This window comes from Heterodontus francisci, chromosome 2 (genome assembly GCF_036365525.1).
Source record: "Heterodontus francisci isolate sHetFra1 chromosome 2, sHetFra1.hap1, whole genome shotgun sequence".
Classification (NCBI taxonomy): Eukaryota; Metazoa; Chordata; class Chondrichthyes; order Heterodontiformes; family Heterodontidae; genus Heterodontus; species Heterodontus francisci.
This window is the reverse complement of record NC_090372.1, coordinates 16,513,530-16,574,477: the sequence shown is the minus strand read 5'-3', so window position 1 is coordinate 16,574,477 and position 60,948 is coordinate 16,513,530. Positions and strand designations below refer to the sequence as shown.

General features: G+C 44.6%; 1 protein-coding gene across 2 annotated transcripts; it reads right to left on the bottom strand.

Annotated features, from left to right (window-relative positions):
* Positions 1–16,951: 16,951 nt before the first annotated feature.
* Positions 16,952–25,566, bottom strand: LOC137382741 (C-C chemokine receptor type 4-like). Of its 2 annotated transcripts, none has more exons than XM_068055091.1 (2): positions 25,498–25,566; positions 16,952–18,168 (listed from the first exon to the last, which is right to left on the bottom strand). In XM_068055091.1, the coding sequence occupies exon 2, from the start codon at positions 18,161–18,163 to the stop codon at positions 17,087–17,089; it is 1,077 nt and encodes a 358-aa protein (XP_067911192.1). In that variant the 5' UTR covers positions 18,164–18,168; positions 25,498–25,566; the 3' UTR covers positions 16,952–17,086. The 2 variants fall into 2 exon arrangements, with proteins under 2 accessions (XP_067911192.1, XP_067911181.1); XM_068055080.1 differs by lacking the exon at positions 25,498–25,566 and adding an exon at positions 18,458–18,840.
* Positions 25,567–60,948: the final 35,382 nt, after the last annotated feature.

Sequence of the window (60,948 nt, the reverse complement as noted above, 5' to 3'; positions counted from 1 at the left end):
TCTGTTTTTTAATGGGTAATTTTCCAGCAAAGAAGTCGTCAATGGGAAACTATTGCATCACCACTGTGGGAATAAATCTAAAACAGGCATGACAGATATGGCATCTTAATGAAGACAATTAGAAGAAAAATGGAAATAGTAGAACAAATGCAGGCGAAAATAAGAAAATCAAAATGGACGCTGACGAAACGACAAGTATAGCAGAGAAATGGGCAAAATCTGGATCGCAATGCATAACCGAGATGAGTCAATGAAAAAGGGTAAAGAAAAAAGAACGAATATGAAAAGATATAGAATTATAAAATCACAAAGGCACATAATCATATAGGGATGAAACTGGTCTCCATGGATTGTGCAAAATAGGCAACAATTCATTTTATACGCTGCCCGATTTTCTTATCTATGGAAATTTTATAATTTCCCGTTTTCACTTCCGATGAAGACCAATTTCATCCCCATAGACTCTTAAGCCTACAATTTCAGGGTTGAATAAGGGTGTAATTCAGCAATTATGCCTTTGTAGGGTCAGGAATTACTGATTTATGCCAGGCTTCTGCAGGAACAATGCCCCAGGACCAGTTAAGCTGAGGTTCAGGCTGTGCTGAAGAAGTGCCTACCCTCCCAGTGTCAGGCACATGAATATAATGGAGTTAGAACACTCATTTTTAATTCCATAACTTCAACTTTCCCATCTGCCCTTGTGAATGTGCGTCACTGCTTAAAAGGCACGGTTCTCCATGGAAAGGTTGAGCAGATTGAGCCTATAGTCATTGGAGTTTAGAAGAATGAGACGTGATCTTAATGAACCATGTAAGTTTCTGAGGGGGCTTGACAGGTTAGATGCTGAAAGGATGTTTCCCCTCTTCGGGGAATCTAGAACTAGGGAGAATAGTTTCAGAATAAGGGGTCACCCATTTAAGACAGAGATGAGGAGAAATTTCTTCTCTCAGAGGGTCATGAATCTTTACAATCTTCTACCCCAGAGAACTGTGGAGGCTGTCATTGATTATATTCAGATATGTTAAATATCTGAAAAGGTGGAACATGCAAGGATGTGGGGAGGGGGCAGAGGAGTGGCAGTACATGAACTGCTCCTTAGGAGAGCCAGCACGGGACACAATGGATCAAGTGGCCTTCTTTGTGCTATAACAATTCTACGATTCCATGATTGAAGGGTGAGATAGATAGATTTTTGAACTACTGGTGAGACAAGGGTTATGGGAACAGACAGGAAAGTGGAGTTGAGGCCGAGATCAGGGCAGACATGATCTTATTGAATTGCAGAGCACACTGGAGGGACCATATGGCCTACTCCTGCTCCTATTTCTTATATTCTCCAGGACCTGTTTATGAAGGGGGCGTACTTGGTTAAAGGGAAACTGTTCAACTGAGTTTGCTGATGCAGACTTGGATTTATTGCAGGTATTGCAGACTTTTTTTCACTCATTCGCTCAAGAAGCCTTCCCTTGTATGCTGAGATTGCTCATGGAGATATTTGGCCATATCTGATTTACTGCAGATATTATGAAAATGTTTTCATTCATCTACTTAAGAAACCTTTCTCTTCATTCTGAATTACCTTTGGAAAGCAGTCAAATGCACCCTAATTATTGAGCTTAGAGGCTGCAACATGGGCTTCCCAATGGGGATCCCACTTTCTGTGATTTATGTGCTGGAGGAAGAGGAGCAGCGGGAGGCAATAAGGGAAGGTAAATTAATCAGGAAGGTTTAAGGAAAAACCGGACAACTTCAGTATTACCCATCCAGCAAGATGTATAGACCCAGGCACACTTTCCAAGACTGTTTCTAGGTGCTGCATTTCAGTCCGGAAGCTTTTGAGAATCTGTCAGAGCTGCAGCCAGATCTGTGAACTAAGATCTGCAGCAAGTGCAGCTCTTACTATGACACAGAAACTGACCACAGTTCTCAACTTGTGCGCTACAGGCTCTGCCTATAGAGCTACAGGGCACCATTGTCAGATCAGCCAGTTTGCTGCACACTTGTTTATAAGGCAAGTTGCTGATGCCCACTTTGAAAAGGCAGCTCAATTTATGCAATTTAACTGTGCTCCCACACAGATCCCAAGAGGACCATCAATTTTTCAGAATTACCCATTCCCCCAGGGTTGCCAATGTTTTTGATTTTACCCATGTGGCATTCTGTGCCCCAAATGCAACCCCCCCCCCCCCCCCACCCCCCAAATTTACACGACTTTCATTCCCTAAATGCGCAGCTCATTTCCAATGGCAGGCACAGCTCCTTGCACAGGGATTTGAAGCATGCCTGGAGCTAACGTGATGCCTTTATCCTGCACCAGCCTAGTGTCCCAGCTCTATGTCAATAGCAGGGTCAAAGGCCAGGACGGCTGCTGGATGACAAAGGAATCGCCACTACTGCAATGGCTCAGAGGGCCACCAGTGCTGCAGTGAAGTGCTACAATAAAACACACACCCAGACAAGAATAATCATTGAATAAGCTATTAGGGTTTTCAAAGGAAGGTTCTGGTGTCTGGATAGATCTTGCAACATGTACGTAGCACCATCTTGAGAATTGTGGGAGCATGTTGTCTGCTTCACAATTTTGCAATGAGGAAAGGACTGTTGATAGATATTGCAGACAATACTAGAGAGTCTGATGTTGACACTGGGGATGCTGTAGACCTGGCCCATGAGTAACAGGAGTGCAGATGCAGTGCCAACTGTTACTAGACATCTGAGAGACAAACTCATTCATAATATCATAGAATAGATATACAATGCAGAAAGGGGCCATTTGGCCCATTGTACCTGTGCTAGCTCTTTGAAAGAGTAATCCAATTAGTCTTACTCCCCTGTTCTTTCCACGTAACATTCAGCACACCTTCAGCACACAGATAAATAGAAAACTGGTTCGATGGTCTAAGTGATATCCTTTGCTCCTCACAGCTGGCCATCAGATCCTAATTCAGTCCTTCATAGTTCAGCATATTACCTGTTCCTCATTGTCCTGCAAGAGAACTAAAGATCAGGCATTCCCTACATCGAATGGTCCAGTGATTTATTACAGCTACTTACAGAAACATTACCTTTTTGGACATTTTGTGCACGCTCACTGTGACCGTGGAAGTTTTTCTCTGTGTGCTACCTGAGGGCTGGACTCTGAGATATAAATGTCTACTGCAAAATAATATGAGCTTTTTAGGATGAAGGTGTATCTTCTCTCATGGCTCAAGTCCTGGGATGAACACAATGCAGGTTGACTCTTTATTAGGGGCTCCTTAGCAGGCAGATTCTGTATAGGTGAAAATTTTGCTGGGAAACTGATGGAGTGCTGTTTTATGAAGCTGCCGTGAGGGAAAGAAGACTCTTGTGGCACTCACAGCAAGAACTCCTTTGCTACTGGGAACACGATTCTAGGATTCTGCAATAAGTGATCAGTGGAAGAATGGAACTCGTGGAATTAGAAAGATCCTTAACTCCCTGTGAGAGAGAGTTAAATGAATATCATTTATCCAACATCCCACTGTAATGCTGCTCTGTATGTTTGACAAGCCATTTGACATTGACTTCTCTAGTTGGTCCCCAAAGACCTTCAATCATTGTTCCTCCAAATTGAACTATGTTACTCATGTTTAACCCCCATAAAACGGGGACAACAAGATCCAGTTTCTACTCCAGGATGCCATTTAGATATTGGGCTAGAGGGATAGAGGCAGTGGTGTCCAAATTTGCAGATGATACTAAAATAGAAAGCAATGTAAATAATTTTGAGGACCAAAGGAAATTGCAAGGGGAACTGCAGGTGGAGAAACAAGCAAAAGAGTAGCAGATTGGGTTCAATGCCAGATTTAAAAAAAAGTCATGATATACTTTGAATGGGGAAAAGTTGGATGATATGGAAGAGCAGAGAGATTTGGGACTTCCCATAAACCTGCTGCCTTGCAGGTGATGGAAGTCATGGATTTAGAAGGTCCTGTTGAAGGAGCATTGGCAAGTTGCTGCAGTGCATCTTATAGATAGTGCCGGTAGTGGAGGGAGTGGATGTTTGAAATGGTGGATTCAAGTGGACTTCTTTGCCCTGGATGGTGTCAAGTTTCTTGTGTCTTGTTGCAGCTGTACCTATCAGGCAAGTGATTCCTGACTTGTGCCTTGTAGGTGATGGAAAGGCTTTGGGAAGTCAGGAGGTGAGTCACTCACTGCAGAATTCCCAGTCTCTGACCTAGTCTGGTAGTCACAGCATTTTGTTAGCTTATCTAATTGAGTTTCTGGTCAATGTCAACCCCCAGAATCTTGATGATTGGGGATTCAGTGATGGCAATGTCATTGCATGTCACGGGGAGATGGTTAGACTCCCTCTTGTTGGTGATGGTCTATTGCCTGGCACTTGTGTGGCTTGAATGTTACTTGCCAGTGATCATCCCAAGTCTGGATGTTGTCTAAGTCTTGCTGTATTCCGACACAGACTGCTTAATTATCTGAGGAATTGCTAATGGAACTGAACAATATGTAAACATCGGTGACTTTATGATGGTGGGAAGGTCATTCTTGAAGCAGCTGAAGATGTTTGGGCTTAGGAATAGAAACATAGAAACATAAAAAATAGGAGCAGGAGTAGGCCATTCAGCCCTTTGAGCCTACTCCGTCATTCATTATGATCATGGCTGATCATCCAACTGTTCCCGCTTTTCCCCCATATCCTTTGATCCCTTTAGACCCAAGAGCTATATCTAACTCCTTCTTGAAAACATACAATGTTTTTGCCTCAACTGCTTTCTGTGGTAGCGAATTCCACAGGTTCACCACTCTCTGGGTGAAGAAATTTCTCCTAATCTCAGTCCTGAAAGGTTTACCCCGTATCTTTAGACTATGACCCCTGGTTCTGGACTCCCCCACCATCGGGAACATCCTTCCTGCATCTACCCTGTCAAGTCCTGTTAGAATTTTGTAAGTTTCTATGAGATCCCCCCTCACTCTTCTGAACTCCAGCGAATGTAATCCTAGCCAACTCAATCTCTCCTCATATGTCAGTCCCACCATCCCAGGAATCAGTCTGGTAAACCTTTGTTGCACTCCCTCTACAGCAAGAACATCCTTCCTCAGATAAGGAGACCAAAACTGCACACAATATTCCAGTTGTGGCCTCACCAAGGCCCTGTATAATTGCAGCAAGACATCCCTGCTCCTGTACTCGAGTCCTCTCGCTGTGAAGGCCAGCATACCATTTGTCTTTTTTACCGCCTGTTGCACCTGCATGCTTACCTTCAGCGACTGGTGTACGAGAACACCCAGGTCTCGTTGCATATTCCCCTCTCTCAGTTTATAGCCCTTCAGATAATAATCTGCCTTCCTGTTTTTGCTACCAAAATGGATAACCTCACATTTATCCACATTGTACTGCATCTGCCATGCATTAGCCCACTCACTCAACTTGTCCAAATCACCCTGAAGTCTCTCTGCATTCCAGAGATAAAGTGAGAATCTGCCCCAAGGAACTCCTGTGGTGATGTCCTGGGGCTGAGATGATTGACCTCCAACAACCACAACCATCTTCCTTTGTGCTAGCTATGACTCCAGCCACTGGGGATTTCCCCCCCCCAACCCCCACAACCTCTACACACCCACCACACACCTGCCCCCACCCCCCAATCCCCATTATCTTTAGTTTTGCTAGGGCTCCTTGATGCCACTCATTCAAATCCTGTCTTGATGTCGAGGGCAGGTGCTCTCACTTTACTCCTGGAATTCAGCTCCTTCATTCATGGTTTGACCAAGGCTGTAATGAGATCTGGAGCTCTGTGGTCCTGACAGAAGCCGAACTGAGCATCGATGAGCAGGTTATTGGTGAGTGAGTGCCACTTGATAGCGCTGTCAATATCACTTTGCTAATGATTGAGAGTAGACTGATAGATGATAATTGGCTGGATTTTTGTCAATTGATCCATTTATGAATTTTCATTGTTGGTTAAATGCCACTGTTGTAGTTGTATTGGAACACATTGGTTATAGGCATGGCACAGGTCTTCGACACTACAGCCTGTATGTTGTCGGGACCTGAAACCTTTGTTGTGTCCAGTGCATTCTGCACACCTGTTAATGCTGCATAAGCCATCAAATTGCAAAACACAGCTTTTCTCAATCTTTTTTAGGTACTAAAAAGGCTGACTATGCTTAGTGTAGATGAGTCATCTGGTTCCGATGGCTTGCTTCCAAGGTTGCTAAAGGAAATGGGGATGGAGATAGCGGAAGGGCTTGCCATAATCTTCCAATCTTCCCTGGATACGAGGGAGGTGCCGGAGGATTGGAGAGTGGCAAATGTGACACCCTTATTCAGGAAAGGGTGTAAGGACAGTCCTAGCAACTACAGGGCAGTTAGTTTAACATCAGCAGTGGGTAAGGTTTTAAAAACAATAAGTAGGGAAGAAATCAACAGACGTTTGGAGAGGTTTGAGTTAATTTAGGATAGCCAGCATGGATTTGTAAAAGGCAGATCATGCTTGAATAATCTAATTGAATTTTTTTTTTATTCATTCATGGGATGTGGGCATCACTGGCTATGCCAGCCTTTATTGCCCATCCCTAATTGCCCTTGAGAAGGTTTTGGTGAGCTGCCTTCTTGAACCACTGCAGTCCATGGGTGGTAGGTACACCCACAGTGCTGTAAGGAAGGGAGTTCCAGGATTTTGACCCAGTGACAGTGAAGGAATGGCGATATAGTTCCAAGTCAGGATGGTGTGTGACTTGGATGGGAATTTGCAGGTGGTGATGTTCCCATGCATCTGCTGCTCTTGTCCTTCTAGGTGGTAGAGGTCACGGGTTGGGAAGGTGCTGTCTAAGGAGCCTTGGTGCGTTGCTGCAGTGCATCTTGTAGATGGCACACAATGCTGCCACTGTTCGTCAGTGGTGGAGGGAGTGAATGTTTGTGGAATGGGTGCCAATCAAGCGGGTTGCTTTGTTCTGGATGGTGTTGAGCTTCTTGAGTGTTGTTGGAGCTGCACCCATCCAGGCAAGTGGAGAGTATTCCATCACACTCCTGACTTGTGCCTTGTAGATGGTGAACAGGCTTTGGGGAGTCAGGAGGTGAGTTACTCGCCGCAGAATTCCTAGCCTCTGACCTGCTCTTGTAGCCATGGTATTTATATGGCTACTCCAGTTCAGTTTCTGGTCAATGGTAGCCCCTAGGATGTTGATCATGGGGAATTCAGCAATGGTAATGCTGTTGAATGTCAAGGAGAGATGGTTAGATTCTCTCTTGTTGGAGATAGTCATTGCCTGGTACTTGTGTGGCGCGAATGTTACTTGCCATTTATCAGCCCAAGCCTGGATATTGTCCAAGTCTTGCTGCATTTCTACACGGACTGCTTCAGTATCTGAGGAGTCACAAATGGTGCTGAACATTGTGCAATCATCAGCGAACATCCCCACTAATGACCTTATGATTGAAGGAAGGTCATTGATGAAGCAGCTGAAGATGGTTGGGCCTAGGACACTACCCTGAGGAACTCCTGCAGTGATGTCCTGGAACTCAGATGATTGACCTCCAACAACCACAACCATCTTCCTTTGCGCTAGGTATGACTCCAACCAGCAGAGGGTTTTCCCCCGGATTCCCATTGACTCCAGTTTTGCTAGGGCTCCTTGATGCCATACTCGGTCAAATGCTGCCTTGATGTCAAGGGCAGTCACTCTCACCTCGCCTCTTGCGTTCAGCTCTTTTGTCCATGTTTGAACCAAGGCTGTAATGAGGTCAGGAGCTGAGTGGCCCTGGTGGAACCCAAACTGAGCATCGCCTAGCTGGTTATTGCTAAGCAAGTGCTGCTTGATAGCACAGTTGATGACATCTTCCATCACTTTACTGATGATTAAGAGTAGATTGATGGGGCGTAATTGGCCGGGTTGGACTTGTCCTGCTTTTTGTGTACAGGACATACCTGTGCAATTTTCCACATTGCCGGGTAGATGCCAATGTTGTAGCTATACTGGAACAACTTGGCTAAGGGTGCGGCAAATTCTGGAGCACAGGTCTTCAGTACTATTGCTGGAATATTGTCAGGACTCATAGTCTTTGCGGTATCCAGTGCCTTAAGTCGTTTATTGATATCATGCGGAGTGAATCAAATTGGCTGATGTCTGGCATCTGTAATGCTGGGGACTTCAGGAGGAGGCCGAGATGGATCATCAACTCGGCACTTCTGGCTGAAGATTGTTGCAAATGCTTCAGCCTTATCTTTCGCACTGATGTGCTGGGCTCCCCCATCATTGAGGAAATTGAATTTTTTAATGAAGTAACAGAGAAGGTTGATGAAGGGAATGCAGTCGATGTTGTTTACATGGATTTTAAGAAAGTGTTTGATAAGTTGCCACAAAGAAGGCTGGTTAACAAAATTGAGGATCATGGAACAGGAGGGTCATTGTCAAATTGGATAAAAGATTGGCTTAAGAACAGGTAACAGCGAGTTGTAGTAAATGGTTGTTTTTCAAACTGGAGGATGGTAGACAGTGGTGTTCCCCAAGGGTCAGTGCTGGGATCACAGCTATTTTTGCTATCTATAAATAACTTGGATCTTGGAATATGGAGTAGAATCTCAAAATGTGCTGATCACACCCAACTTGGAGGTGTGGCAAACAGTGAGGATGATATGAACCACCTGCAACAGGACACAGATAGGCGAGCAGAATGGGCAGACAAGTGGCAGATGGTATTTAATACTGCCAAGTGTGACTTGATGCATTTTGGCAGAAGGAATAGGGAGAGGCAATATATACTTAATGGCACACTTCTAAAGAGTGCAGGAACTGAGGGACCTGGGGGCGCATGTGGATCAATCTTTGAAGGTGGCAGGACATATTGAGAGAGTGGTAGTAAAGCATATGGAATCTTGAGCTTCATAAATAGAGGCTTGAGTACAAAAGTAGGGAAGTTATGCTCAACCTTTATAAAGCTCTGGTTCGGCATGGAGAGCCAGCATGGACTCAGTGGGTCAAATGGCCTCCTTCTGTGCCATAAATGACTCCATGACTCTATAATAGTGTAGGTGCTGAAGATGGTGAGAAAATTCAGGACCATAGATAAGTTAGTCAAATGGGCAGACAGATAGCAATACAATTAAATCTGAATAAGTTAGGAAACAAAGACAAAGGCCAGAATCTTACTTGGCCTAGACCTTTAATTGTAGACCGCAATTGTTGACAACGCGATCGGTAGGTGGCGCTGTTTTGGCACATGCGCAGATACAGCATGTGCCACGAAAACGTCACAGCCTGCGACTGTAGCAGCTGCCAGGACTAAAGATGGCGCTGCTCAAAAAATCACAGAGATGAAACCTAACAAACACGTGGCAGAATACAATGGCCGGAGTGAGAGAGTGGAGCGGGCCGGGGAGAGCAGCGCGGGGGCCGGGGAGAGCAGCACGGGGGCCGGGGAGATCAGCGCGGGGGCCGGGGAGATCAGCGCGGGGGCCGGGGAGAGCAGCGCGGGGAGACCAGCGGTAACGGTGCCGGGGAGGGGCGGGGAGAAAGAGGGAGAGGTAAGGAAGGGAGAGGGGGGGGAGAAAGAGGGAGAGGGAGAGAAAGAGGGAGGGGAGGGGGAGAGAAAGAGGGAGGGGAGGGGGGGAGAGAAAGAGGGAGGGGAGGGAGAGAAAGAGGGAGAGGTAAGGAAGGGGGAGAAAGAGGGAGAGGGAGGGGTAAGGAAGGGGGGAGGGGGAGAGCTGGGGGGAGAGGGAGGAAGGGGAGAGAGTGGGGAGGGGGAGAGCTGGGGGGAGAGGGAGGAAGGGGAGAGAGTTGGGGGGGGGGAGCAGCAGAACGGAAGAGGAGTGCCTTTTTCTGTGCATGCGCCATAAGCACAACAGCAAAAGACTTACTGGCCAGTCCCTGGACCTGGTGACACCAAGGTCTTCGCACACTTGCTCCCCGCGGCTCTCTACGGCCTCTCGCTTCCGGCCCTCTCCATTCAGCCGTTCCCTCCAGCTGCAGATGCCCAATCCAGTTGCTTTCTCCCCTACCCAGTTGCTTTCTCTACTTCTCCTCAGTACTTCAGGCATTGCAACTGTTTGGTCCCTGCATTTTGCATGCTCCCTCTCCCCACCCCTCCCCGCACTCCCCACCCCTCCCCCTCTTCACCCACCCCTCCCTCTACCCCCCCACCATAGTTGAATATCTGAAGTGCAGTTGCAAAGTCGGGGAAATAGCATGCAAAACAAAACCTCAACAATTCTGGGTTTAATTATTGAAAAGTTTTATTAAGTTCATTAAGTATCCAAGGAACTGCTGTGCATGGATACATGAGTGTTGTGTCCAGCATTCCCGTTAGACAGACAGGCCGAGTCTCTGCTATGCACAGCTAAAGAGATTGTTCCTGGAGAGCCTTGTGGTGAATAAACGCTTGGCTCTCTATTCCACTACTGTATTGTCCATGTGAAGAAGGCAAAGTCACAAGAGTCTGAGCTCAGTCTATTCTTGGTGAATGTTCCCCAAGCGCATCCCAATGTGCATTCCCAATTCATCCATAAATGCAATGTTCCTTTCCACATCGTGATGAGCTCCGCAGCATGATCTAGTTGCCTTCGTTGCTTGAATGCTGACCTTAAGTCTCAAGGATTGTTTTCTCGACGGCATGTTTTACATGAAAAGAAATAAAGCAAATCAGAGTCAGAGCTTGCCTCCCTCCATCCACTGAAATTACTGTTGTGCACACCTTTTTAAGTTCTGCAGTGAAGGCACCAATTGATAACGTCGCCAATGAAGCACTTATTACCCACCTCAGATGCAGGAATCATCACATCCTTGCGTCCTCTCCTGCACTGCCTCCTTTGCTTGAATGCCGTCCTTAAGTGTCAAGGATTGTTTTCTCAAGGGCACGTTTTACATGAAAGAAAATAAGGAAAGAACATCAGTGTCAGAGCTTCCCTCCCTCCAATGAAATTACTGTTGAGCATGCTTTGTGTTCTGCGGTAAAGGCATGTACTGATAACACCGCCAATGAATCACTTAGTACCCACCTCAGCTGTAGGAGTCAGGATGATGTAACTGCCCCTATCTCGTGATGGTTCAATGCTGCTCTCAGGGAAAACATGAATGATGTGAGGGTGCTGGAAAAGAAGCACATTTCTTTTGGGCTATGAACATAAAGCTGGCCATTTAGCCCAGCAGTTCCCTGCCAGTGGTTATGTTACTCGTGCGTCTTTCCATCCATTCCCATTTAATCCTGCCTACTACTATCACCAGTTGTGTTCACAGCAAGAGCATTCACATTTCTGCTACCACTGGACACGGCATGCTTGTTTCTTTTAGTGCTCAGTCTCTTCTTGCTGAATGTTCCCCAAGTGCTTGACCCCTTTGGACGCCCTCTCTGCTTGACAGGCAGCAACTGGCAATTGCGGAGTCTCACAAGGCTCTGCATGGTTGTTTCAACGTCAGATGGGGAAACAGGTGGCTGTGTGTCCATGAGCACTGCCCTGATGGGTGTAGGAGCAGGTAACTGTGTGTCCATGAGCACTGCCCTGATGGGTGTAGGAGCAGGTAACTGTGTGTCCATGTGCACTGCCCTGATGGGTGTAGGAGCAGGTGACTGTGTGTCCATGAGCACTGCCCTGATGGGTGTAGGAGCAGGTAACTGTGTGTCCATGAGCACTGCCCTGATGGGTGTAGGAGCAGGTAACTGTGTGTCCATGAGCACTGCCCTGATGGGTGTAGGAGCAGGTAACTGTGTGTCCATGAGCACTGCCCTGATGGGTGTAGGAGCAGGTAACTGTGTGTCCATGTGCACTGCCCTGATGGGTGTAGGAGCAGGTGACTGTGTAACTGAGCAGCAAGGAGAGGGTACCGCAGGTAGGGGAAGTGGAGATTTGAACACGCAGGCATATGTATGGTCCATCAGATCATTAGGCCAGGGGGTGAGACGCTCAGGATCCAGGGTTTGTGACACGTGACTGATGTCCAGCGCGCGGCCACCTCCATCCGAAGGTGCTTCCGGGCAATTGTTGGGCATAGTAAATGGCTCCATCTCATCAGCCAGTCCTTGCTGCCAGCGTAGAGTCTGTTGCCACAGCCAGTCCAGTCTCCTCATGAATGCTGCCGTTCCACTCTGCAGAACGGCCTGTTGTAGCTGGTACAATTGATCTGAAAGCAAGCGGTATTTTTCATTGTGGCTGAGGGGCCTTGGCTGTTCCTCTGTAATCACTATGGCAGCAGCCATGCCTGTCGTCGTTGGTGTCTGAGATGCACGCCAGCGACAATTGGGGGCGAGCCTGTCCAAAGGCAGACCCAGATGCCTCTGCACAACAACAACATATTTGCAGGGCAACAAAGTCTGAATGGAGAAGATGCAGCTGCAGGTAGCCTGGCCATCATGTATCTGCAGTGTGTACTGTTTGGCGCCAGAAATCACAGTCACTGTGCCTTCATCCTGCTACATGCGGTGGCCCAGCCAATGGAAATGTTTTCAGAGCAACTCACAACAGGGGCTGGAGAACATGCGGTGGCCCAGACAATGGAAATGTTTTCAGAGCAACTCACAACAGGGACTGGAGAACATGCGGTGGCCCAGACAATGGAAATGTTTTCAGAGCAACTTACAACAGGGACTGGAGAACATGCGGTGGCCCAGACAATGGAAATGTTTTCAGAGCAACTCACAACAGGGACTGGAGAACATGCGGTGGCCCAGACAATGGAAATGTTTTCAGAGCAACTCACAACAGGGACTGGAGAACATGCGGTGGCCCAGACAATGGAAATGTTTTCAGAGCAACTCACAACAGGGACTGGAGAAAATGTGGTGGCCCAGACAATGGAAATGTTTTCAGAGCAACTTACAAAGGCAGAGCAGCTTACCTTGGAACAATCTCCTGTGTCAAATAAAAATGAAGCAAGTCTCCAAAACGAATAAATAATTCAGATAAAATGCGAGAAAATGCCCGACGAAACCTCCCCTCCTTCCACTTTCAAAAAGTCGCGCCGAAGCTTTGACGCATGCGCAGAGGCCAAACTGGCGCGTCGGCGAGGAAGACGAAATAACGCGATGACGTCATCTGCGCATGCGCACAACGGTCCTGGCAGGTCGGACCGCAGCGCATGCGCAGTGATGAGGAGACTGTGTGCGCACGCGCGTACCGCGCGTCTGCGCATGCGCAAAACGGTCCTGGTAAGCCGGACCGCAGCGCATGCGCAGGGGGCATGAGGCCGTCTGCGCATGTGCGCATTGCGGCGCATCCTGATGACATATCCGATGAAGTGGCGTTGTCATGAATTACTTTGTTAATTGTATTTGGGTGGGACTTCCTGAGGTAGGAAGTCCCGCCTCCAAGAGCTGCCAGCCTATCAGTGGGCCAGCAGCTCTCAGTCTCAGCAGCAGCACCAGGAGCAGTGGCCACTCCTGGGACTGCACCCAGCTGCAGTAGCAAGAGGGATTCCAGCCTGGAAGAACGGTAAGTTTGTTGGGCCTCACTGGGGACAATTGGCTGGGCCATGGCAAGGGAGGGGACTTTATTTTAGTGGGGGCGGTTAGGGCCCTCCATGGGGCACAGGGTGGCCAATCAGGATGGTCCCCCACCAGCCCGCAACGAGGCCGTCAAGTTTCACTTGGCAGCATCCTGGAGGGCCTGAGCCACCCGCCTGCCGCTGGTAAAATACTGGCAGCGACTGGAGGAGGCCCTTAAGCGGCTGTTAATTGGTCACTTACGGGCCTTGATTGGTCTGGGGTAGGTGGGCTGTTTCTTGCTGCTGCCGCCCTGGTAGAATTACAGCGGGGGCGGGTTGGCGTCGGGAATGGCACCCCCTGCACCACTATCCCGCTCCTGTTGCGGTGGAGGGGGGGGGCATAGAATTCCGGTCAAAGAGTGAGAATATACAAGCAAGAAAGGGCACTTAAAGGTTTGACTGAATAGCAAGGCCTAGGAGTGCAATTTTAAAAGTAATGAGAAAAGCTAATAGCATTTTGGATTTATAAATAGCAGTGTAGATTACAATTGTTTTTTAAATTACAAATTTGTAGGAAATATTGATTAGGCCAAAGATACTGTGTACAGTTTTGGGTGTTTCATTATAGAAAGGGAATTAAAACCATGGCGAACATACAACATAGATTTACCAGCATGATGCTTGGGATGGGAAAGGCTTTCCTGCAACTATTTCCACTGGAATGAAGGCGAAGAAGAGATTTAATGGAGCTGAATATTAAATTCCCAATGCAAAATAATCAAACTATATGTTATAGTCACACTAAAATATAAATGCAGTGCATGTTCTGACCAATATTTATCCCTCAACCAACATAATTAAAATTAATCATCTGGTCACTATCTCGTTGCTGTTTGTAGAATCTTGCTGTGCACAAACTAGCCTCTGCATTTTGCCTACATTACAAGAGTGGCTACATTTCAAAAGAAATAATTAGCTGTAAAGCACTTTGGAATGTAATGAGGTTATGACAGCGCTATATACTGTAGATAGAAGTTCCTTTCTTCATTCATATTGCAATCTTCTTTTCAAATTGAATGGAATCTTTATTGGCAACTTATTATTGGTGTTTAAAAGCCACTAGATTTTTTTTTAGTTGGCAAATTTGGCTGGAAGTTATTTCTGCCTTAAAAACAATTCCCTAAATTTCCTTGCATTTTAGAGATCTCCCACAATTCATCCACCGAGTGCTCACTGGCCATATTTGACACAAATGAGGTCTGGAGCTGACAACTCCCAAACTGAGCATCAGTGAGCAGCTTGTTATTAAGTGCCAATTGATATGTCAGAATGAAAGCCAGTAGTATTGAAACTGCGTATGTAAACATGTATTGGTGTAATTACACCCTCTTGCAAGTGGTGTTGCACCTTGACTGAGAGGAGCCTGTAAGTCCAACATGACAAGTTTTCATAGACACATTCAGTATACCTAGGAACTTATAATGGAAAAAACAGTCAGCGATAACACATGGATTTTAATATGTTAATATGGATTAAGGAGCTGAGGTCCAAGGTGAGGTGAGAGTGACTGCCCTTGACATCAAGGCAGCATTTCACTGAGTGAGAGATGAAGGAGCCCCAGTAATATGTTGATCTCATGTGCTTTTACACATGGGTAGGCAAGACCAAGTGCAGTCTTCAAGTCAAGCAGAGTTAGAGGGTGGAAGGGTGGAAAGCATAATGAGTTAAAGGCAAAGAAAGGGGGAGAAGACGAGAGATAGGGACGAAGGGGTAAGGGAACATCAAAGAAGGAGTGGGGTGGGGAGAAAGAGGAAGGGGGAGTAGAAAGGGTGTGGAGAAGCAGGAGAGGAAGAGCAAGATGGGTGAAGGAGCAGTGAGAAAGAGGATAATCAAGTGGGCTCCTCTTAAGACTACCCACATAGCTATATTAAAAAGAGTGCCGTGGCTTTGCTCCAGGCCCTGCTCTCTCATCTCCGACAACCAGCATGTCTCCACTGGCAGCACAGGAATGTCAGGGTGGGCATGTGGGCTGAGGATGAAATGCTAGCCATTAAAAATGATTTCATCAAGCAAGTGAATCAGGGATTTATGCCATTCTTAGATGGCAGACAGCAGGTGACTATCAGGCCAGGGGGTGGCCTGTACAAGGTTGCATCTGTTGAATGTCCCATGCAAATCAAACTTTCTGGGCTGCTGCAGGTCCTTTCTTGGCCCAGGTCAGAAGTAGGACATGTCATGATTGCTGAAGATTCCTAAAAGAAACTTTGGTGCAGTATTGAGACAATTTCTGTTAAAGAAAATAATATTTCTAATTACAAAGATATTCAAAGCATCACTTGCTAATTTTTTTAGAACAGAATAAACAGAATAACCAAAGCAACTGGATCGCTAGTGTGTGGAAACAAATAGAAACATGACAGTTACTATGGGATTAAATGTAATTTAAAACCTTGTAACGTTACATTTTAGCCATTAGATACCCCATGACATCACCACACACAGGGGTGCTCCAGCAGAGTGTGGTCCAGTCAGGGAGTGAGGCTAAAAGAATCAAGGCTAAAATGCTGTAGTACTTGTTCTGTCTCACGCTTACTTTGAATGTGACTCCCTGGGATCATCCTTAATGTTCAGTCATATCTTGCAAAATACGTCTGTGCTATTACAGTTACAGAGTATTAAAGTAATTACAGCACAGCAACTGCTCAATTTGCCCAACAGATCCATGTTGGTGTTTTATGCTCCATATGAGCCTCCTCCCCCTCTCTTCATCTAACCCCATCAACAGATGCCTCTTTTCCTTCATAGCTGGCTTCCCCTTGAATGTATCTATGCTATTTACCTCCACTACTCCCTCTGGTACAGACTTCCACATTCCAGCCACTGTTTGGGTAAAAAACTCTCTCCTGAATTCGCTGTTGGACTTATTGGTGACTGACTTTATGATTCCCAATTCTGGTCTCGACCACAAGAGGAAACATCTTCTCTATGTTTATCTTATCAAACCCTTTCATAATATTTCGGACACTTATCAGCTCACCTCGCAGTCTTTTTCCTAGCGAAAAGAGTGCCAGTATGTTCAATCATTCCTGCTAAGTGTAACCTCTCAGTTTAGGTATCATTCTATTAAATCCTTTATATACCTTCACCAGTGCCTCTGTATCCTTGTCATCATATGAAGACCAAAATTGTTCACAGTGTTCCAAATGTGATCTAACCAAGGTTCTATACAATTTTAATATAATTTCTCTGCCTTTTAATTCTATCCCTCTCGATATGAACCCCAGTTGTTTATTTGCTTCTTTTCCAATGGCCTTATTGACCTGCTTCATAACGTTTAGTGATCGGAGTATGTGTACCACAGGCATCTTTGTTCCTCCTCACCATTTAGACACTTATTTTCCGAGAAGTATGTGGTCTCCTTTATTCCTCCTACTAAAATGTAGCACCTGTAATTACCTATATTGCGAACAGGTTTTTGTGGCTATTGTATTAATCAACCAGTTGAATCAGGATACACTTCAAACAAATCATGGGAAAAATAAATGCACCAACTCCAGTGTTAGGTTTGCAGATGGTTTTATGTTTAGACACAGCTTATGAATGGCATATATTTTGAACAAATGTGAGAATGGAGTATATATACATTTATATTTATAGACATTGTCATATTTTACAATAACACCTGAATGCTGAATTACATAATTGTGGATGATTCATGATCACCAGTGGATTGAGAACGAATAGAGGCAGTAAAATCACGAGAAGAAAAATGAAGTTTGCCGCCTGCTTTACATCGAAGTACTGGAGGCAAACAGCTGTGAAAAAGTCTACAGAGATACATTCTAAACCTTTCACCCATAAATACATAAATGACTGGGTTCAAACAGCAGTGTACAAATGCGATGGTTTCAGTTACTTGCTGGGCAATAGCCAGCTTTATGCTAACTTCACAGCCATTTAAAACATTCAGTTCTCTCAAAGACTGCAGGAACATCACTATATTGTGCGGTGTCCAAAATACAAAAAACACAATCACGACAGTAAATAAAACTTTTATAGCCCTGTGTTTCTTATTACTTTTGTTTTTAAGCAGGATTTGAAGTATTCTTATATAGCAGAAAAACATTATAATCAATGGAACAAAAAATCCCAACACATTGGCTTTGAAAAGGGTATAAAGTTTCCAATTTAAAAAGTTTTCAGTTGGAAAGAAAGTATGACAAACGTTTCTTCCCTCAATGTTTTCAACTTTGTTATAGATCATTGTGGGAAGAGAGGCTATAATAGCTATACACCACATTATTATGCTTGAAATAATCCCATATCGAAAGGTCCTAGCCTTCATAGAAAACACAGCATGAACAATTGCAAGGTAGCGGTCTATACTTATCAGGGTTATGAACAGGATACCACCATAGTAGCCAAGCAGATAAGCAGCATTAATGATCTTGCAAAAGGCATTTCCCAAAATCCATTCATCTTTCACAAAATATGCCCAGAAAGGAAGTGATATAATAAAAAGCAAATCAGATAATGCTAAATTTAAAAGATAAATGTCTGTCATATTCTTCCAGAGTTTGTATTTTAGAAGAATCCATAATACAAGGGCATTCCCTGGGAGACCAAACACAAACACAAGTGAGTAAAGTGCAGGCAGGAAACTTTCACCAAACACTTCTGCAGATCCTATGTTACATGGAGCAAATTCATCTCCATAATCATAACTGTAGTCACTGCTTGTGCTATGCAGCATTTCAGTGGTGTTCATCATGCAAACTGGAAACAAACAAACATCAGTCAGTGATGGTTATCACTGAATTAGTACACAGATGGATTATAATGCTATGTTACTGTGAGATTCAAACCTCAATTATTCCTAGCCAGAAACAGTGACAAACAATAAGATGAGATATGGTCAGAACATTCTAGTCATAAAGGCAGATTCACAGAAGTGGGAGAATTATTTCTCGTGATCCATTATATTAGTAATTTACATCAGTTAATCATTGATTTGAAAGTATTTGAAATAAAAGTTACAATAAAACTACTTGCGAATAATACTTACTTTACTCGTAATTTTATGTTCTTAGTATCGTCTCAAATTGTTGCCTTAGTAACAAGTATTGCTGTCGTTCACTAGAAGGATGATGAATTGTAAATGAGGAAATGCAACATTTCCTGTCTTTTGGCTGCGTATCTGGAGTCTGATTTTAACCAATCTTCATAAACATTCAGCTTTATCAGATCAAAAGTGACACTCAGAAGAGTAAGGCTACATCTAGAATGAAAACTGACTGCCCTCTTATATCAACCTACCAAACACATCCTGAATCTAAGGCTTTTACCTGCCCCGAGCTTACAAAGGTTGATCATTCTTTGCATGAAGCATCCCTCCCATATATCTGTCCTAAAGTGTCTGAACCTCTGTCTTGCCTTGTCATGAGGTTGAGCTACAAATTTATATCCATGCACCAACCACCGGACCTTTTCCAATAAGCCTTTCACACTTCCACATGGAGAATTTCTACGGAATTCACTTGATCTCTTGCCGTAACTTTGGTGGAAATCCTGGAGAAATGGCATAAACCATCATTTTTCCAGTGTTTACACTGAATTTAAAGCAGTTGAGGGAACCCTCCTCCATGGCTTTTCCACATGCCAATGTCAGCTTGCATGTGCCTGTTGATAAAAAGCTCTGTGCCAAAACTGCCTCATTGGTCACCACTGTTCAGTTCTTCTAAATGGCGGGTATTTCCCCGATCAGCCCTGTAACTTCAGCAGAGGATCAGCAGAAACCCTGTTTGCTTTCTAGCTTTCTTCCGCCACGTTATGGTGCGGACCAACGTGAACCCCCAACGTAATTCCCGAGGAAAAGAAATTCTGAACTGTGGACCCTGCACTCACCTCTGGGGTACATCATGTCCAGCTCTTGTCCAATCCGAGTAACACACATTAACCCTGATGCTTTCCCTGTCCGTCAACCAACGTTCTATCCATTCTCCTACATTTCCTCTTTTAACAAGCCTCTTATGAACTACCTTATTGAATGCTTTCTTAAAGTTCACTAAGTACATCTAACACATTGCCATTATATATTCAAGTAACCACTTCTTCCAAAAAATTGTATTAAATGTTGTCAAACACAGCTTGCTTGTAAGGAACCTGAACTGGCTGACTTTGAAATGGCTGCTTGTTAGTCCCTGATTGAGTCTTAAGTGAAAGCCAGAAGACAAAGTATAATCTACACCTTACTGAGCGAACATTAAGCCATCAAGCTTTCTGACACCAAGCTCCTCAATTGTCCCAGCCCAAAGATTTGAAAGGTCTATTCTCATAGCAGGTGGGGTTTACAGGCTGACTGCTCTGCTACAGCTACTGGTTGTCTGTTGATGGTTTTGTGCAGCCTTCTCTGCTGAAAAGAGAAGAAAGTGACCCTTTGGCAATAGATTGGGTCGCCCAATGATCAGCCAACATTGCAACGGTTATAGAATCTTATAATCATAAAAGAATATAGTACAAAGGAGGCCATTTGGTCCATCGAGTCTGTGTTTGCTCTTTTGAACAGCAATCTAGTTAATCTCACTCTCCACTCTTTCTCCATATCCCTGCAATTTTTTCTCCTTCAAGTATTTATCGAATTCCCTTTTAAAAGCTGTTACTGAATCTGCATCCATCTCCCTATCAGGCAGTGCATTCCAAGTCCTAATCACTTGTTGCATAAAACAGGTTTTCCTCATGTCGTCCCTGGTTCTTTTGACAATCACCTTAAATTCGTGCCCTCACGTTATCGACCTTCAGCCATTGAGAACAGTTTCTCTTAATTTACTCCACATAAATCCTTCATAATCTTAAATATATTTAAACACCTTAGCCTCCTCTGCTCTAAGGAGAACAAATCCAGTTTCTCCAGTCTATCCATGTAAAAACACAATTCCTCATTCCTGGAACCATTCTTTTAAGTCTCCTTTGTACCCCTCTCAAGCCTTCATGTCCTTCCTAAAGTGTGGTGCCTAGAATTGGACACAATGCTCCAGCTGAGGCCGAGGTAATGTTTTATTTACATTTGCTGCAACTTCCTGGCTTTTGTACTCTTTGCCTCTATTTAAAAAGCCCAGGATCCCATGTGCTTTCTGAACTGCTTTGTTAAACTGTTCTGCCATCTCAAAGATTTGTGCACAATTACCTTATGGCCTCTCTCTTTTTGCATCCCCTACAATTGTACAATTTAGCATGGTTTGTGAAAGGAACGTGCAAGGGATTAAAGGCGTTTACTTAGTCATTCTGTTATCACGCATAACGGAAGTGCAATGATACACCAATCATGGACTAATTCTGAAGAGTTATGAAAAACAGACTTTGCCTTGAAAAAATGAACTTTCATTTTAAAAAGAGAACAATGGTCCAAAATGGCCACTGAAGAAAAAAGAGATTGATCTTTTGTGTATTCAAACTGTCTGGCAAAGACAAAGGAGAAATCTTCAAAGCTAAGAAGTGTTAATTGAAACCATCCTACACCTATGATAAAACATTCCAGAATTGAACGTCTTCTACTGAAACAAGGGAGGTGTGAAGTAGCCACATCTTGGGCCATTGTGCGTTCACCATGGGGAAGAGACCAGAGCGTCTCCGAACAGGAGGTGAGAGATAACAGCTTTACCTTAAAAAAGAGACAGCCAGAGAGACAGAGAGAGAGCAAGAGAGAGGGAGAGGGAGAGAAGAAACAACATCCTAATAGCTTGTGTTCTAACCAAGCCAGAAAGCACATGCCCTGCTGCAGAACCTGACGTTTACATTCAAAAGCAGCGAGAGTAGAGGTTACCCATCGCCTTCAATTGAACCTTCAACCAAGTGAGAAATCTACAATCATCTCAGGCCTGCATCCATCGAGAACTTAATTTCCAAGAGAATTGAACAGGTTTATCATCGCTGTTCCCCCCACTAAAAACCACTTTCATTTTTCCCTTTTCTACCTGTCTCTTGTATGTGTGTGTGTGAGTAAATGTGTGAGTGGATGTGGTGGCGACAATTTCGGGAAACAGCATATTGATCAATAAACAATTGATTTTCTATTTTTTAAAACCGAGAAGAAAACCTGTTGCTGTTCGTTTATTTGAAAAATAAAACACCAAGGGGTAAATTCTACTACAAATACAAAGTCAGGTGGGCAGTAGAACAGTGGGAACCTCCCAAGTCACACCATGTGGTTGTCACAATGAAAATATACTATAGATATGTGAGTGAAAGGAAGCCTATCCTTTGACAGCCATATATTGGAGGTGAAGATTCAGAGTCTTGAAATGTTTAAGACATTAGAGGTAGGCCAGTGGTTTGTGGGCTGCATTACAGATTTGGCAGCATATTGTGAGCTGAGTGCTTGGTCGATAAATGCTGCAGGTATCCTGTTGCTTTGAATGGCTGCTGCCTTAGCACTCTTCCACAGTTTGGTGAACTTCTGTCCCAATTGCTTCCAGGAGTGAGGCATTGAGCAGATAGAATTCCCAGAACTGGCCACCTCCTGCCTGGTTTTCTGATCACTGACTTTAATTGGAGGATTTCACTTATAAAGGCTCCTTGCACCAGTGAAGTGGCAGATTTGAACAGGAAGATATTAATATGCAGGTTGTACGTACCCACCAAAAATGCATCATGCAGATGGATGCCAGTTACTGCAGGGGCTTTCGCTATGCATTATTTGTGTGACAGGCTACAGTAACATCGTTGCCTTGACACATAGGTAGTCAAGACCAAGTGCAGTCTTCAAGTTAAGCAGAGTTAGAGGGAGGAAAGGTGCAAAGGGGAGAAGACAAGAGATCGGGAGGGAAGGGTCGGGGAAGGAATAGAAGGGGAGAGAAAGAGGGAGAAAAAGGAAGGAAAGAAGAAAGGGTGTGGAGAAGCAGGAAAGGAAGAGCAAGATGGGTGAAGGAGCAGTGAGAAAGAGGATAATCAAGTGGGCTCCTCTTAAGACTACCCACGTAGCTATATTAAAAAGAGTGCCGTGGCTTTGCTCCAGGCCCTGCTCTCTCATCTCCGACAACCAGCATGTCTCCACTGGCAGCACAGGAATGTCAGGGTGGGCATGTGGGCTGAGGATGAAATGCTAGCCATTAAAAATGATTTCATCAAGCAAGTGAATCAGGGATTTATGCCATTCTTAGATGGCAGACAGCAGGTGACTATCAGGCCCGGGGTAGGCCTGTACAAGGTTGCATCTGTTGAATGTCCCATGCAAATCAAACTTTCTGGGCTGCTGCAGGTCCTTTCTTGGCCCAGGTCAGAAGTAGGACATGTCATGATTGCTGAAGATTCCTAAAAGAAACTTTGGTGCAGTATTGAGACAATTTCTGTTGAAGAAAATAATATTTCTAATTGCAAAGATATTCAAAGCACCACTTGCTAATTTTTAGGATGGAATAAACAGAATAATGCAAAGCAACCAGATAGCTAGTGTGTGGAAACAAATAGAAGCATGATATTTACTATAGGATTAAATGTAATTTAAAACCTTGTAACGTTACATTTTAGCCATTAGATACCCCATGACATCACCACACACAGGGGTGCTCCAGCGGAGTGTGGTCCAGTCAGGGAGTGAGGCTAAAAGAATCAAGGCTAAAATGCTGTAGTACTTGTTCTGTCTCACGCTTGCTTTGAATGTGACTCCCTGGGATCATCCTTAATGTTCAGTCATATCTTGCAAAATACGTCTGTGCTATTACAGTTACAGAGTATTAAAGTGCTTACAGCACAGTAACTGCTCAACGCACCCAACAGATCCATGTTGATGTTTATGCTCCATATGAGCCTCCTCCCCCTCTCTTCATTTAACCCCATCAACAGATGCCTCTTTTCCTTCATAGCTGGCTGTATGTGTCTATGCCGTTTACCTCCACTACTCCCTCTGGTAGAGACTTCCACATTCCAGCCACTGTTTGGGTAAAGAAGTCTCTCCTGAATTCCCTATTGGACTTATTACTGACTCGATTTATGATTCCAAATTCTGGTCTCATCCACAAGAGGAAACATCTCTATGTTTATTTAATCAAACCCTTTCATCATTTTTAGGACACTTATCAGCTCACTTATCTGTCTTTTTCCTAGAGAAAAGAGTGCCAGTATGTTCAATCATTCCTGCTAAGTGTAACCTCTCAGTTTAAGTAGCATTCTATTAAATCCTTTATATACCTTCACCAGTGCCTCTGTATCCTTGTCATCATATGAAGACCAAAATTGTTCAGTGTTCCAAGAGTTGTCTAACCAAGGTTCTATACAATTTTAATATAATTTCTCTGCTCTTTAATTCTATCCCTCTCGATATGAACCCCGGTTGTTTATTTGCTTCTTTTCCAATGGCCTTATTGACCTGCTTCATAACGTTTAGTGATCGGAGTATGTGTACCCCAGGCCTCTTTGTTCCTCCTCACCATTTAGACACTTATTTTCCGAGAAGTATGTGGTCTCCATTATTCCTCCTACTAAAATGTAGCACCTGTAATTACCTATATTGCGAACAGGGTTTTGTGGCTATTGTATTAATCAACCAGTTGAATCAGGATACACATCAAACAAATCATGGTAAAAATAAATGCACCAACTCCAGTGTTAGGTTTGCAGATGGTTTTATGTTTAGACACAGCTTATGAATGGCATATATTTTGAACAAATGTGAGAATGGTGCATATATACATTTATATTTATAGACATTGTCATATTTTACAATAACACCTGAATGCTGAATTATATAATTGTGGATGATTCATGATCACCAGTGGATTGAGAACGAATAGAGGCAGTAAAATCACGAGAAAAAAAATGAAGTTTGCCGCCTGCTTTACATCGAAGTAGTGGAGGCAAACAGCTGTGAAAAAGTCTACAGAGATACATTCTAAACCTTTCACCCATAAATACATAAATGACTGGGTTCAAACAGCAGTGTACAAATGCGATGGTTTCAGTTACTTGCTGGGCAATAACCAGCTTTATGCTAACTTCACAGCCATTTAAAACATTCAGTTCTCTCAAAGACTGCAGGAACATCATTATATTGTGCGGTGTCCAAAATACAAAAAACACAATCACGACAGTAAATAAAACTTTTATAGCCCTGTGTTTCTTATTACTTTTGTTTTTAAGCAGGGTTTGAAGTATTCTTATATAGCAGAAAAACATTATAATCAATGGAACAAAAAATCCCAACACATTGGCTTTGAAAAGGGTATAAAGTTTCCAATTTAAAAAGTTTTCAGTTGGAAAGAAAGTATGACAAACGTTTCTTCCCTCAATGTTTTCAACTTTGTTATAGATCATTGTGGGAAGAGAGGCTATAATAGCTATACACCACATTATTATGCTTGAAATAATCCCATATCGAAAGGTCCTAGCCTTCATAGAAAACACAGCATGAACAATTGCAAGGTAGCGGTCTATACTTATCAGGGTTATGAACAGGATACCACCATAGTAGCCAAGCAGATAAGCAGCATTCATGATCTTGCAAAAGGCATTTCCCAAAATCCATTCATCTTTCACAAAATATGCCCAGAAAGGAAGTGATATAATAAAAAGCAAATCAGATAATGCTAAATTTAAAAGATAAATGTCTGTCATATTCTTCCAGAGTTTGTATTTTAGAAGAATCCATAATACAAGGGCATTCCCTGGGAGACCAAACACAAACACAAGTGAGTAAAGTGCAGGCAGGAAACTTTCACCAAACACTTCTGCAGATCCTATGTTACATGGAGCAAATTCATCTCCATAATCATAACTGTAGTCACTGCTTGTGTTATACAGCATTTCAGTGGTGTTCATCATGCAAACTGGAAACAAACAAACATCAGTCAGTGATGGTTATCACTGAATTAGTACACAGATGGATTATAATGCTATGTTACTGTGAGATTCAAACCTCAATTAATCCTAGCCAGAAACAGTGACAAACAATAAGATGAGATATGGTCAGAACATTCTAGTCATAAAGGCAGATTCACAGAAGTGGGAGAATTATTTCTCGTGATCCATTATATTAGTAATTTACATCAGTTAATCATTGATTTGAAAGTATTTGAAATAAAAGTTACAATAAAACTACTTGCGAATAATACTTACTTTACTCGTAATTTTATGTTCTCTTAGTATCGTCTCAAATTGTTGCCTTAGTAACAAGTATTGCTGTCGTTCACTAGAAGGATGACGAATTGTAAATGAGGAAATGCAACATTTCCTGTCTTTTGGCTGCGTATCTGGAGTCTGATTTTAACCAATCTTCATAAACATTCAGCTTTATCAGATCAAAAGTGACACTCAGAAGAGTAAGGCTACATCTAGAATGAAAACTGACTGCCCTCTTATATCAACCTACCAAACACATCCTGAATCTAAGGCTTTTACCTGCCCCGAGCTTACAAAGGTTGATCATTCTTTGCATGAAGCATCCCTCCCATATATCTGTCCTAAAGTGTCTGAACCTCTGTCTTGCCTTGTCATGAGGTTGAGCTACAAATTTATATCCATGCACCAACCACCGGACTTTTTCCAATAAGCCTTTCACACTTCCACATGGAGAATTTCTATGGAATTCACTTGATCTCTTGCCGTAACTTTGGTGGAAACCCTGGAGAAATGGCATAAACCATCATTTTTCCAGTGTTTACACTGAATTTAAAGCAGTTGAGGGAACCCTCCTCCATGGCTTTTCCACATGCCAATGTCAGCTTGCATGTGCCTGTTGATAAAAAGCTCTGTGCCAAAACTGCCTCATTGGTCACCACTGTTCAGTTCTTCTGAATGGCGGGTATTTCCCCGATCAGCCCTGTAACTTCAGCAGAGGATCAGCAGAAACCCTGTTTGCTTTCCAGCTTTCTTCCGCCACGTTATGGTGCGGACCAACGTGAACCCCCAACGTAATTCCCGAGGAAAAGAAATTCTGCACTCACCTCTGGGGTACATCATGTCCAGCTCTTGTCTAATCGAGTAACACACATTTACCCTGATGCTTTTCCTGTCCGTCAACCAACGTTCTATCCATTCTCCTACATTTCCTCTTTTAACAAGCCTCTTATGAAATACCTTATTGAATGCTTTCTTAAAGTTCACTAAGTACATCTAACACATTGCCATTATATATTCAAGTGACCACTTCCTCCAAAAAGTTTTATTAAATGTTGTCAAACACAGCTTGCTTGTAAGGGACCTGAACTGGCTGACTTTGAAATGGCTGCTTGTTAGTCCCTGATTGAGTCTTAAGTGAAAGCCAGAAGACAAAGTATAATCTACACCTTACTGAGCGAACATTAAGCCATCAAGCTTTCTGACACCAAGCTCCTCAATTGTCCCAGCCCAAAGATTTGAAAGGTCTATCCTCATAGCAGGTGGGGTTTACAGGCTGACTGCTCTGCTGCAGCTACTGGTTGTCTGTTGATGGTTATGTGCAGCCTTCTCTGCTGGAAAAAGAAGAAAGTGACCCTTTGGCAATAGATTGGGTCGCCCAATGATCAGCCAACATTGCAACGGTTATCGAATCTTATAATCATCGGATAGTATAGCAGAGAAGGAGGCCATTTGGTCCATCGAGTCTGTGTTTGCTCTTTCGAACAGCAATCTAGTTATCCTCACTCTCCACTCTTTCTCCATATCCCTGCAATTTTTTCTCTTTCAAGTATTTATCGAATTCCCTTTTAAAAGCTGTTACTGAATCTGCATCCATCTCCCTATCAGGCAGTGCATTCCAAGTCCTAACCACTTGTCGCATAAAACAGGTTTTCCTCATTTCGTCCCTGGTTCTTTTGCCAATCACCTTAAATTCGTGCCCTCAAGTTATCGACCTTCAGCCATTGAGAACAGTTTCTCTTAATTTACTCCACATAAACCCTTCATAATCTTAAATATATTTAAACACCTTAGCCTCCTCTGCTCTAAGGAGAACAAATCCAGTTTCTCCAGTCTATCCATGTAAAAACACAATTCCTCATTCCTGGAACCATTCTTTTAAGTCTCCTCTGTACCCCTCTAAAGCCTTCATGTCCTCCCTAAAGTGTGGTTCCTAGAATTGGACACAATTCTCCAGCTGAGGCCGAGGTAATGTTTTATTTACATTTGCTATAACCTCCTGGCTTTTGTATTGTTTGCCTCTATTTACGAAGCCCAGGATCCCATGTGCTTTGTGAACTGTTTTGTTAAACTGTCCTGCCATCTCCAAGATTTGTGCCCAAATACCCCAAGGTTTGTCTTCCTGCAGCCCCTACAATTGTACAATTTAGCATGGTTTGTGAAAGCAGCTTGCAAGGGATTAAAGGTGTTTACATATTCATTTTGATATCACGCATAACAGAAGTGCAATGATACAACAATCATGGACTAATTCTGAAGAATTATGAAAAACAGACTTTTTCTTGAAAAATTGAACCTTCATTTTAAAAAGTGAACGATGGTCCAAAATGCCCACAGAAGGAAAAAGGGATTGATCTTTTGTGTATTCAAACTGTCTGGCAAAGACAAAGGAGAAATCTTCAAAGCTAAGAAGTGTTAATTGAACCCATCTTGCACCTATTATGAAACATTCCAGAATTGAATGTCTTCTACTGAAACAAGTGAGGTGTGAAGTAGCCACATCTTAGGCCATTGTGTGATCACCATGGGAAAGAGACCAGAGCGTCTCCGAACAGGAAGTGAGAGATAACAGCTTTACCTTAAAAAAGACAGCCAGAGAGAGAGAGAGAAAGCAACATCCTAACAGCTTGTGTTCTAGCCAAGCCAGAAAGTACATGCCCTGCTGCAGAACCTGACATCTACATTATACAGCAGCTGGAGTAGAAGTAACCCACCGCCTTCAAATGAACCTTCAATCAAGAGAGAAATCTACAATCATCTCAGACCTGCATCCATTGAGAACCTAATTTCCGAGAGAATTGAACAGGTTTATCATAACCTTTCCAATAAGAGCCAGCTTCCTTTTTCCCTTCTCTATCTGTCTCTTGTGCGTGTGTGTGCATGCGAGTAAATTATGTCGTTGCGACAATTTCGGAATAAGGCGTATTGATTAATAAACAATTGATTTTCTGTGGGATAAAAACTACAAGAAAACCTGTTGCTGTCTGTTTATTTGAAAAATAAAACACCAAGGGGCTAAAGCCTAATACAAATACACAGTCAGGTGGGGAATTGTACAGTGGGAACCACCCATGTCACACCATGTGGTTGTAACAATGAAAACATACTGTAGATATGTGAGTGAAAGGAAGCCTATCCTTTGACAGCCATCAATTGGAGGTGAAGAATCAGAATCTTGAAATGTTTAAGACATTAGAGGTAGGCCAGTGGTTTGCGGGCTGCATTACAGATTTGGCAGCATATTGTAAGCAGAGTGCTTGGTCGATAAATGCTGCAGGTTTCCTGTTGCTTTGAATGGCTGCTTCCTCAGTTTGGTGAATTTCTTTCCCAATTGCTTCCATGAGTGAGGCATTGAGCAGATAGAATTCCCAGGATTGGCCACCTGCTGTCTGGTTTTCTGATCACTGACTTTAATTGGAGGATTTCACTTATAAAGGCTCCTTGCACCAGTGAAGTGGCAGATTTGAACAGGACAGAATTAACATACAGGCTGTACGTACCCACCAAAAATGCATCATGCAGATGGATGCCAGTTACCGCAGTGGCTGTCGCTATGCATTATTTGTGTGCCAGGCTACAGTAGGATAATTATTTCAAGACAGTTCTGTCCTAGATAGATGAATCTTGGCTGAACAGAGTTGACTTCTCAAGCAATGAATACACACGTGTGTAAGAACTTCAACAGAAATAAATATATAGGGGAAGACTTTCGGTTTGGGCGCTGAGTGGGCGTGATATTGCTGACACGCCCATAGTGCCCACCCAGCATGGCAGTCAGGAGTTCACAATCAGTTTCAGGGTTGGGCCTCATTGATCTGGTGTCAACGAGCTGTGAGTGCCAGATATGCGTCCTTCAGAATCTCACTGGTTTCCTTCAATGTGGCTGGATTTTCTGCACCCTAGCCCTCGTTAATGCCCAGTCCTCAGATGGTTAAGTTCAGGAAAAAGTGCAGAGATTGAGATTACTGGGACTCTTTCACTTTAATGTTGTCCTGGGATTATGAGGAGGTTGATTGGAGGCACTAAGTGCAGGCCAGACAGAACAATGTCGATAAGATGGGAGCAGAGATTCATGACCCCTGCCTTATTTCCCAGTTGCTTGCTGGCTGGACATTCCAAGCCTGGTACTGTGGCCTGTGCCCAAACCCCTAGCAACTGGACGATCTTGGGGCAGGCCGAAGACTTAAGGTTGGGTCGTTTAAAAAAAATTCAGAACACAGCCTCCCCCTAGGGTGTAGAATATTGAATCGGGTTCCATTGGCTGCTTCTCTCCTTCGACAGACAGAATGTCCTAAAGTCTGAAAGCCTGCAGTTGTGTCTTGTCTTCCCACAATGGTCATCAGTGACAGACCTTGCTGAGGTGGGAACCTGCACCAGAGTGCTTTCAGGGAATTAGCCAGACACAGAAAATCCTGGCAATCTTGGGGTCAGATAGGATTACCGCTGCTGCTGCACAGGGCAAGATTTTAACCCATTCAAAACTCATCCACCTACATAGAGTTAAAATCGGGCACATAGCACCTAGGAAGTGGGAAAGAAGACAGGAAAATCCACCCTATCCCATAGGAACATAGGAATTGCGAGACAAAAAAAGACCAAGGTGCACCCAGCTTACCTTTTACCATCCTCGTAGTCACATGATACAATAATGATGGAGTTGTTGACTAAACCTGGCGATGAATCTCCATCAATCTCCATCTCCATGGGCGGCACAGTGGCGCAGTGGTTAGCACCGCAGCCTCACAGCTCCAGCGACCCGGGTTCAATTCAGGGTACTGCCTGTGTGGAGTTTGCAAGTTCTCCCTGTGTCTGCGTGGGTTTTCGCCGGGTACTCCGGTTTCCTCCTACCACCAAAAGACTTGCAGGTTGAGAGGTAAATTGGCCATTATAAATTGCCCCTAGTATAGGTAGGTGGTAGGAGAATATAGGGAAGGTGAGGATGTGGTAGGAATATGGGATTAGTGTAGGATTAGTATAAATGGGTGGTTGATGGTCGGCACAGACTCGGTGGGCCGAAGGGTCTGTTTCAGTGCTGTATCTCTAAATAAATAAATAAAATAAAAATAAATAAAATTAGTCTACAGCAGACCCAGACACGATGTGGGAAAACCCCCAGTGGTGGAGAGCCTTAATTGGAAACCATAGGTCTAAGGTTGCCCGTTCTTCCAAGCATGCTACACTCATATATCATGTCCCAAATTAATCATATTCCGTATCCCAAAATGTTATTTCCTGAAAAAAATCTATCTTATTTGCATTTGAGTGACTTCCTTTCAAGTGCAGAATGTGTCCTTTAGTTTTACAGTGCTGGACAAGGCATAAAACATCTCATTGTCTTCATTATGTAATCCCTTTAGAAACCTAAAAACAGCAATCATATCACCTCTCAACCTTTTCTTTTCCAGTAAACGTGCACCCAATTTGCATTATTGCTTCTTATAATCTATCATCTCCATCATTCTGGTTGTTCTTTTCTAAATCCTTTCAAAAGCTGCAATATCCTTTATGTACTGTGGTAGGCAGAACTGTATACAATATTCTAAGTGCGGTCGCACAAATGCTTTATAAAGTGGCAGGATTACCTCACTATTTCAGTGCAACATTGTCCTTTTAATGCATCTGGTTTCCTTTACTCACTGCCATTTAGCATTCTTCTTTGAATGAATTCTGGGGAAATGGGAGTCACTGGGAAGGCTGACATTTATAGCCCATCCCTTGTTGCACATGAGAAGGTGGTGGAGAGTCAACTTCTTGAACTGCTGCAGTCTGTCTGGTGTAGGTACACCCACAGTGCTGAAAGGGTTGGAGTTCCAGGATTTTGACCCAGTGACGATAAAGGACCGAAGATACATTTACAAGTCGGGATGGTAAGTGACTTGGAGGTGGTGGTGTTCTCATGCACCTGCTGCCCTTGTCCTTCTAGGTGGTGCAGTTTGCAAATTTGGGAGGTGCTGATAAAGTAATCTTGGCAAGATGCTGTGGGGCATCACGTGGTTGTTACACACTGAAACCAAAGTGCGCTCGGGGGTGGAGGGAGCGAATATCTAAGGTGGTCAAATGGGGTGCCAATCAAATGGGCTGCTTTGTCCTGGATACTGTTGAGCTTCTTGAGTGCTGTTGGAGCTGTACTCATCCAGGCAACTGGAGAGTATTTGATCAAACTCCTGACTTGTGCCCTGTAGATCGTGGACAGGCTTTGGAGTCAGGAGGTGAGTCACTAGCTACAGAATTCCCAGCCTCTGACCTACTTTTGTAGTCGCAACATTTATGTAGCTAGTCCAACTGAATTTCTGATCAATGACGACTCCTGCATGATGATGATGGGGGATTCAGTGATGGTAATGCCATTGCATGCCAAGAGAAGTTGGTTAGGGTCTCTCTTGTTAGATAGATAGGGACATACAGCTGGGACATGAAACAGGCCCACCGAGTCTGTGCCAACCATCAACCACCCATTTATACTAATCCTACATTAATCCCATATTCCCTACCACATCCCCACAATTCTCCTACCACCTACCTACACTAGGGGCAATTTACAATGGCCAATTTACCTATCAACCTGCAAGTCTTTGGCTGTGGGAGGAAACCAGAGCACCCAGAGGAAACCCACGCGGTCACAGGGAGAACGTGCAAACTCCGCACAGGCAGTACGCAGAACTGAACCCAGGTCGCTGGAGCTGTGAGGCTGCGGTGCTAACCACTGTGCCACCCCAATTGTTGAAGATGGTCATTGTTTGGTACTTGCATAGCATGAATGTGACTTCTCACTTATCAGCCCAAGCCTATAATTTGTCTAGTTCTTGCTGCATGTGGGCATGGACTTCTTCAGTACCTGAAGAGTTGCGAATGGAACGGAACAGTGTATAATCATTAATGCACAGCTCCACGTCTGACCTTATGATGGCAGGAAGGTGATTGATGAAGATGCTTGGGATAAGGACACTGCCCTGAGAAGCTTCTGCAGCAATGTCTTGGGACTGAGATGATTGACCTTCAACAACCATAACCACCTTCCTTTGTGCTAGGTACGACTTCAGCCAGTGCAGCGTTTCCCCATTGATCCTCATTTACTTCAATTCTAATAGGGCTCTTTGGTGCCACACTCAGGCAAGTGCTGCCTTGGTGACAAGGGCAGTCACTCTCAACTCACTTCTGGAATTCAACTATTTTGCCCATGTTTGCACAAAGGCTGGAATAAGGTCTGGGGCCTCGCGTCCCGGCAGAATCCAAACCAAGCATCCGTGAGCAGGTTATTGGTGATTGGTGTGTACATGTAGTTTGAAAGCACTGTTGACCACTCCTTCTATCCCTTTGCTAGATGTTGCAATAACTCAAGTCATGGGATTTTTCTATGGTTCTATGATGCAGTTATAAGGTTGTTTCATAAGAAGGTACACTGATGTATAAAAAGTTAAATATAAAAAATGTGAATGCATTTGGTGTTAAATTTACTGACCATGTCCAGCTTTAAGCAGGCAACCTGATCAACCTATCCGGCCCCTTTCAAAGATTTTAGTATGTCTGGTCTCTCTGTTCCTGCACCCTCTTTAAAATTCTACCATTTAGTTTATATTGCCTCTCCTCACTTTTCTTCCCGATCTGTCATGTCTGCCCATGTTACTAGTCTGTCTATGTCCTCCTGAGGTCTGTTACTGTCTCTATCACGGTTTACGACATTCCCATTTATTGTAGCATCTGCAAACTTTGAAATTATGCCCTTTATATTGAAGTCCAGGTCATGAATATATAGCAAATACGGCAATAGCCTAATATCAACCTCTGGAGGGCAACACTATATACTACCCTCCAGTCTGAAAAATACCTGTTCAACTCGACACTCTGCTTTCTGTCCATTAGCCAATTTTACTAACAAGTTTATTATGCAGTACTTTATGAAATTCGTTTTGAAAGTCTATATACACATTAACGCATGACCCTCAGCAACTTTCTCCAATTCACTCTTTTTTTGTCTCTCAACATAAATTATTTCCTGGCATGGTAAATGTATGTCTAATTCTGCTGACTGATATTAGTCTTGTCTTTGAACACAAGGTGAGAAATCAGATTAAAATTACTGAAGTAGAAAATTCCCCCTCCTCCAAATGTGTGACCTAAATGAAGTGATTGAAAGCTTCTCGTCCTCAGCTTGCTTTTGTGGTGTGTTACCATCTATTTCTCCTTTCACACATCCACAACCAGTATATTAATGTGCAATGTAATTGCTCCTGGGTGATGACACCTTCCCCCTTAAGGAGGCTTGACTATAAACTTCCACAACTTGCCCCACTCGCACAATAGCAGTGCCAATGTGTTTTCTATCACTAAATCTCACATTGATCTGTCCCCCTACTCCTCCGGCACCTTATCCTCCTTTGACTACCCCACCTTGTTCCACCCCTTTCATTGCTTCTTTCAAATCCTCATTCTCTACCACCCAAACAAGCTCCATACCAAGCTTCGAACCAAGGTATCATCACTGCATTCCTCCCTCCACCAAGTGACTTTGCATCCTCACTAATTTCAACCTCCGTCTCAACACACCTTGCCCTCTCTTCTCTGAGTCCGCTGCCCTCCTGATGTCTGTTAACCTCTCCCACCATATAAACTTCCCGACCCATATTCACAGCCAGCCTCATGTCTTTGCCATCTCACGTGGCCCCTCTATTCTCATCATCGCAATCACAGACAAGGCCAACTCTAACCACTTCCTTGTATCCCTCACATCTTAACCGACTTCCAATCTTCCAATCCCATTCCTTCTGCATCCACCTTTGGAAAAAACTGCCCCAAGTTACTTACAATACCCCTCTCAAACTCTCAACTGTCTAGCTTTTAGCCCTCCATTCGCTGTGACACCTTGCAGCTACTGATTTTCTTAATCACATGTTTTTGATGCCCTTGTCCCCAATAAACTCCTTATTCTCTCCCACCCTGACTGTTTCCCTTGGTACAGAAACCCCCCCAACTTTCCTTAAGTTCAAGGGATACAGATTTGAATGTTTATAATGCACAACTGGTATTAGTCATTCATCGGTGAGATATGACAAGACCATACTACTGGGCTATGCTGTTCTTGCCAAAACTGATATCTGCTTCATAAACATCCTGGAGTGCAAAGATAAACCCAGCTTTGTTTCTCCACTGCCAACCATTTCCTTAAACCACTCCCCCTGGCTCTCCATCGTCATCGGGGAGATTGGGCAGTTAGCACTCAGGCTTTGCAGGGTATTGTTACCCTGCTGGCATCACAGGGGCACAAGGAGGGGGCAAGGCTGGCAACCGCAATTGGGGAGCCATCTGAGCACCCGGAAGACAGCAGCTGGCAATGGGGGAATGACTCTCAGATTCTGGGTCTAGTGCCAATGAGGAGTAAAAAGGGCAGAGCCCCAGGCATCAGGAGGCCAGAGGAGGGGGACAAGGGACAGGAAAGACACAGACGCCATGTCATCAGCAGAGGCTGGACTGCCGAAGATGGAGCTACTTTGAAATGACCGAGAACCAGTGCAGGAGGAAATTACAACTCTCCAGGTAGTTGTTCACGGAGATCTGAGCCCTCGTCACTGAAGACCTCAGACCTCGCAGATACACGTCCGACCAATAGCTGTCAAAGTTACTGTAGCCTTGAACATCTTTGCTTCTGGCTCCTTCCAAGAATCAGCTGCAGACCTTGGTGGCATCTCAAAAACAGATGCACACCTCGACATCTCTCAGGTTTCTGCAAGGTGGACAGTACATTCAATTCTAGACAGATGTGGCCTCGCAGGCATGGGGGCAGTGGGATTCACCTCCATCGCTGGATTCCCCCAGATGCAGGGCATCTTTGATTGCACCCATGTGGACATCAAAGCACCCAGTGACTGACCAGTCAGATTCATTTGAAGAGATGGCTGTTCAGCCTTTTATCAGAGCCAGAGACAGAGTCACAGAGGTGATACAACCAACAAAGTGATTCCTGACAACGCTGCCTGCCACTGACGTCATCAGGCTGCGCCGCGGTGCACACATGCGCAGACGGTCTCCTGCTCTCTGCACATGCGCTGCGTTCTGACTTGCCAGGAATGGTTAGCGCATGCGCCGGTGACGTCATCACGTGACGTGTGCTTCTTCGGGCAACGCGCCTGGTCGGCCTCTGTGCATGCGCTTTACGCAACGCCAACGGGTATTCACGCATGCTTCAACCTTCGGATATTCACGCATGCGTCAAGCTTCGGCGCGAGTTTCTGAAAGTGGAAGGAGGAGAGGTTTCGTCGGGCATTTTCTCGCAATTATTTCGTCATTTTGGAGATTTCAGTCTGCTTCATTTTTATTAGAAAGAGGAGATTGCTCCAAGGTAAGTTGCTCTGAAAACATTTCCATTGTCTGGGGCACTGCATGTGCTCCAGTCCACTGCACTGCACTAAAATTCTTTCCATTGTCTGTGTGCAGGCAGTACATGCGCTCCAGTCCAGCGAACAGCTTTCCATCTAAACAGTCACTTTCATTTCTGTAAAGTTTATATGGAGTGCCTTCTGTATTTCTTATCTCATCTCATGTTTCCTGTGTGGTCCCTTAATAGCCTTCCTGAACTGCAAAAGTCGATGATGGCAACTTCAGTAGATTCCACAGAGCAGTTCCTTGTCACCTTCACAACCCCGGAGTTCGAGAGTTATGACGACTTCAGCAGTAAACTGGAGATGTTTCAACAGGTAGCATGGTCTGCAGGCACATCCTGTGATGTGCCTTGTTATGTTTTACTGTGTTAACAATGCTGTTTAAATGCGATTTGCTGCTGTGCTTACAGGCAACGGGGAGTCTATTTAAAAAAAGTGAGCACCCGTATGCTTGAGAGGGAGAACAAGAGATGGCGAATCGAAATTCCCATCTGCTTTAAGTATGCCTCGGTGAGGCTGTGCTGTGTACACTATGGGCAGCCACGCATCTGTTCTACTGGGGGTGAGACCGAATCAGAGGTAGGTGCTGCGGTCACTACGTTTCCACTTGTGTAGCTTGTCAGTCCTGTAAAGCTGTTCCTTGATGCGCATTGAATCAAGATTAGATTTGCAGTATCAATACATCTCGTCTGTGAGATCCTGTGCCCACAAAGCCACACGTGTGCACCCCCACCCCCCACACTCTCCTAGGGTCAGTTTAAGTGTCTACGGACTGCCTTCGTTGTGATTTCCTGGATGGAGCAATGGCTGGTCGACCGCCTCTGTGCAACCTCCTCTGGACTGCAAAACAGGTGCGCACCAGCTTTTGGGACCTTGTCATGGTGCACATGTAAACTGCTGCCAACAACACACCTGGGGATGGCTGATGTTTTGGTCAGGGCACAAGGAACTTGGGCTTGCTCATTGAATGTCTGTGTAACTTTTCAGGTATTTCGCCCTGGGCTGTGAGGTCTTCATCTGGGTGAAATTCAATACGAGCAAGAACAAACTGTGTGTCAGCTCCTACCATCTTGCACATACCTGAATGTTTACGCTTCTATGTAAGGAGACGACAACTGAACCACGATGAAAGGCAGAAGGTAGAAGAGTTGGTCAAGCTGCAGGCTGGGAACAAACAGCTGAAGGATTATATCGAGCGTTCATTCAACAAGACCGTAACCCTTAGTGACATTAGAAATGTAAAGTCCCGGCTCAAAACAGGGGATGACAACATGGATGCTCTGTGTGATACGCTGGAGAGGATTCAGCAGGACGGGGCTGCAGTGCGGGTTGGCCTGCAGGGAAGCAACATCCTCTATATTGCCTTCATGATATCAGCCATGAAGGCCCACATGCAGGCCTTTCCTGAACTGCTGTTCATGGACGGAACGGACAAAGTGAACAAATGCGGCTACCCTCTGTACCAGGTGATGGTGCAGGACAATGTTGGTAGGGGCAGGGCTGTGTTCTATGCCATGGTGAGGAATGAGGCGGCTCAGATGCTGGACGAGATTGTGGGTGTTTTTGTCGATTTCACGGGATCCAGCGCCTGCCGCGTGAGATCAGCCATCGTGGATAAGGACATCAATGAGATCAATGCAATCAGGAAGCATCTCCCAGCTGCAACGGTTCTCCTCTGTCAGTTCCATGTGATGCAGAGCATGAGGAGGAAGATCAGCAGCTACCCATTGAATGGTGAACTGAGGGATCAGTTGTTTATGATCTGCAAGGAAATGGTTCATGCACCTTTGGAGGACAAGATCACAAGTTGTGTAGAAAGGATTGGACACCTCTACCCACCCCTGCAGGACTACCTGCTTACAAACTGGATTCCACAGAAGGAGATGTGGGCATCATGTTCACGCGGTAAAGTCCTAACGTTTGGGAACAACACCAACAATCGCATTGAGTCAGAGAATGGCAAGATAAAGCACCTGCTCCACTCCTCCTCATCCATGAAGGAATGCATCTCAGCGCTGATCTTCCACAATAGTGTCCTGGATCGGGAGCGTGCCTATTACACATTCCTGCAGGGAGCCTCTTTCAAGCACATCGCAGAGGCACCAGTAGATCTACAATCATTTTACACGGGATTCACCGGTCATGCTATGAAGCTGATGCATCAGGATCATAGCCACATTCATCGAGTACATGTCAAGCAGCAGGGCAAAGGCACAGTAACTGTGATTTCTGCTGCCAAACAATACACACTGCAGATACATGATGGCCAGGCTACCTGCAGCTGCATCTTCTCCATTCAGACTTTGTTGCCCTGCAAACATGCTATTGTTGTGCAGAGACATCTCGGTCTGCCTTTGGAGAGGAGAGGCTTGCCCCCAACTGCCGCTGGCGTGCATCTCAGACACCGACGACGACAGGCATGGCTGCTGCCATTGTGATTACAGAGGAACAGCCAAGGCCCCTCAGCTACAATGAAAAATACCGCTTGCTTTCAGATCAATTGTACCAGCTACAACAGGCCGTTCTGCAGAGTGGAACAGCATCATTCATGCGGAAACTGGACTGGCTGTGGCGACAGATTCTCCGCTGGCAGCAAGGACTGGCTGATGAGATGGAGCCAATTAATTTGCCCAACAATTGCCCGGAGGCACCTTCGGATGGAGGTGGCCACGAGCTGGACATCAGTCATGTGCCACAGTCCATGGATCCTGAGCGTTTCACCCCCTGGCCTAATGAGCTGATGGACCATACGTACGCCTGCCTGTTCACAGCTCCACTTCCCCCACCTGCGGTACACTCTCCTTGCTGTTCGGTCACACTGGCAGAGCCAATCACCGTGCCAATGAACACTGATATTCAGCTACCTGTTCCTGCACCCATCAGAGCAGTGCACATGGACACACAGCCACCTGTTTCCCCATCTGCCCTTGAAACAACCATGCAGAGCCTTGTGAGACTCTGTAATTGCCAGCTGCTGCCTGTCAAGCAGAGAGGGCATCCAAAGGGGTCAAGCGCTTGGGGAACATTCAAAGAACAAAGAACAGTACAGTACAGCACAGGAACAGGCCATTCGGCCCTCCAAGCCTGCGCCGATCTTGATGCCTGCCTAAACTAACATCTTCTGCACTTCCGGGGACCATATCCCTCTATTCCCTTCCTATTCATGTATTTGTCAAGATGTCTCTTAAACGTCTCTATGGTACCTGCTTCCACCACCTCCCCTGGCAGCAAGTTCCAGGCACTCACCACCCTCTGTGTAAAAGACTTGCCTCGCACATCCCCTCTAAACTTTGCCCCTCGCACCTTAAACCTATGTCCCCTAGTAACTGACTCTAGCACCCTGGGAAAAGGCTTCTGACTATCCACTCTGTCCATGCCGCTCATAACTTTGTAAACCTCTATCATGTCGCCCCTCCACCTCCGTCGTTCCAGTGAAAACAATCCAAATTTTTCCAACCTTTTCTCATAGCTAATGCCCTCCAGACCAGGCAACATCCTGGTAAACCTCCTCTGTACCCTCTCCAAAGCCTCCACGTCCTTCTGGTAGTGTGGCGACCAGAATTGCACGCAATATTCTCAGTGTGGCCTAACTAAGGTTCTGTACAGCTGCAACATGACTTGCCAATTTTTATAGTCTATGCCCCGACCGATGAAGGCAAGCATGCCGTATGCCTTCTTGACTACTTTATCCATCTGCGTTGCCACTTTCAGTGACCTGTGGACCTGTGCGCCCAGATCTCTCTGCCTGTCAATACTCCTAAGGGTTCTGCCATTTACTGTATACTTCCCAGCTGCATTAGACCTGCATTCATAAGAAGAGACTGAGCACTAAAAGAAACAAGCATGCCGTGTCCAGTGGTAGCACGAATGTTACTGCTCTTGCTTCGTACACAACTGGTGAGGTGGGAGTGTAGCCACACCGTTCTCCATCCCCAATGTTGCTTTAAGGCAAAGGTAGGTAAGAGTGAAAGAAATGGAAGGTGATGCTGATAGTAGTAGGCAGGATTAAATGGGAGCGGATGGGAAGGCGCACGAGTAGTATAACCACTAGCAGGGAACAGCTGGGCTAAATGGCCTGCTTTATGTTCATAGTCCAAAAGAAATGTGCTTCTTTTTCCAGCACCCTCACATCATTCATGTTTTCCCTGAGAGCAGCATTGAACCATCACGAGATAGGGGCAGTTACATCATCCTGACTCCTACAGCTGAGGTGGGCACTAAGTGATTCATTGGCGGTGTTATCAGTACATGCCTATACTGCAGAGCATAAAGCATTCTCAACAGTAATTTCATTGGAGGGAGGGAAGCTCTGACACTCCTGTTCTTTCCTTATTTCTTTTCATGTAAAACATACCCTTGAGAAAACAATCCTTGAGACTTAAGGACGGCATTCAAGCAAAGGAGGCAGTGCAGGAGAGGACGCAAGGATGTGCTGATTCCTGCATCTGAGGTGGGTAATAAGTGCTTCATTGGCGACGTTATCAATTGGTGCCTTTATGCAGAACTTAAAAAGGTGTGCACAACAGTAATTTCAGTGGATGCAGGGAGGGAAGCTTTGACACTGATTTGCTTTATTTCTTTTCATGTAAAACATGCCGTCGAGAAAACAATCCTTGAGACTTAAGGTCAGCATTGAAGCAACGAAGGCAACTGGATCATGCTGCGGAGCTTGTCACGATGTGGAAAGGAACATTGCATTTCTGGATTTGCGCATGTGCCACAGCAGCGCCACCTAGCGGTAGCGTTGTCAGCAAATGCTGCCTGGAACCAAAGCCATTTCCGTCTGGGTCTGCTTTGTCTAGGTGGGTGTCCTCCTCCTGCCTCCCTCCAGGAGCAGCACCTCTTTCCTCTTCCTGCCTTGAGGAGTGCTTCCAGGTCTTCATCCGCAATTCGAGGGACTGCCCTGCCTTAGGTACCAGGCCTCTGCCTCTCCTGAGACATTCTATGAATCTCTGATTTTCAGTGAAATGGCAGACACAGCTGCCGTGGTCTGTTTAAACTGGGCCCGCATTTGAACAGTCCCACCCTCGAACAGTCCCGCTCTCGCAGCTGTTATGGGCCGCCAAACCAGTTTCTGGGCCAATTATGGGGCACTCCCTGTGAAAATCGGGGCTGGTAACTGTTTTCCCCTCTGGGTAGGTTCAGGACTCGACTTTCGTTTCCCATCCCCAGAAGGAAAATCCTGTCCCATATGTCCCCTGACTTCCTGTGCACCCTCCTTATGTTGTGTTGTTGGAGTTAAGCCCTGCTGACCAATCAACCTTATACATGGCTTTGAGTCATCAGAGCTGGTGTTGTGGGCTGAGACGTGATGAGGATTAGTGAAGATTAGTGACAGATAAGGTGAGGGACATTGACACTTGCAACACTCAAGAAGCTCGACACGATTTAGGTCAAAGCAGCCTGCTTGATCGGCACCCCATCAACCACCTTCAACATTCACTCCCTCCACGCACAGTAACAGCAGTGTGCACCATACACAAGATGCACTGCAGCAACTCACCAAGGCTACTTAGACAACACTTTCCAAACCCATGACCTCTGCCACATAGAAGGACAAGGGTAGCAGATACATGGGAACACCACCATCTGCAAGTTCCCCTCCAAGCCACACACCATCCTGACTTGGATCTATATCGCCGTTCCTTCACTGTCGCTGGGTCAAAATCCTGCAACTCTCCCTAACAGCGCTGGACTACAGCGCTTCAAGAAGGCAGCTCACAACACCTTCTCATGGGCAATTAGGGATGGGCAACAAATGCTGCCCTTGCCAGCGATGCTCGCATCCCAGGAACGAGTAATAAAAGGGCGGCACAGTGGTTAGCACCGCAGCCTCACAGCTCCAGCGACCCGGGTTCGATTCTGGGTACTGCCTGTGCAGAGTTTGCAAGTTCTCCCTGTGTCTGCGTGGGTTTCCGCCGGGTGCTCCGGTTTCCACCCACAGCCAAAGACTTGCAGGTTGATGGGTAAATTGGCCATTATAAATTGCCCCTAGTGTAGGTAGGGGGAAGGTGGGGATGTGGTAGGGAATATGGGATTAATGTTGGATTAGTATAAATGGGTGGTTGATGGGCAGCACAGACTCGGTGGGTCGAAGGGCCTGTTTCAGTGCTGTATCTCTAAAATAAAAGAATGGAAGCCTTTTCAGTTCATTAAATTGATGGAGTGGAGTGCCACATACGTTCGCTCAAGTGCCCCTTGGACCTGTTTGTTCTCATTGGTTCATTAGCAAGGTAATAAACTGCAATGCTCACCTGAATAGAGCACTGGTCAGCTTTTTCCTCCAGTGGTATGCTGCTGCCTGGCTAACGTGAAAAATGTCTAGGTGGAACCAATGGCAAAAAAGTTCAAGCTGACCAACAACGCTGGTCTGCTGGTGGAGGTGGGCAGCAGGTCTTCAGCCAACAGTTGGCATAATTTTACCATCATTTACATCTGAGGCAGCAACGTGCAGAAAACCGAATCAGACCATTTTTTGGCCTGAAAATTCTATGGATTGCGTATCTAGGAAGCAAACATCTTCCATGATGCCTGACTGAGTGCCTCTAATCTGGTCTCCCCCTCATCCTTGTCCTCTTGCAAACATAGGAATAGAGGGAATATAATTGGGAAATTCACATTCCCAGTCCAAAACTGGACTTTTCTGTGCAGTTGGCTAAATATGGCAGGAAATATGCTGACGACCTTCAGAACATGAAATAGCTAAAATCGAGATGGAGGCAAAATAGACTTGCATTTATATAGCACCTTTCATGATTACAGGACATCGCAAAGTGCTTTGCAACCAATGAAGTACTTTTGAAATGTAGTCACTGTTACAATGTAGGGAACACGGCAGACAATTTGCACACAGCAAGATCCCACAAACAGCAATGTCATTACGATCAGATAATCCGTTTTTGTGATGCTGGTTGAGGGATAAATATTGACCAAGATATAAGGGATAACCCACCCGCTTTTCTTCAAAATAGTGCCATGGGATCTTTAACATCCACCTGAAAGGGCAGACAGGCTTCAGTTTAGCAACTCACCTAAAAGGCATCGCCTCTGACAGTACAGTAGTATCAGTAACGATGTCCTGGAGTGGGACTTAAACTTAACAACCTTCTGACCCAAATGGGACACTGCTACCAATTGAGCCACAGCAGACACTACATGACACAAGCCTTCTGCACTCCAACAAACCAAATGGCCTCTGTGATGTTCTCAGGATTCAGGTGAGATTTATCTGAGTTTAGCAAGAGATATGAGACAGAGACAGCATGCTGTTGAACAACAATGGATTCTTCTTTATTCTCTTTTTACTTTCACTTTCCCTTTGCTGGCATGTGTGTGTGTGGTAGCCTCAAAGAACAATGCACAACACTACATCCCTGCTCTTCATATTAAATGAGAGACATAGCATTTTTCAATGGTTTACTTCATAACAGAGTCACTTAATTATGATGGATGTATTCTCTCACGAGTAGGATATCTTCTGGCATCTGTTGTAGTGTCATTTAACTCATGTTCTTCATCTGAGATGTCGGAATCGGATTCAATGCTTGCGAGTGGTGTTGTCAGTGCTTTGAAGAATGTCGCTTTTCATGTGATGATTTGTGAGCTATGCTTAGCAGTGATCGTTGATCTTTTATGCTGGTCACAACAAATGGTTGGATGTCATAAAGGGTTGTTTGCTTTCCAACATGACCATCACGTTTCACAAGTACTTTATCTTCTGGCTTTAAAGGTGTAGCTCTAAATTTCAAGTTTCGCTCTGCATTTACTTTCATTCGATCCTTCTGTTCTCAATCGCGTTCATGTACATGTTGATCATTAGCTCCACAGGGTAGGTCAGGTAGACATGCGCGCATAGGATGTTCACAGATGACTGTAGCTGGAGGTTGACCAGTAGTCGAGTGAGGAGTCGCTCAGTAATTACAAAGAAAGTGATGTAGCTCTTGCTTCCATGACTTGTTCTCAACTATAGCTGTATGTATCACATTTTTTCAAGGTTTGCATAAATCTCTCGACTTCTCCATTAGCTCTTGGCCAACGGGGTGTGATTTTCCATTCAGTGAACCCTAGGTAGTTCACGAATTTTCTGAACTCAACACTGTTGAATGGGGGTTCATTGTCATTTCTTACCATCTGAGGGATTCCAAACAATGCGAAGATCTGGTCAAACTTTGGGATGACTGTTTTCAATGAAGTTGACAAATTAATTCCACGATTGGGAATCTGATGTAGTTGTCAGGGACAACAAGCAGGTGCTTATCTGTGGATAAATCTGAAAAGTCAACGTTAACATTCAATCCATGGTCCTGGAGGTAGTTCGGACATGTTAAGAGGAAAATGAAGATTTGACATTGTAATTGCTTGACAGAGCAAACACTGATTGATTTTGTGCTCTACCATACAGTCAATTTGTGGGAACGATACCTTTTCCCTCAGGAGTTGTTTGGTTTTGACTATTCCCTGGTTTCCTTCATGTACCATATTGACAAGACATTCCCTCAATGAGTGTGGAATGACAATACAGTTGTTGTGTTATACAAGATCAAATGTGGTTGTAACGGGGAGCTCATTTCAAGCATTGTGAGGACCTTGTAGCGTGTGAGCGATTTTGTTTGAAGACGTGTTCTCGATCGTGTCTTTCCAGTTTTGAGATTCCTTAGCCTTCATACATAATTGCAAAGCCTCCTCTTGTTTTGTTGTTGCTTTGATGTCAGCTAGTTATAGCGACTTTGGCACCGCATTTATGCTTACCTTGTCAAGATGTTGTTCAGGACTGACTGTCGGCAGCAGATGTCGCAAAAGATAATCCACTGCATTGAGCTTGCCTGGCTGATACTCAACATGGAGCTCGTACTCTTGTAGTTTGAGTATCCAATGTTTTATTCAGAGTGAGTGGTTTGCTATGTGGATTGTTGAGCAAGATCACTCGTGGTTTATGATCGGTTATTAATTTAAACTCGCTTCCATATAAGTAGAGATGAAAGTGTAAGATACCCCATGAGAATGAGAGTGCTTCTCTATCTGTTTGTAAATAATGTCTTGCAAAGCATTAAGGTAGATAAGTCCCCAGGGCCTGATGGGATCTACCCAAGAATACTGAAGGGAAGAAATTGCTGGGGCCTTGCTGCTGGGGCGGCACAGTGGTTAGCACCGCAGCCTCACAGCTCCAGCGACCTGGGTTCAATTCCGGGTACTGCCTGTGTGGAGTTTGCAAGTTCTCCCTGTGTTTGCGTGGGTTTCCTCCGGGTGCTCCGGTTTCCTCCCACATGCCAAAGACTTGCAGGTTGATAGGTAAATTGGCCATTATAAATTACCCCCAGGATAGGTAGGCGGTAGGGAAATATAGGGACTGGTGGGGATGTGGTAGGAACATGGAATTAGTATAGGATTAGTATAAATGGGTGGATGATGGTCGGCACAGACTCGGTGGGCCGAAGGGCCTGTTTCAGTGCTGTATCTCTAAAAAAAATATCTTTGCATCCTCATTGGCTACAGGTAAGGTCCCAGAGGACTGGAGAATAGCCAATGTTGTTCCTTTGTTTAAGAAGGGTAGCAAGGATAATCCAGGAAATTATAGGCCGGTGAGCCTTACGTCAGTGGTAGGGAAATTATTAGAGAGGATTCTTCGGGACAGGATTTACTCCCATTTGGAAACAAATGAACTTATTAGCAAGAGGCAGCATGGTTTTGTGAAGGGGAGGTCGTGTCTCACTAACTTGATTGAGTTTTTTGAGGAAGTGACGAAGATGATTGATGAAGGAAGGGCAGTGGATGTTGTCTATATGGACTTCAGTAAAGCCTTTGACAAGGTCCCTCATGGCAGACTGGTACAAAAGGTGAAGTCACACGGGATCAGAGGTGAGCTGGCAAGATGGATACAGAACTGGCTTGGTCATAGAAGACAGAGGGTAGCAGTGGAAGGGTGCTTTTCTGAATGGAGGGCTGTGACTAGTGGTGTTCCGCAGGGATCAGTGCTGGGACCTTTGCTGTTTGTAGTATATATAAATGATTTGGAGGAAAATGTAGTTGGTCTGCTTAGTAAGTTTGCGGACAAGACAAAGGCTGGTGGAGTTGCAGATAGTGATGAGGATTGTCAGAGGATACAGCAGGATATAGATTGGTTGGAGACTTGGGCGGAGAAATGGCAGATGGAGTTTAATCCGGACAAATGTGAGGTAATGCATTTTGGAAGATCTAATACAGGTGGGAAGTATACAGTAAATGGCAGAACCCTGAGGAGTATTGACAGGCAGAGTGATCTGGGCGTACAGGTCCACAGGTCACTGAAAGTGGCAACACAGGTGGATAAGGTAGTCAAGAAGGCATACGGCATGCTTGCCTTCATCAGTCGGGGCATAGACTATAAAAATTGGCAGGTCATGCTGCAGCTGTACAGAACTTTAGTTAGGCCACACTTAGAATATTGCGTGCAATTCTGGTCGCCACACTACCAGAAGGACGTGGAGGCTTTGGAGAGGGTACAGAAGAGGTTTACCAGGATGTTGCCTGGTCTGGAAGGCATTAGCTATGAGGAGAGGTTGGATAAACTCGGATTGTTTTCACTGGAACGATGGAGGTGGAGGGGGCGACATGATAGAGGTTTACAAAGTTATGAGCGGCATGGACAGAGTGGATAGTCAGAAGCTTTTTCCCAGGGTGGAAGAGTCTGTTATTAGGGGACATAGGTTTAAGGTGAGAGGGGCAAAGTTTAGAGGGGATGTGCGAGGCAAGTTCTTTACACAGAGGGTGGTGAGTGCCTGAAACTTGCTGCCGGGGGTGGTGGTGGAAGCAGGTACGATAGCGACGTTTAAGAGGCATCTTGACAAATACATGAATAGGATGGGAATAGAGGGGTACGGTCCCCGGAAGTGCATAAGATTTTAGTTTAGACAGGCATCAAGATCGGCGCAGGCTTGGAGGGCCGAATGGCCTGTTCCTGTGCTGTACTGTTCTTTGTACAAGCGTTAATGATCTACTTGCCAATGACAGATGGGTTACCTGTCATGTTTCTATCTGAGAACTGCACCTAAGCCAACCGGACTTGCATCCACAACTAGCTGGGTGGTTTTCTCGGGGTTGAAATAGATATTTGTGCAACTTTCTGACAAATGTCATTTGATCTGGTGTACCATCTGTTTGTGAGATTTAGTCCATTCCCAGCTGGTGGTCTCTTTTGTCAGATCGCGTAGTGGGGCAGATCGCATAGCGAGGCCAGGAATGAAGCAACTACAGTACGTGACGAGTCCCAGCAGACTCCGGACTTCATGTACGTTTGTAGGATCTCCAGCGTTCGCAATGGCTTCAACTTTCCATGGACCTGGTGATACTCCTTCAGAGCTGAACACATGACCAAAGAATTCAACGCTGCTTTCATTGAACAAGCACGGTCATTGTTCAAGATGAGGTTACATTTTCTGAGATGTTGTAGGCATACATGTAGGCGTGTCGAGAGTTCCTTTTCAGCGAGGCCCTAGATGAGAATGTCATCACTGATATTCAGCATGCCTTCAAGTCCTTGAAGTGCAGAATGAATCATGTGCTGAAATACCTCCGCAGCTGAGCTGACTCCAAAGTTGAGCCTCTTGTATCGGAAAAGTCTGATGTGAGTAGAGAATACAGTAAGTTATCTCGATTCTTCTGCAAGCTCCATTTGATGGTAGCCTGCATTGAGGTCTAATTCAGCAAAGTGTTTAGCACCATTCACTTTCTCAATGATGTCATCGATTGTCAGCGTCAAATGTCTTTCTCGTTGTATGGCTTGGTTTGGTGACCGCATAGCAACGCAGATTCTAATCTGGTTCTTGCTCTTGGGTTTCTTGATGACTTGCATGGGTGAGACCCAAGAGGTAGACTCATCCCTAACATTCTCAATAATTTCAAGGTCAAGTAGGCGTTGAAGTTCCTTCTCTGTCTGTTTCCTGACATGAAATGGTGTTCGTTGCCGTTGATGCACAACTGGGGGCACACTGGGGTCGACATGCAGCTTGCACGTAACACCTTTCAGTTTTCTGATACCAGTGAAGCAATCAGCATACAGTTCAAGAACATTATTGTTATGTGTAGGAATCGCATATGTGACTGCAATCATGTGCAGATCTGTTGCTGTGTGGAAACTGCTAAGTATGTCACATTCTGCAGATGTGACATAGAATACAGAATTTGTTCTAGTGTCTTTGAATGAGACTGGCATTTCAAAAGTTCTGAGGATTTTCAGCAGTTTGTAACTGTTGTAAGGGAAAACTTTCATATTCACTTGTTTGCAGAAATGGGGCAATTCTGAAGTTTGTTGAATGTTTTGTCTCCCATGACATTACCAGATATTCTGTATCTATGAGAGCATCTTCTTCCGAGCAGACAATGGTCACTGTCACACTTGGCTGTTTGCTGTGTCTGAGAGAAAGAACAAAAGTATGGTCAGGGTCATCCACTTCTACATTAGCTACATTCTCTTGCTTTTTTGCTGTGGTACGCATATGGGCACCCTTCTGTTGATATTGGTCTTAGTAGTTGATTTTGTTGATGAGCAACAAACACAAGTAAAATGGTTGTGTTTTCCATAGGCTTTACCATTTAGCAGTAGTAGGAAACTGTCCGGTGTGGGTAAGCACCGCCACAGTGGAAACATTCTTTGAGCAGGTCACAACTCTGTTTCCTGGCACACGAGCAATGAATAGTGTTCACAGGAGTTGAAATTGGTGGACTTTAGTTACTGTTGGCAGCCTCAACTTCAGTAGTTCAGGACTCTAAAAGCAATAATGATCTTGCTAACTCCAGCAGCTCTGACAGCTTTCTGTCTTTCTCGAGTGCTTTTCAGCGTAGTTGATGAGAGAGACAGCCTTTGAGTATTTGTGTTTTGATTTCCCATTCAACATGTTCAACATTACTTTAGTCACATTTGGTTGCTAGTTACCTCAATTGCATTTAATATCGGTCAATTGTTTCATTTGCTTCTTGCTCAGTGCGTTGAAGATAATAGTTTCATATATGCTATCTTTCTCGGGTGTAAAGTAGGTTGTCAGCACATTTTTTGCTGAGTCGTAGTCATTTTGCTCAGGCGTAAGTGTCTTAAAGATATCCTCCAATTCTTCGCCTGCATCATGGAAAAGTAGTGTCTTTTTCCTTTCATCATCGGTGATTGTAAAACCTTCCATTGCACCTTCGAACTGTTGCAGCCACTTTTGCCAACATGGAATACAGATGATGGCTCTGAATGCACATCAAAAGATGTTAGGTTGGGCACAGACAATGCCATATTGATCAGCAACACAGTGATACTGCGTGATCAAGGACCCAGGCTTATGTTCCTTTCAGAGGAAACTTTTCTGTAATGATCCGTGATTATATACTTTTTTTTGATAGGGTGGTTATTTTGTAGAAATCGTGTATGTGTGTATACACTGTACAAATTTCCTGTGTGTTTCTAACACAGTCTCCAACTTAAAATGCTGTCTACAGAACGCAGACAAAAACCTTCCAAAATGTTCATACCTGAAAGCAATGTTTCCTGTTTTCACCATCTGTTTTCTATTTACTTCATTGTCATTAAGATGTTCTCGGGACTGGAGTGAGGTTTAGCCAACTTTAGTGAGAGATATGAGACAGAGACAGAAAACAGCATGCTGTTGAACAACAGTGGATTCTTCTTTATTCTCTTTTTACTCTCACTTTCCCTTTGCTGGTGTGTGTTGTGTGGTAGCCTCAAGCGGACAAAATGCACAATGCAAATTCAAAACATTACAACCTCCTCAATGTCATATCTGCTCAAAGACTGTGCTGCTCATATTCACTTATGTAATGGTTTGTCTTAGGTTGCCTTCCCTAATCCCTATATATGCATCCCTCACTACATCTCTACTATCAGGAGCTCTGTAGACAATTCCTACAAGCATCTTACATCCTTTGCTGTTTCTTAACTCTACCTGTGGAGTTGTTACTGCCTGATCACCCTTACTGAAATCCATTCTTTCTGTTGCTCTTATTCTATCTTTTATCAAGATTCCCACTCCCCCACTTTTCTGTCTCTCAATATCCTACAAACTTGGAAAATTTATCTGCAAAATGTTGTATTTGAAATTTCCAGACTCCCTTGTTGGCAACTCACTTTCCCCAAAACCAGGTGATCCCTGCAGCTGCTAAATCACAATTGTCTGTGCCTGATACCCAGTGCAATGGCAGTGCAAATTTAGCAGACTTGCAAATGTCACTCTGACTCTGCAGATGAGGCCAGTTTCAACACATTGGGTGATTTCCAGGAAGACTCAAAAAGCCCAGAGAACTGGTGGGTATGGGCAGAGCATTTTAACAGCACACAATTGACAGGAGCAGCTTCCACTTGGATTCACTCACTAAAAAAAAATTATGCTGTTTATACACAACTAATGTGTTTAAAACAGCAAGGAATTTCATCCCGCCTGTTCTAAGATAGGGATTTTGATATGTTGCTGTAATTTTTTTCTGTAAACCTGTTCTGTGATTCTGCTGAAGAAACATTGTCAATGTTTTTAATTCTATTCTGTTCTAATGTTCTACTCGATACTTCCAGTTATGAGATATTGGCGTAACTTTGCACTTCCAATCCAGCTCTACCTCACCACCACTTCTCTTGACCCCACCATTGTCTTTAAATTATCTAATGGCTTGTCTGACATCTAGTACTGGATAAGCAGAAATTTCCTCCAGGTAATTATTGGGAAAACCAAAGCCATTGTCTTTGGTCCCCAGAACAAACTCTGTTCCCCAGCCACTGGCCCCATTCCTCACCCTGGCCATTGTCTGAGGGTAAACCAGACTGCTCCCAACCTTGTGCCGTATTTGACTCTGCGATTACCTTCTGACCACATATATGCACCATCACCATAACCACCTATTTCCAGCTCCATAGCATTGCCCTACTCTGCCCCTATCTAAGCTCACCTGTTGCTGAAACTCTCATTCATATATTTGTCACCTCTAGATTTGACTAATGCAATACACTCCTGGCTGGCCTCCCAACGTCCACCTTCGGTAAGTTTGAGATCATCCAAAATTCTGCTGCCCGTGTCCTAACTCACATCAAGTTCCATTCACCCATCACCCCTGTGCTCACTGCCCTACAATGGCTCTCGGTTAAGCAACGCCTCAATTTTGAAATCCTCATCCTGGGTTTCAAATCACTCCATGGCCTCACCCCTCCCTATCTCTGTAACATCCTCCAGCCCTCCGAGATATCTGTGCTCCTTCAAATCTGGTCTGTTGCTCATCCCCGATTTTAATCACTCCGTCATTGGCGACGATACTTTCAGTTATCTAGGCTCTAAGCTCTGGAACTCCCTCCTTAAACCTCTGTGCCTCACTACTTCTCTTTTCTCCTTTAAGATGTCCTAATATGTAGCTCAATGTCAAATTTTGTTTGATAACACTTCTGTGAAGCACCTTGGGATGTTTTATTACATTTAAGGTGCTATATGGGCAGCATCCTAGCAGAGTGGCCCGTCTGCCTGATCCTGTTCATTAATTTTGATGAAATGAAACAGGGTGGGAAATCTACTCCACCAGATGATGAAGATGACAATTTATCTCATGGCTCTGTAAAACCACTCCGAGACATTATTCTGTACTCAGTAACTGTGTTGTTGTTCTAAAATTCTGTTCCATCCTCTGTACTCAGTAACTCACATCCCAAGAACGAGTATAAAAAAAAAATCAGCTGCTGCTAATACCCCATAGGATCTCATGGATGTCCAGTTTTGAGCTGCTAGATCTGTTCTGAATCAACCCCATTTAGCACAATGGAGGGTATCCTCAATGTGAAGACGGGGCTTCGTCTCCACAAGGACTGTCCAGTGGTCATCCCTACCAACACTGTAATAGACAGATGCATTTGCAACAAGGTAGATTATACAGGACAAGGCAAAGTAGGTTTTTCCCTCTTGTTGGTTCCCTCACCACCTGCCACAGATCTAATCTAGCAGCTATGTCCTTTAGGACTTGGCCAGCTCGAACAGTAGTGGTGCTAATGAGCCATTCTTAGTGATGGACATTGAAATCCCCCACCCAGAGTACATTCTCTGCCCTTGCCACCCTTAGTGTTTCTTCCAAGAAGTGTTCAACATGGATTCATCAGCAAAGAAGGATGGTCAGTAATGATCAGTAGGAAGTTTCCTTGCCTTTCCTTGACCTGATTCCATGAGACACCATGAGCTCTGCATTCAATGTTAAGGTCTCCCACGGCCACTCCCTCCCAAATGTATAACACTGTTCCACCACTTCTGGTTGGTCTGTCCTGCCAGTGGGACAGGACCTACCCAGGGACAGTGACTGAGGAGTCTGGGACATTGTCTGTAAGGTACAATTCAGTGAGTATGACTATGTCAGGCTGTTGCTTGACTACTCTGTGGGACAGCTCTCCCAATTTTGGGACAGGTCCCCAGATGTCAGTGAGGAGAACTTTGCAGGGTCGACTGGGCTGGGTGTGCCTTGTTATATCCGATGCCTAGGTCGATTCCATGTTGTTCAATCTGTGTTACTCTTAGTTGACTTTTCCGTAGCAGTTTGACAACTCATTGGCTGGCTAGGCCATTTCAGAGGGCCATTAAGAGTCAACCACATTGTTACATTTCAGGAGTTACTTGTAGGCAGACTGGGTAAGAATGGCACAGTTCCTTCCCTAAAGAACATTAGTGAACAAGATGGGTTTTTATGATAAGCTGGTAGTTTCATGGTCACCATTACTGAGACTAGTTTCTTTTTAATTCCAAATGTATTTAATTAACTAAATTTAAATCCCCAGCTGCTATGGTGAGATTTGAAGTCATGACATCAGACCATTAGTCCAGGCCTCTGCATTACTATTCCAGTAATAATACTACATTGCAACCTTTCCCAGCATTGGTTTATATTTCACCTCCTCATTCTTCCTATCAAAATGAATCACTTCACACTTCCCTGTTTTAAATTTCTTCTGTCATATGTCTGTCTATTTCACCAGTCTATGTACACTGCACTGTTTGCTACATTTTGTGTCATCTGCAAACTTTGACATTATACCATGTATACCCAATATATATCAATAACAGCAGTGGTCCTAATACTGACCCCTGATGGACACTACTGCACATTTCCCTCCAGAATGAAAAACAATTCACCATTCTCTGCTTTCAGTCTCTTATTGAATTTTCGATCCACCCAGCCATGGCCCCTCTAATTCCAAGGGCTTTAATTTTTTAAACACGTTTATTGTGTGGTACTTGATCAAACATCTTTTGCAAGTCAATATATAAAGCATCAAACCACACTACTTTCATCCACCCTCTCTGTTACTTCAAGGAACTCCATCGAGTTAATCATACAAGATTTGCCTTTTATTTATTAAACTACGTTTTTGCAAGTGACAATTTTGTCCCAAATTCAAGTCTCTCAAAGGTTCTCCACCACTGTCTGTAATTGTCGGACTTATCCCTCCCACCTTTTTGAAATGGGGTGTAACAGTTGCAATGCGCCACTCTCATATCTAAGCAGGATTGCAAGATTGCAGCCAGACCTGCTGAAATTTCCATCCTTACTTCCCTTTGCAACCTTGGATCCATCCCATCCAGATTGGGTGACTTTACTACACGGAGCGATGCAAACCTTTTAAGTACCTCTGCTTTATCTAATTTTATCCTATTCAATTTCTCCTGTACCTCCTTCTTGACTGTGACATTGGCAGTACGCTCTTCATTATTGAAGACAGATGGAAAATACTCATTTAATATCTTAGCCATTGGTTCCCTTTTACATTACCTACTGATTTATTCTCAGACACTCTAATTTCCTATCTCCCCCACATTTTTTGTATTCAGCTTAGTTCACAAATGAATTAGGTACTCGATATTTATCACAAGCTTCCTTTTAATTTAATTTAAACAAATTTTTTGTGTGGTACTTGATGAACCATCTTTAATTTAATCTCTCTATCTTTAGTCATCCAAAAAGCTCCAGCTTTGGATGCCCTTCCTTTCCCTACATGTGAATGTGACTAGTCTGTAGCCAAACTATCTCATCCTTGAAGGCCTCCCATTGCTCACTTACTGTTTTACCTGCCAATATTTGATCTGGCCCAGATCCCTTTACAACTCATTGAAATTAACGTTCCTCCAGTTGAATATTTTATTTTGCCTTGTTCTTTTTCATAATTACTCTAAACCTAATGATCTTGTGATCACTCTTTCCCAACTACTCCTTCACTGAAGCATGCTTTACTTGCCCCACTATATTCCCCAGGAGTACACCCAGCACGGCTTCTTTCTTCATTGGGCAGGGAACATCATAATCCAAAACATTCTCTTGTACGAATTTCAGGAATTCCTCCCACTCTTTATCTTCTCAGTCTATATTGGGATAATTGAAGTCCCCAATTACTTTAAAGTTCTTGCACCTTTTTGAAAATTGCCTACAAATTTGCTCCTCTATCTCCTTTCCACTATTTGGTGGTTTATAGTATACACACAGCAGTGTAATAGCTCCTCGATTGTTCCTTCTTTCAAACCAAATAGATTCTGTCTTTCGGTTCTACAATAGTATCTTTGATCAATACTGCCACCCCTTCTATTTTCCCTTCTCTACCTTTCCTCGAATACACGGTAGCCAGGAATATTGGGCTGAATTTTCATGGACTTATGTGGGCCAGTTTGGCGACAGGCAGGCACACAAAATTAGAATGGCGAAGTTCCCCAATGCTCTTCCAACACGCACCAATTTTCATGCCAGCATCGGGAAGCGGCAACTGGAAATCCACCTGAAATTTGTAAACGTGCAATTGAGCTTATTAAGCAGTCACTTAAGAGCTCCAAAAGACCCACTCTGCAATTTTTAAACTGCAGCACGGGAAAGGCAAAGGTTCCCAAAACACATACTTTACTCGAAAGCACAAACACCGTCTTGGCTTTGAGACACTGATCAGAATGTTCCATTTCAGGCACTTACGTTCCGGGAGCGGACCTGAGAGGAGAACGCCGAGCGAGGAGCGGACCTGTGTGAGAGCAGTCCGGGTTTCGGAGTTTGGGAAACGGAAGAAAAGTCAACAGTGACATCACAGGAAAGCTGCAAGCTGATTGGTTGGGTAAGTAACAGCTGTTAGTGCATGTAAATAGCTTAAAAAATCAGGGGAAAGTTCCTTTTTTGGGGAAAAAAAACCTACCGTATAAATGATAAGGTTAATACTACTAAAGTGTGTTTTTATTAATTAGTATAATTTATTAAGGACTTTAGATTGTAGTGGGCAGTGTTTGGAGTAGAACAAGGCCCCTAGCGTAAATTAGTATTTTTTAATTTAAGGGAGTAACTAATTAATCTAAAGGTAAGTCATGGCAGGAGAGCTCGCACCTGTGATATGCTCCTCCTGCGCTATGTGGGAAATCAGGGACGCTTCCAATGTCCCTGACAACCATGTGTGCAGGAAGTGCATCCATCTGCAGCTACTGGCTACCCGCATTACGGAGCTGGAGCAGCTGTGGATTCACTGTGGAGCATCCACGATTCTGAGATTGTCATGGATAGCACGTTTAGCGACGTGGTCACACCGCAGGCAAATTCTGCAAAGGCAGGAAGGGAATGAGGCAGAGTAGAGGAAGGCAGGTAGTGCAGGAGTCCCCTGTGGCCATCCCCCTCTCTAACAGATATACCGCTTTGGATATTGTTGGGGGAGATGGCTCAGGGGAAAGCAGCAAGAGCCAAGTTCATGGCACCATGGGTGGCTCTGCTGCACAGGAGGGGAGGAAGAAGAGTGGCAGGGCTATAGTGATAGGGGATTCGATCGTAAGGGGAACAGACAGGCATTTCTGCAGCCGCAAAAGAGGCTCCAAGATGGTATGTTGCTTCCCTGGTGCTAGGGTCAAGGATGTCTCTGAGCGGCTGCAGGGCATTCTGAGGGGAAGGGTGAGCAGCCAGTTGTCGTGGTACATATTGGTACCAACAAAATAGGTAAAAAAGGGATGAGGTCCTACAAGCTGAATATAGGGAGTTAGGACATAAATTAAAAAGTAGGACCTCAAAGGTAGTAATCTCAGGATTACGACCAGTGCCACGTGCCAGCGAGAGCAGAAATAGCAGGATAAATCAGATGAATATGTGGCTGGAGAAATGGTGTAGAGGGGAGGGATTCAGATTTCTGGGACATTGGGACTGGTTCTGAGGAAGGTGGGACCAGTACAAGCTCCGGATGCATCTGGACAGGACCAGGACCAATTTCCTCGTGGTGGGGGGGGCAGTGGAGGGGTTGTTTGCTAGTGTTGTCGGGGAGGGTTTAAACTAGAATGGCAGGGGGATGGGAATCTGAGCAGGGAGACAGAGGAGAGGAAAACAAGGATAGAAATGGAAGACAGAAAGGTAAGAAGCAAAAGTGGAAGGCAGAGAAAACAAGGGCGAGAAACAAATGGGGCCATAGTGCAAAATAAAGCTAAGATGACTAATAATGTTAAAAAGACAAGTCTAAAGGCATTGTGTCTTCATGCGCAGAGCATTCGCAATAAGGTAGATGAACTAACAACGCAAATAGATATAAACAGTTATGATATAGTCGCAATTACGGAGATATGGCTGCAACGTGACCAAGGATGGAACTGAACATCCAGGGGTATTCAGTATTTAGGAAGGACAGGCAGAAAGGGAAAGGAGGAGGGGTAACGTTGTTAGTAAAGGAGGAAATAGTGAGGAAGGATATTGGCTCAGAAAATCATGATGTGGAATCTGTATGGGTGGACCACAAAAGTCCGAGTGTATCAGGCCTGTGTCCTCAGTACCTTGCTCTATGGCAGCGAGGCCTGGACAATGTATGTCAACCAAGAGCGACGTCTCAATTCATTCCATCTTCGCTGCCTCCGGAGAATACTTGGCATCAGGTGGCAGGACCGTATCTCCAACACAGAAGTCCTCGAGGCGGCCAACATCCCCAGCTTATACACACTACTGAGTCAACGGCGCTTGAGATGGCTTGGCCATGTGTGCCGCATGGAAGATGGCAGGATCCCCAAAGACACATTGTACAGCGAGCTCGCCACTGGTATCAGACCCACCAGCCGTCCATGCCTCCGCTTTAAAGACGTCTGCAAACACGACATGAAATCGTGTGACATTGATCACAAGTCGTGGGAGTCAGTTGCCAGCGTCCGCCAGAGCTGGCGGGCAGCCATAAAGGTGGGGCTAAAGTGTGGCGAGTCGAAGAGACTTAGTAGTTGGCAGGAAAAAAGACAGAGGCGCAAGGGGAGAGCCAACTGTGTAACAGCCCCGACAAACAAATTTCTCTGCAGCACCTGTGGAAGAGCCTGTCACTCTAGAATTAGCCTTTATAGCCACTCCAGGCGCTGCTTCACAAACCACTGACCACCCCCAGGTGCTTATCCATTGTCTCTCGAGATAAGGAGGCCAAAGAGATGGAGCTAAGAAACACCAAGGGGCAGAAAACGTTGGTGGGGGTTGTCTATAGGCCCCCAAAAAGTAGTGGAGATGTAAGGGATGGCATTAAACAGGAAATTAGAGATGCATACAATAAGGGTACAACTGTAATCATGGGTGACCTTAATATACATATAGCTTGGTCAAACCAAATTAGCAATAATACTGTGGAGGAGGATTTCCTGGAGTGTGTACGTGAGGGTTTTTTAGACCAATACGTTGAGGAACCAGCTAGAGCTAGGGCGGCACAGTGGCGCAGTGGTTAGCACCGCAGCCTCACAGCTCCAGCGACCCAGGTTCAATTCTGGGTACTGCCTGTGTGGAGTTTGCAAGTTCTCCCTGTGTCTGCGTGGGTTTTCGCCGGGTGCTCCGGTTTCCTCCCACAGCCAAAGACTTGCAGGTTGATAGGTAAATTGGCCATTGTAAATTGCCCCTAGTATAGGTAGGTGATAGGGGAATATAGGGACAGGTGGGGATGTGGTAGGAATATGGGATTAGTGTAGGATTAGTATAAATGGGTGGTTGATGGTCGGCACAGACTCGGTGGGCTGAAGGGCCTGTTTCAGTCCTGTATCTCTAAATAAAAAAAAATAGAACAGGCTATCCGAGACTGGGTATTGTGCAATGAGAAAGGATTAATTAACAATCTACTTGTGCGGGGAGATGCAACCATAACATGATAGAATTCGTCATTAAGCTGGAGAATGAAGTAGTTGAATCTGAAACAAGGGTCCATAATCTAAATAAAGGAAACTATGAAGGTATGAGGCGCGAGGTGGCCATGGTAGATTGGGGAACTTTACTAAAAGGGTTGATGGTGGTTAGACAATGGATAATATTTAAAGAATGTGTGCATGAATTACAACAATTATTCATTCCTGTCTGGCGCAAAAATAAAACCGGAAAGGTGGCTCAACTGTGGCTTACAAAAGAAATTAAGGATAGTATTAGATCCAAAGAGGAGGCATATAAAATTGCCAGAAAAAGCAGCAAGTCTGAGGATTGGGAGCAGTTTAGAATTCAGCAAAGGAGGACAAAGAGGTTGATTAAGTGGGGGAATATAGAGTATGAGAGTAAACTTGCAGGGAACATAAAAACGGACTGTAAAAGCTTCTATAAATATGTGAAGAGATAAAGATTAGTGAAGACAGAAATGGGGGAATGTATAATGGGGAACAAAGAAATGACAGAACAATGAAACACATACTTTGGTTCTGCCTTCACAAAGGAGGACACAAATAACATCTCAGAAATGTTAGGGAACCAAGGGTCTAATGAGAGGGAGGAACTGAAGGAAATCAGTATTTGTAAAAAAGAGTGCTATGGAAATTAATGGGGTTAAAGGCTGACAAATCCCCAGGCCCTGATAATCTACATCCCAGAGTACTAAAGGAAGTGGCCCTGGAAATAGTGGATGCATTGGTGGTCATCTTCCAAAATTCTATAGACTCTGGAGTAGTTCCTACAGATTGGAGGGTGGCAAATGTAACCCCACTATTTAAAAAAGGAGGGAGAGAAAAAACAGGGAATTACAGACCTGTTAGCCTTACATCAGTAGTGGAGAAAATGCTAGAGTCTATTATAAAGGATGTGATAGCAGAACACCTGGAAAGCATAAACGGGATTGGGCAAAGTCAGCATAGGTTTCCGAAAGGGAAATCATGTTTAACAAATCTACTGGAGTTTTTTGAGGTTGTAACTAGTAGAATAGATAAGGGAGAACCAGTGGATGTGGTGTATTTGAATTTTCAAAAAACTTTTGATAAGGTCCCACATAAGAGATTAGTGATCAAAATCACAGCACATGAGATTGGGGGTAATATACTGGCATGGATTGAGAATTGGTTGACAGACAGGAAACAGAGAATAGGAATAAATGGGTCTTTTTCCGGGTGGCAGGCAGTGACTAGTGGGGTACCGCAGGGATTAGTGCTTGGGCCCCAGCTATTCACAATACATATTAATGACTTGGGCAAGGGAACTAAATGTAACATTTCTAAGTTTGCAGATGGCACAAAGCTGTGGGGGACTGTGAGCTGTGAGGAGGATGCAAAGAGGCTCCAATGTGATTTGGACAAGTTGGGTGAGTGGGCAAATGCATGGCAGATGCAGTATAACGTGGATAAATGTGAAGTTATCCACTTTGGTTGTAAAAACAGAAAGGCAGATTATTATCTGAATGGTGATAGATCGGGAAAGGGGGAGGTGCAACGAGACCTGGGTGTCCTTGTACACCAGTCGCTGAAAGCAAGCATTCAGGTGCAGCAAGCAATTAGGAAGGCGAATGGTATGTTGGCCTTCATTGCAAGAGGATTTGAGTACAGGAGCAAGGATGTCTTACTGCAGTTATACAGGGCCTTGATGAGACCACATCTGGAATATAGTGTGCAGTTTTGTTCTCCTTATCTGAGGAAGGATGTTCTTGACATGGAGGGAGTGCAAAGAAGATGCAGTGGCGCAGTGGTTAGCACCACAGCCTCACAGCTCCAGAGACCCGGGTTCAATTCTGGGTACTGCCTGTGCGGAGTTTGCAAGTTCTCCCTGTGTCTGCGTGGGTTTCCTCCGGGTGCTCCGGTTTCCTCCCACACGCCAAAGACTTGCAGGTTGATAGGTTAATTGGCCATTACAAATTGCCCCTAGTATAGGTAGGTGGTAGGGAAATATATAGGGACAGGTGGGGATGTGGTAGGAATATAGGATTAGTATAAATGGGTGGTTGATGGTCGGCACAGACTCGGTGGGCCGAAGGGCCTGTTTCAGTGCGGTATCTCTAAAAAAAAAGATTTACTAGGCTGATTCCTGGGATGGCAGGAGTGATGTATGAGGAGAGATTTGGTCGACTAGGCCTAAATTCACTGGAGTTTAGAAGAATGAGAGGGGATCTCATAGAAACCTCTAAAATTCTAACAGGACTGGACAGGCTAGATGCAGGGAGGATGTTCCCGATGGCTGGGGAGACAAGAACCAGGGGTCACAGTCTCAGGATACAGGGTATGTCATTTCGAATCAAGGTGAGGAGAAATTTCTTCACTCAGAGGGTGGTGAACCTGTGGAATTCGTTACTGCAGAAGGCAGTGGAGGCCAAGTCATTAAATATATTCAGGAAGGAGATAGATATATTTCTTAATGCCAAAGGGATCAAGGCATATGGGGAGAAAGTAGGAACAGGGTACTGAATTAGACAATCAGCCATGATTCTTTTTGAATGGCGGAGCAGGCCCGAAGGGCCGAATGGCCTACTCCTGCTCCTATTTGCTATATTTCTATGTTTCTAAGACTCAGAAAGGCCCTCATGCATTGGCATACAGCTGCCTGTGAGTGAGTGGAGCTCACTGACGGGAAGGATTTTGACCACTGGGGATTTTGGGTGGGGTTGGGGGGTGGCGAGCTCCTCGGGCTGCCATTTATCAGGGGAGCAGAGGAATGGGGGACTGGAAAACCCTGATGGGACAGCTGTGGGAAAAGAAGACCACACTTGGTAATGGGTGCGAGCTACTCAGATATGAGGTCCAGTAGTGATGAGCAGCAGCATCTGCGGCAACACATGTGGCCCCCTGGGCAAGAGGAGCCCAGAGAGGAGGAATGAGGTCTGTGCTATGACAGACCTATACAAGATGAATGGTTGCACCTCAACAGGAATGGGACCAATGTCCTTGCAGGGAGGTTAACTAGT

Bases quoted from the DNA above. Each gene is read 5' to 3' on its own strand.
- LOC137382741 (XM_068055091.1), bottom strand. From the start codon at position 18,163: ATGATGAACACCACTGAAATGCTGCATAGCACAAGCAGTGACTACAGT.